The following is a 66,995-nucleotide window of genomic DNA, read 5'->3' on the forward strand; positions in this document are numbered from 1 at the left end:
AAACGCTGCTCACTTGCATGATCTGGACCACTTATGTGGGTCGAGCCCTGTTTCACTGTTTAACTGGCTCTGTTGTTGGCTCTGTTGTTTGTAAGAATTCTTTATTTTTCTTTTTTTTGGGGGGAAGAGCATGTGTGGTGTGTGTGAGCCAGTGCTTCTTTCTCCATTTTCTCTGGATGTTCTGACATGTTAAAAAAGTGTACAGTATCTTGTCAAAGTTAGATGGTATTTGCTTACGTGTCCATTTTCCTCACTGTGTACTTTGCCTCATTCTTTAGGGAGTTATATCCTTACATTTCTGTTCTTATAATGTGTGTTTTTATCTGTTGTTGGGGTCACAGGCAGTGTTACTCACAGGTTCTCAATTTCTGTGTAGTAATAGGCCTTAAGGATTATGTGTTCGCTAGCGGTCATAAGCTGTATATATATTTGGCATTCCCAACATGTGCAAGCATCCTAATTAGTCAGATATATCAAGTAACATGGATGCAACATAAATGTTTGAACTCTCTGCCTCATGATGGATGAGCTCATTGTAATGTCTTTAAACACTGTGTTGAGAAAGTTTGAAATGAAAACATACAGTGTTTTTGTATGGAGACTAGCGAGACTGTCCAGCAAGAAATTTGCTGTTTACTTTACCCATTATTCTAACTCTTGTTTGTTTTAGGATAACATTCTTGCTGCTGAGAAACCACCTGATGTTCCTGGACAAGATCTGGATAGCAACGACCTCTTCTTGAAAAAGGACGACTTTCTGTTTGACCCGGCTCTGCCCTTTGACCCCTGGAAGGACTCCGGGACCGTGGTGGCGAGTGAAAACGATGTCCTGATTCTGGATGAGAGCACCATTCTGCCATCCACAGGGTTTTCTGATAAGACTCTGGGCCTGGGCTCTACTAAAGTCACCCCTGTTTCTACCAAGAGTGAGTAGTACTATACACACCAGATTTACATTCCATTCTGATGTGTGATGAACATATTGTATGTTTTCTATTATTTTAAGTCTTAAAGAGAAGGGATTACATTCATGAACTTCTGCATGTGTTATTCTGGTTTTAGATCATGGAAATATTGAAGATGAGGGATTTCTTTTGGGCAACACTTTTACTAAACCCACAAGCACTGATACTCCCAATGGGGATGATGTGGTTGGAGCTGGAGGCTCCGGCAACTTCTCTGTTGGAGAACCGCAGATCACCGCAGGAACCGAGGAAGCCCCTATCTCAGCACCCCCTGGTTCTGACCAAGGAAGCCTCAACGATCACTTTTTGGATGCTGGATCTGGCTCTGGCTTTTCTGGAGATGGCCAAGGGGTGGATGTCTGGCCGTCGCTGCCAGTGACAGCCTCAGAGAACGGTGAGTACTTTGAGGAGGTTATGCCGCCACCGGACACCGAGCCGGAACAAACCGGAGGAGAGGAGGAAGAGGAGGAGTGGGGAGAAGATGCCACTCCACGTTTCACACAGTACCCAGAGGTTGTGGATCCGAAGGAGCCTGAGCCGATGGACTCCAAAGATTCTGTCTCTCAAACAGGCGACGCCCCAGCTGGAGGGGAACAAAATGAAGAGCCAGAGGTGGAGGAGTCGTACCTGGACAGAACACTCATCACCCAGGACATCCGTACCAACCCCCATTTCATGACCACCACCCAAGCCCCTGTGTTCTGGACTATGGAGACCTTGACAGTGGAACTATCTATACAAACACTGGAGGCCTCTGGATTATATGATGATTACTATCCCAGTGAAGCGTCCACCGTCATTGCATCGACCACCAACTACCACATTCCAGATGCTTACACTAGCCAGGCCCCCATTTTGATGGAACCTATTAATATATCTCAGGAAGACCATGAAATCTTAGAGGAACTGCCTGTGATCACCCCAGGGTCAACTACCCCAGAGGAAACTACCCCAGGGTCAACCACCCCAGGGACAACCAACCCAGGGTCAACCACCCCAGGGTCAACCAACCCAGGGTCAACTACCCCAGAGGAAACTACCCCAGGGTCAACCACCCCAGGGACAACCAACCCAGAGGAAACTACCCCAGGGTCAACTACCCCAGGGTCAACCAACCCAGGGTCAACCACCCCAGGGTCAACCACCCCAGAGACAACCACCCCAGGGACAACCACCCCAGAGGCCACAGATAGCGCTCTCCCCACAGCTAGTGTTGACTCCTCAGAAGACGTAGCATCCACTGAGAAGCTAACTACTGTTGAGCCCTTCATCCTGAAGGACTTGGACTTGGACACAACTGTAATGCAGCCAGTCACAGAGTCAGCAATCATTGTGGTTGTGGAGTTGGACACAGTACAAGACTCCATCTACGACAGGATCACATCTACACCCCAAGATATTGAGTGGTTCACTGAAAAACCATTACTTTTGGTGCCACAAATTGAGGACATCAATGATGAAGTTGAGGTTTTGGAAGAACAAGTGGCTGAGATCACGGAGGAATTGGTCCCCCTTGCCCCAAATGTTGATTTATCTGATGAGGACTTAACTAAAGATGAAATCCTTTTCGTTAGTACAGCCACCGCAGCCCCTCTAGTCACGCCATCCGTGACCGTAAGTCACAGCACCCCTTTCTCACCCGAAAAGGAGTCACCATTTACACGTGTATCAGACACTGTGCCTGAAGAAGAAGATCTCCTGTACAACGAATCTTCGCACGAGGACATACTTTTAAAGGAAGAAAAGGAGGGGGTCCAAGCAAGCCCTATATCTTTGGAGGAGCCAAGTTCAACGCTTTCTGCAGTTATCGTAAACGGTACAGAAAAAGCTCCCTCAAGCTTACCTCCTTTCTTTCAGCCAACATTCAGGCCCACAGAAAAGCTACCAGAGACAGCTGCACCAACTGAAGACAGAAGCCTCTCACTGGCTGAGCCTGTCGAAGAAAATACTGATGTCACCTTTACTGAAGGAACAGATATTATCATTCCTCAAAGTCCAACCTCCCCTGACCAAAACAGGTACAGTCTAGAAGACAGCACTTCAATACGCAAGATTCAACCTTCTCTGTCAGGCTCTTCCAACATGGCACCCAACATCGACCTTACCTTCGATGTGGTCCAGTATGACGAGACAGGCTACATGGATGGGGACAGCAGTGGGTATTCCAGTGTTGCTCAAGGCTCGGATGCAGACAGGAGCAAGGCTCTGGCAGCCAGCCCTGGTCGGGCTTTGATGGTCTTTTTCAGCCTCAGGGTGACCAACATGATGTTTTCCGAAGACCTCTTCAACAAAAGCTCTGCTGAGTACAAAGAACTGGAGCAGAGTTTTCTAGAACTGGTAATCTATTATTTCAGTTTATGTATTTATTTTATTTGTATTTTTTATCTTTTTTGACAGTCAAATTAAAGGAATTAGCATTAGCAATACAAGTAGTTATCAATGATGAGCACAATGACACTGTCTCTTTTCCTGTTCCGCCCCAGCTTGTCCCGTACCTACAGTCCAACCTCAGCAACTTCCAGAACTTGGAGATCTTGAACTTCAGGAACGGCAGCGTTGTGGTGAACAGCAGGATGAAGTTTTGGAAACCTGTGCCTAGAGGTGTCACCAACGCGGTTTACCTGATCCTAGAAGACTTCTGTAACACCGCCTACCAAACCAAGAACATGGCTATAGACAAGCATTCACTGGACGTGGAATCAGGTACACGTCAACCCACTCTGCTGTTATTTTCTGCGTATGTATTGAACTGAGGTGTCACATGGCAACAGCAGACTTTCAAAACAGGTCACTGGTCACCTGGAAACTCCTAATGCTTTTGAAATTGTATCCATGGGAATATGTATGACCTAATCTGTCTGGCTCAAACATGACCAGACATATCATACTGCGGGATATGGATGACTCATCCTCCTGTGTCTGTGTCCGTGGTCTATCCCCATTGAGCTGAGCCCTTTTCATAAACTGTCTGAGCTGATCAGAAGTAATGCACTCACATCTCAGCATTGATCCTAATACAAGCTGAGTCACAGCTTGTCTAGCCTCCACAGGGACAATTTAGGGACATCCAGGTCTCTGACATTTACATTTACATTTATTCATTTAGCAGACGCTTTTATCCAAAGCGACTTCCAAGAGAGAGCTTTACAAAGTGCATAGGTCACTGATCATAACAACAAGATAGCCAAAAAAACATCGCGAGTAGCCAAAACATGAAGCACACATTGTGAACAACCAAAGTAAGTGCCAAAGGGAAGAACCATAAGAGCATGTAGTTAAACAAGTTACAATTAAACAACATGAACCGCTATAAGTGCAAGTGTACCTGTGGAAAAAAGCAAGCAACAGTAACATCACACATGCTCATTTGAAAGGCAGCCCAGGCAGTAGTAATAGATATAAACCCACATGTATCCACATAATATATATCATAACATAAAGTGTGTACTGGAGTTTTGCTGTTATTGCAATGAAAATTATCTTTTTTCCCCCCCTTTGTATCAGAGATGCCCCAGACAAGTGAAACACTGTGTGTATGTTCTCTTGCTAACAGGTGACAAAGCAGACCCTTGCAAGTTCCAGGCCTGCAATGAGTTCTCTAAGTGCATGGTGAACCGGTGGTCTGGAGAGGCGGAGTGTGTGTGCGACGCCGGCTACTTCAGCGTGGACAGCCTGCCCTGCCAGAGCATCTGTGAGGTGCAGGAAGACTTCTGTATGAACGACGGAAAGTGTGACATCATTCCTGGCAAGGGGGCCATCTGCAGGTGGGTAGAAGTTTAGAGATGCCCCTTTCAAATGAATACGGGACATTGGATTTGGCCTGTTTGGATCAGTATGTTTGCGTTTTGTGTATACATTACATTACATTACATTTAGTCATTTAGCATACGCTCTTATCCAGAGCGACTTACAGTAAGTACAGGGACATTCCCCCCGAGGCAAGTAGGGTGAAGTGCCTTGCCCGAGGACACAACGTCATTAGGCACGGCCGGGAATCGAACTTGCAACCTTCAGATTACTAGCCCGATTCCCTAACCGCTCAGCCACCTGACTCCCTTATGTGTTTAGATTCTGTATTTGTCAAGATGTCCTTGTGAGGGTTTACATTCTGCCTGTGTCTGTGTGGTTCTGATGCTGTTCTGTTTGTCTTCCTGTGTTCTAGATGTCGCGTGGGGGAGAACTGGTGGTACCGCGGGGAACACTGTGAAGAGTACGTTTCAGAACCGTTGGTTGTCGGCATTGCCTTCGCCTCTGTGGCTGGCTTTCTGTTTTTGGCCGCTGGCATTGTCTTCTTCTTGACCAGGACACTGAGGGACAGTTATGACAAGGACGATTCAGAAGACCCACTACGGTAAGAACCTACAGGAAAATAATTCAATTTAACAGACAATATTATTATTATTATTAGAAAAGGTTGACTTTTGTGGAGTGGTACAGAACGATCTCTATGAGAGTAAAACTTGGATCAGAAGTAGGCTACTGGACGAAGACATAAATGCAGATATATCCATGTGGAAAAATACGATATAAATAACTTTATTTAAAGGTTTGGATTGGTGGATCTTTGGAGCCTGTGGATCTTTATAATGATGCTTGACCCAAAAAACAGTCCAAAAGAACAGGCCAAGGGGACTGTGATGAAACCATTTGGCATCAATTTTGCTTTCTTATAAACCAACGAGGACATGTTTATTGAAAAACATCAAAACAGCCCTGATTGTGTTTAGAGGCATGAGTTGTGGGGTCACCATAGGGGCTGTCTCTGCCCTTGCACACACACAGTCGGGTAGTGTTGGACAGATCTTGGACGGCTGCCTGATCTAGCACCGTGGGGGACAGTTAGCAGAGCAGAGTCAACACCCTCTCGCAGCGGGTTGTAAACAGTAACAGGTTCACGACATCCAGATTGAGGCAGCTTTTGGGTCAGATGCAGAGATGTTTCAGACAACTGTGCAATTCATGGAACACATGCTACAGGTTTTAGGCGGTAAAATGTGCACACTGGATTCCCTGTGTAAAAAGTGTTTGACAAACCTTAGAGGCTACTACACTACTGAAAATGAAAAAGAAATGTCTTTGTTTATGTTCTTCTTGGACCTTGATTCAAACAGACAAGTGGCTGTGATCAGACAGGAAAAATGAGCAACAGGCTGGCCATGAAGGCAGTTTCAGCTCTCTTCAGGGAAATGCACTTGAAAGCTCAGTCATGTGTTGAGAGCGTATTGCCAGCTAAGGTTACATTTAGTCATTTAACAGACGCTCTTATCCAGAGCGACTTACAGTAAGTACAGGGACATTCCCCCCGAGGAAAGTAGGGTGAAGTGCCTTGCCCAAGGACACAACGTCATTTCACTGCCGGGAATCGTACTGGCAACCTTCAGATTACTAGCCCGTGTCCCTAACTGCTCAGCCACCTGACTCCCTATAAGTTAAAGGAGGGGAAAGCTTTGGAACAGGCACAGAGTGACATCATGTGTCTGGTGGGCAGTGCCTATTTGCTTGACCAGCTGGTTGGAATCCTGTTTAACAAGCCTCAGGTTGTGATGTCAATGCCGTCTGTGAGCAAAGCCACTGTCGCCAGATGTCATTTCCCACACACAAACGAGGGTCAAGCCCATCTACAGCAGCAGTGTTTGCTACTGTCAATGTCTAAATATGTTGCGCACTGTGTCTCCCCCCCCCCCCACTCCCCACCTCCTCTGTGCCCTGTAGTCACGGCGACAGCACCCCGTCCTTGGAGCGAGCTACCAAATACAACCCCATGTTCGAGAACGACGCCATGATGGTCCAGTACTACCGTCGCTATGACGACGACGTCGGCGCACACCGTGGCGCCGGTGACTCCTCGGCGGACTTCGGCAGTGAGGATATACGCCAGGTCTACGAGAACAGTGACCTTAGTAATCAGGTAGCGAACACAGACGCAACCAAGCCTAGTGGGACATAGCGGGTAGGAGGGAGAAAGAACTTGAATTTTTTTTTTCTGTTTTCGACGGCCTCTGTGTAAAATCGTTCAGCAACACTTTAGGTTAAGGTTAACCACAAAACCGGTTGTAAAAACATTGTAGTTACATGTGTAGTTAAATGGCATTCAGTGTTAGCGCTGCAGGTTAGTTAAGTATTTATTTAAGTGTAAGATGGCACCGTACAGGGGAGGGGTGGAAGGGGTAAGTTGATGTTGTACAGGGGAAGGCTGTTAAAGGTTGTGTTACCATAACAAGATCTATGTTACCATCCACTTACCCCTGGAAAGCCCAGCCTCTCCTGTAGCAAGTTTCAATTGTGTCATAACTTGTACTGCTAAAACATTGACGAATTGTAACTTCAAAGCAGTTCTATATAGTTCATAGAATAACTACATAGCACCATTTTTACTGTGGGTGTGCCTATGTTGTCACATGGTATGTGTTGTAACCTTCATGTAAAGGTTTGCCATTGTGTCATTGTTTGCGGCTGTTGTGGATAATCAGGTCAAAGTTCAACAAAGACTTTATTTTTACTTAGCCTAAGCTAACCTGAGTAGCCAGACCAACTGTGGGCGTGCAGTCTGGAAGAATCTGACCCCACAACTACCTCTAGAGTTATATAACTGTCTCTGGCTCTCTCCCTTCAGGAAATTCAGGACCGCATGAGGATACTGGAGCTGTACACTAAGGATCGCCAGTTTGCAGACTTTGTACGACAGCACCAAGTGTAAGTGACTATTTCAGTATATACCAGAGAAAGGGAAAGAGCCTCACTTGGAGACAAATAATAAATCATTTCAACAGGGCCATTGTTCATAGAAACATTCATGTAGAGATAGAAATTCCTGGGTAATTCATCTCAGTTTTGACTCACAACAACTCATTGTCTGGATTAAATTCGAAACATTTTATATTGTACGAAGAGAAAAATATATTGCCTACTAAAACATTGTAAAGCTTTACTTTGAGTATAAAACTGTAGGAACCGGAGACATTACACAATCATATTTGTGCTCCTTTGACTCTTCGTAGTGAATTCCACACAAATAGAACAAGTTAAAACTCGTTTTAGTCTTTAGATTGAAACAATAGTGTCATAGTGTCGCCCCTCAAGTGGGTAAATGCAAGGTCGCTTGATAATCCAAACCTCCCCAGAGATTATGGACTTGGAAGGTTTGAGCCACGACACAGACTGGACAATCTCTCCTTCCCCCAAGAGAACACCCGCCCTCTGATTGGTCAGCCGTATAACGTCTTAGCCTTGAAAGTGACTAGCAGACAGTAGACTTTCTCCCCCCCATCAGCCTTCCTGTCTGTCTCGCCCTGCATGTTGAGACCTGTAATTCAACACGCTTCATTAAGAGACGTACACATCCCGACAGATGGAAGTATAAATCAGTACAGGTTTTAATAATAGCATGTTGGTCCTCAGCTTTGAAAAGACTAAGTGTCTGGTAAAATAGTCCAGTCCAGCAGTCAAATCATCAAGTTAATCAAAAACGAGGTGACGTCACGTACCTGTTCCCCGTTTTGAGCTCTGCACAAATGCAGTGCAGGACGTCCGAGGGTGGTTAATCTCCTCAGCAGATGTCAAAACCCAGGAAGAAGAGAGGAGACGAGGTCAGGATGGAGCGTGATCGTGTGCAGGTCATGTGCTCTGAGGGAGCGAGAGGTCCTGACTGTGTCTTAATGAGACTTCAGGGCCCTTCTCTAATTCATAGGGGATAAGAGGACTACATTAGCTAAATAAGTATTTCTTAAAAATGACAGTGCTCGTCTTTTGGTGTTGAACTAAAGGAGTTGTCTCAAAAGTGCATTTGAGCGCATCCTTACCAGGTTGCTGGATGCAAAGGTGTTGTGTTATGTAGCCGTTGTCCAAGGATCATTTCAAGCCGTTTCAGTGCTTATTTTTCATTTTGTGTCACATAAGATGTATCTGTTGTATACATCGTATATGATGATCTTCTCTTGAAAACAGAGCCCTGGACCAGCGAGTGAGCTCCTCCAACTAGAACCCTTCGAAGGCCAAAGTTGACGCTTTTAAACCCAAGGTAAGTTATATTCACGCTTCGGTTTTTTAAATTCACAAACCCTCACAGTATGTTGCACTTTTTGTGTGTTAGTGAACTTTTCATCTTGGACTTTTCAGGAAGCTGCCTTTGTCTTTGGTCTTGAGAAAAAAAGAATGTGTCTTCGGTTGCCACGGTGATTCTGACGTCGCACGACGATTCCAGACAAACTTGTGGACGGATGGAACAGAGACATTAATAAGGACACTTTTGTGCGGAGGAGGAATCTGGGCCTACGCATTGGGCCGCTAGTTCACGTGACCTGACTTTTTTTTTAATAATCGTGGCTGTCAATACTCACTTTGTTTTTGTAACCAATGGCTTCCCTACCTAGTCAGTTTAGGTCTACTCCTTTCGATGCAGCCATTTTGAACACACTGCACATCATCTCAGCACCGAACAACACAGAAAGCACAGCTTTACAGCTGTCCAGGACTTCTTTATTTCACCATGGACACCCTGTCCTCTCTTCCTCCTCCTCATCCCTCTATTTCTTCAGTGCCTTCATTAGGTTCAGTCATCTTGGATGGGATGTTGTGTAAAAAAAAGCAAAATCACTGTACACAATTCAACTGTCATAATACATTGTCATTTATAGATATGTTTTCTGTATACATCATCAGCTTTCTGCTTAATATACCCGGTCATAACGGTCACTGTCCCATTTTGTGTGGTAAACTCCTGCCCACAGCTTGAAATATTCTCGGTTTTTGAAACTACTTGATTCAAATATTTAGTAAAAAGATTTCTAGGTAGTCATTTGCATAGATAGTATCACCTGAAATGGGTACAATGTATACCTGTTGGTGTTTAGGGAGAGAGTGTTTATCCAAATAAGTCAAGTATTTTGGTTTTATCCCAAAACCAATGTAAAGATGTCCGATCGAAGGTGTGGTTTCTGATATACACACATTGTGATCAACAAGTCTTGTTAAATGTCAGCTCAACCATGCTTGTCATTGGTGAGCTCTTCTTTGGTGTGTGCTTAGGATAAATAGATTTTTTTTTCTTAGTTGGTCTTCAACATGTCTCCTTAAATCCAATGCTTCAGGGTTCAATGTGTTTCATGTCTTTGCTATGGACATGTTTTGTGATGTTGTGTTTTTACATCGTCTTCAAATAGCTGAGAAACCAAACAAGGCTCTGTAAAGTGTTTCTGGGTTTAGACGGTTCAGAGCAAACACGTGCAAATGTTTTTTCAGAATAAAATGTGATTATTTTTTACAATTTTTTTAAATGAATGATTTGCTGAGGTCTGGATGCTTAGTTGGCACAAGGTCAGCAGCGCTGACATTTACGTAATCTAAGAGCTCGAAGGCTTTCCAGCGTTAGAGCAAAGCCAATGTCTCTTAAACACAAAGTGACAAGTCACCTTCCCACATACCATGCTCTGGGTCATCCTTAAGAACCTATTTGCTCAAGGTACATGCTTTACCACGACTTAACAATTGCTTACAGTAATTCACACCAAACACTCTTTAAGCTCTTTCCACCGAACGAACCCTGAGCCAGCATTTTTATTTGTGGGTGGGGTGTGTTTGTTTTGCTCGCTTGTTCATCCCTGTTCTTCCTTCCCTGCTCAGGCTGTACTGTGTCTCGGTCTTCATGCTTTCATCGTCTTTATTGTCCTCGTCAAACCTGCCGGGAGAGACACGGGATGAGCACACAGGGGCTGCTGTTGAAATGTCCTCTCTGCAGTTTCCAGGCCTCCGCCCTGAACAAGACCCGGACGCCTCACGCCCTGTCAGTCAAACGTGGCGCCATGACAACCTAACGACAGAGAGGAGGTTGAGACGGTGGGAAAACTGAAGTTCTTTGCCTCCTACTATAGATTTCTATAGATATTCCTCCTTGGCCTATTCACTCTGGTTCATCGGCAGGACTTATGTGACTACATGTAAATATCTGACCATCAAGCTGAATGAAGTCATAAACAAGACAAGTTAATCTACAAATTGATGTTACCTGGACCACGGTACATTTACATTTACATTTACATTTACATTTACATTTACATTTACATTTAGTCATTTAGCAGACGCTCTTATCCAGAGCGACTTACAGTAAGTACAGGGACATTCTCCCCGAGGCAAGTAGGGTGAAGTGCCTTGCCCAAGGACACAACGTCATCTGGCACGGCCGGGAATCGAACTGGCAACCTTCTGATTACAAGCCCGCTTCCCTAACCGCTCAGCCACCTGACTCCCATATACGGTACAGACACTATCCTAACTATCCATCCATCCATCCATGATCTGCCGCTTTTCCAGGGGTCGGGTCGCGGGGGCAGCAACCTAAGCAGGGAGGCCCAGACTTCCCTCTCCCCGGCCACTTCCACCAGCTCTTCCTGGGGGACCCCGAGACATAGTCCCTCCAGCGTGTCCTGGGTCTTCCCCGGGGCCTCTTCCCAGCGGGACGTGCCCAGAACACCTCACCAGGGAGGCTATCCTAACTATCTTTTAGTAAATATCACTACACACTGACGACAAGACCAATACGCGCAGAACTGCAACAGGAAAGCCCCTCACGGGGCAGTGTTCTATTGGATGTGTGGGGGGTGGGGATGGAGACAGCTGGGGATTGCGAGAGGCTTGTCTGATAGCTTTGCCTCTCTAGGTAACCCAGTCCCCACCATTCAGGGCCAACTTCCTGTCACGATCATTTGTTAAACCTCCAAACAAATCAAGCCATGCATGGGTAAAAAATGGGGAATTCCGACATATTAGTCAACAGGCTTCTCAGAGGCACTGGGAAAGCACATTGGAAAATTACCTCCATTGGATACAGTGTTACTGTAGATATGCCATTCCGGCTCCAAACCGCAATGACTCTAATAACCTCTAAAACGATTCCCCTCCCACGTCTGATCTCCTGGTATCCATGGCAGCGTTTGTAAACAGAACCTTCACATCGTGCTGAAGGGGTCCCGGGCGGAACACAAAACCACAGTTGAGTAGCAGTGTAAGAATGACTTAGCAAACAGCTGCTAGTACATATGGGGCTTGTGAATCGGAGTTGGTAGGGGGTTTCTGGTGATGCAAGGCAGTTTATCAGGGCTGAAAATCCCATATTAGAGATTTGATTCATGTGCTGGATTCAGCATCAGTTCTTATTTAAATCTAGGACGAGTTTGAGTTGTATGAGATCAGTCTTAGATGAATAATCTCAGCTTGTCGATCCTGGTACGTTGGCTAGTTAGAGGCTCTTGATTTGAGAGTGTTTTACACCTCGTAACTGTGGCCACGGCATTATGCAAACAGATAAAAACCACACACACACACACACCCTAGAGACAGCTGGAATGCTGATCTAATCACACTGTTCGTACCAGTCTTTCTCACCAGTGAGAACCGAGTGTGTTACAAGCACCTGTCAGCTGGGGTCTAACCAGCACCCTCAGACGCTGAGCTGAAGGATGAGAGAGGCGGAGAGACGTTTGTTTATTTCTGGGTATTTCCACTGGTTTGCAGAGATGCACTGTATGTGACGGCACGGTTCTTTGCTTGAAATGTGACTTCAGCAAAGGTGGGTTATGTAATGAGTATGTGGTCTGGATGGGTTCTGCATGTGGTGCACGGATCATGACTTGGCTTCTAATGTAGGCACTCAGTAATGATACTCTGCATGCGCACGCTCCAGACAGTTTAACCATCCACTCTGAGCCACTCCCTGACGCTGGGAAGCCGCTGGCCCAACAGTTTAGTTCACGGTTTTCTCCTCGGTGACAGCTAATGTGACAGTCTTAATCAATTCCACCATTTTCTTCAAATGAAGCTAAAGATTGCCCAGAGAAACATTTTCCATGACCAAATATATTTTTACAGTATAATTTGATGTGTCAATTTGACATTATATTGTTATAATCGTCCTTGCTTTTACATTGCGTATTAAGCAGTGACGGACTCAGGATGTTTGAAGGGCGAAACCTTGCCTCCTCTTCCCCGCCCAAGACGGCTAATGGTGTTCTGTCGCACTGTGCGCCTTGTCACTAAAACCATCCTGGCAGTGAAATGTACTGTGCCATCCGTGCGTGGTCACGCTCACTTCCTCATTACTCCTTCCTGCCACTAGAGGGCTCTACACATTTAATTACACGTTAGCACCAACCTACAGGTATCTCCCCCAGAGGAAGAGCGAAATTAAGAAGAGCACGAGCCCCCTCTCACAATTAAAGCAACGCCTTGTCAAGAGGACACTTACACACACTCGCACACACACAGTCACAAATGCTACACACGCAGCTACACACAGACACACACACAGCAGCGAGTTTCTGTCACTGTTTAGGGGACAGGTGATGACTGGGCCACAGGCCCACAGCTATCAGAGCCCAGTAAATACACCAATCTGCCTGTTTTGGTGTGATGGATTCCAGCTTGCACTGGTTCTCGTGCTGCTTCCAGGGTGTAAGGATTGAATTAGGGGTGCATCTTAAAGTGCTTAGGCCTTTGGCAGTCCCTGTAATGGTGGGTGTGAAGCCCCTCGACTTCCACAGCGGGTCCCACCCCCACCCAAACACTACCACCAGCCCTCTTTTTGTGGGTGTATCTCATTAGGTTTTTCTTCTTCTGGTGTTCTGGCGGAGGGGTATCTCTTCAGGAGCAGAGCTCAGCACGTGGCTCTGTGACTTCTCTCCTGTTCTTCACGTGCACCGTGGAGAATCAGCACGGAATGAGCACGATCCTTGGCTAAAATACACCCTGGGCAGTAAATGACATTGGGTTTGTCTCAAGAATGTGTGTGTGTGTGTGCATGTGTGCTTGTTGGGGCCACAGTTTGTGTAAGAGTGTGTGTTTGTGTGCGCATGTGTGTGTGTGTGTGCATGTGCGCTTGTTGGGGCCACAGTTTGTGTGAGAGTGTGTGTGTGCATGTGTGCTTGTTTGGGTCCACGGTTTGTGTGATTGAGTGCCTGCGCTCAGTGCACGGTTTTGGTTGACAAGACGCCCCGCCTGTCACTCATCTCCGGGAACAGTCAACACCTCGGCTGGGGGAGGGGGTGAGGATGGAGGGACTGCTAGAATAACAGCTTTCTCCCAACAACCACAACCAGAGTGATGAGGGAGGCACTGTTGTCATCAAGTACACTAACACGAACGTCAAACAAAACCAGAGTAAAAAAAAAAAATAGCAGTCCCACTTTAAGATTCAAAAGATGGGGGGAGGGGAGGGGGGGAGGTCATTTGCAGAATGAAAAGACCATCAGGAAAGAATGTTTGAGAGTAACTCGGTCTTCTCTGCGGTGGAAAGGATTGTCACTGTGCATATCAGCGAGGGAGCTATAATACACAGACCCTATTGAAATGGTTGAATCTGGATCATAAATGTACAGCCGTTTCTGATGTGGTGGCTCCCCGCTGCATGTTTGGCTGAGGTTAAAAGAGCCCCGACTATCGGGTCTTTGATGAACGATTTTTATCAGCCCCAGAAAAAAAAAACGTCCCAGTGGGATCCATGTGGGAAACGTCAAAACGCAGAGCATTACAAATCCTGTCAGCATAAAGATCGAATGTCATCGTTATATTACGATAGTATTGTTTTACGACGTAACAAACAGAACTTAAACTTTAGCTTTGTTTTGGAAGAAAAACTTTGTTGGCTGCGCTTCAGCTAGGAGTTCGTCTTGCAATCTGAGTAGTCGATGTGAAACTAATGTTGTAGTTAGGGGGAAAGGGAGCCCGATTGGCTCCGGGAAGTGAGCACAGATCTTGTGTGTTAACTCTGCCTTGAAGTTGTTTCACTGGAAAACCACCCAGAGACCAAGAAGTGATCTGAGTCTTCTGAGCGAGTGGTAATGGAGGTGGCGGACGTCCAAGCCGGGAGCGGGAACCATGTCCAACTCAGCCTTCCAGATTTCCAACACCCTCGATCATTAGTGCCCTGGGAGGAGGGCTGTCAGGAACCGTTGTGACAACCATGCATTCAATGACACGTTTGGACTTTAGATTTACATTTAGTCATTTAGCAGACGCTCTTATCCACAGCGACTTACAGTAAGTACAGGGACATCCACCCGAGGCAAGTAGGGTGAAGTGCCTTGCCCAAAGACACAACGTCATTTTGCACGGCCAGGGGAATCGAACTGGAAACCTTCAGATCACTAGCCCGATTCCCTAACCGCTCAGCCACCTGACTCCTGACTGACTAGATATACACAGTCTTCCCGCTATAGCAGCACCAAATTGTATTTAACAAACCAGGTCCGATATTGATATGTATTGCTGGTGCTGTGAGGGGTGCAAGGTTGAATAACCTTTTCTTCGGCTTCTATCAGGTCCCAGTTTTAGTAACCTTTAAACCAGGCTCCAATATCGAGAGAAAGAGAAAATAATGAGCAAATAATCGGAAGAAATGGGAAGAGATGGAGGTAGAGCATAGGGAAGGTGAGCTGATTTGACACAAATCGACTGTGATGACTGGAATTTCCGTCTGCCTGGCAAGGCAGAGTTATGGTTGGCAGGAGGCAGCAGGGTAGCACTTGAAGAGGGAGAATGATGGTGGGGGGTGTGGGGGTGAATTATCTTCAGAGTGTAACTCTCGGCTCTGAGATCATCAACTTCTCCAACAGAGAGAGAGAGAGACAGAGAGAGACCGGGAAACAGTTGCTACCAAAAGAAAACAGTTGATTTTAAAGTTGGTGCAGGATGATTCTTCTTTGAATAGAATTAAAGCATGCATGGGACAGAGTTTAAGTGCACAATCAGATCAAGCTGGATCATGCATCAATAAATCAATGGATCCATAAATCACCAACGTCTGTTTTTTTTACCAATAGGTTAAATATCTGTTATTCCTAGAGAGGTGGAAGTTTTATTGTCATGAGTGGTTTTACGTGTGGGGTGCGTTCTCGGTCGTCGTTATCTTGGTGTGAGGTTTCCCTCTTTCCTGTGCCTTTTCCAACGCAATTACCCCTGGGCCAGTGTCTCAGAGTTTGACAGTTCCAACTCTTTCGGAGGGCAGTTTTTTATGTACCCCTTTCCTGTGTTGGATCAAAGTGGAGCCTTGGGCATCAGATCAGATTGAGAACAGACCCTGCGTTAGATAAGGCGGTACCTCTAATGGAAACCACATTAATGACGAAGGACTGCATGGCACTGGGCTCCGCGGCTTTGAGAAGCGGTGACGCTCGCTCGGTTGGCAGACTCGCACTTGTAATATCCCAGGCCGCCCAGATAAGGTAACAGAACAGGCACTATTACCGCCTCCCAGAGCTAATGTTTGTTTCCATAGTGATTACTTTTCCACTCGCGGACACAGGGAAAGTTTGTTTCAACATTTTTAACGAACCCCTTGGCTGGGTTGTGTCAAATGTGTGAAAAACTTGATCCTGACAGTCAAGAGGAGAGCAAAGTGGCTGTTTTTGTGCCCAACCTTCTGCAGTGCTCTTTAATTGTTTTGGGACAAAACTGCCCTGGTGATGCCAGCTTTATGGACACATAGAAAAGCAATGTTTGACAGAAATAACGATGTATTGATACAAGGTAATAAAAACAACTCCAGGGACACAAACGTAACTTCCTTGTTTGGCCATCCCCAGTAGGCCAATGTGGCAGCTCGTTATGCTTTAATTTAAAGGCAGAGAAATAAACATTTACTTTGTGAGAACTTTTAATCAACGATGTGCCTCCAAGAATAGTATATCGTGGGTTTATATGTGAACTTGAAAATAAAGAAGAGCGAGGGTGCTGGGGGAAAGCCGTTTAATCTCAACAAGCTTGAACTGGATGACATAGCCTACATATTTGACAAAGACAGATTTAACTGAAATTCTTAAGAGTCAGAAACACTGACTGTCAGAGACAGTCACCTGGATCATCTGCATATATGTAGTTTAACAATTTTGCCTTCGGGTCATTTCTCACTCCATTTTTACCATTACCCACAACTGTTACATAATCGTTTCCTTCAAGTATGACCTTGAAGAACTGGAATTTCCCATTTAATGCCCAGGCTTAGAAGCCACTCGTAAGTGGTTCTAATATTAGCTTTGAGTGGAACTAATCTTGTTGTTTATGCCCAGTGAAATCTATGCCATTCAATGTGAAAACCCTGATGTCCTTGAGCATGATGTCAAATCGAATCAAATCAATATTAATTTGTATGGCCCCTTTTTACAAACAATGTCCTTGCCCTTTTGCTCATAGAACTGCCCCCAAACCAACTTAAAACCCCTCAATGTCTCCAAGACAACGCAACCACAAAGCTTCAGGGATCTTCAGCTTTAGCTGTAGAATGATGGAGAGGATTTCCTTTTTTAGAAGTATATAATGCTAACCTTGATTTACTCTCTATTTGTCTCTACTACTAGACTTTCGATAAATGATAACGTAAATATCCCATGCGACTTAAATTACTGTCAGGTAGACACATTTTACAGGTTGATGCCTGCAAATAAAACGTGTGTTTACTGTAAGGAAACATGTAATGAGAGACACGCCATAATTCAGGGAAGTCACGGTGATTACACTGACATCTGGCAATTTGAGGAATACCAAAAGAAAAGCTGTAAGAAATTATGTCATTTATGTGGCACAAAATGCCTATTAATGTAACCCTTAAAGTGACCACATAGAATTATGTTTACCCCCACTTAAGTATCTGCAGAATAATACATTGGTTTTTCTGTGCAACATAATACCACAGCTGGTAAATGTCAACATAGTGACATATTGCCTTGAGATCATATTGCATAATCTGCACTGCTGAGGTACTTTCGATTGGATTCAAGGGGACATAATGACAGTAGATGAAGGAAAATCCTTCTCCCGGGGTCTCAGGTCTTTTTGAAAGCCTTGAGTCTCTGCATGCTGCCCTGTTACGGCTTTCACCCTCGTCTTTCTCAGGTGTCCATCAAAACCGACCTTGGAGGGTTCCACACGGGAGAAACCTCGTCTCATTTTCCCCCTTTTTCTTTGGTGAGAACTCTCATCTGTCGACCATGAGCGAACGGCCCCATTGCAGCTCCACGTGAGGACACAGTGTTTTCCCCCTGCTGTTGTGACGGCCACAGCCCTCGGAGCGCAGCAGCAGCCGCCCGAGTGGAAAACAGAAACACCCCTGGATACGGTTGCAGCCGCAGAACAAACGCTTCACACTCGGCTGCACTCTGGCTATGCCGGATCCGGAGGTGAGCTCCTGGGATGGTTGAGTGGCCGGGCCGGTGGAACCTCCTGATCTCTCCGCCCGCCCGCCCTCACCTTCACGCTGCTGCCGCCGTGGCTGGTGGATTTTGTTAAGGATCTGTTCGGTTCATACACACCTGTTTCAATAACCTTTTAGGCCTACTGAGGGAGTTGTGGCTTGTGTCACTCATAGTCCTCGTTGTTCTTTTTTTAATGAGAGAACAGGTATGATTTTCTTAATGTCTTTGTCTTTTTAAAATTATTTTGCTTCAGTAACGTACACATTCTAGATTTCAGTTTCATGTTTACATTTAGTCATTTAGCACTTACTTACAGTAACGCAGGGACATTCCCCCGAGGCAAGTAGGGTGAAATGCCTTGCCCAAGGACACAACGTCATCCTGCACGGCCGGGAATCAAACTGGCAACCTTCTGATTAATAGCCTGATTCCCTAACCGCTCGGCCACCTGACCCCCATGTTAGATTACATTATACTGTAGGGACTTAATTAGGCTATGTGGACATTTTTCCAAGTCATCACTAAGGTCAGTCCAGAAACTAGGTCCAAAATGATTATTTTACAAGACAGGTTGAGAAACCGTTCTAGCAGCATTTTATGGATGTGTCGTGTTCTGAACCCATGCTGATGTATTTATGATGGCGATCTGAAACATAATTTTCCTCACAGATTTTATTATGTTTTTGTATTTTTTGTTTTTTATAAAATTGTTATGACTGTCCTTTGGCAGCATTTCCATCTGATACAGAGTCAAAAGGCTATTTGGCAGACAGGGGGTTGAATAAAGACACAGACTTGAAAAATAAGTCTTCAAATTCGTTCTCTGAGGGTTCAACTTTACGACTGAGGTATCTGCTGCGGTAATATTCAAAAAAACCCTGTGCATCACGTTTTGCTAAATACTAAACAGGCTGTAAATGACAAACCTGATACATGTAGTTTAGTCCTGCTAGCTAACTGTGGATGGTGGATCAGCCAACAATATTATTATCTAGTCCCTTGATTATGTAACTGAATAGAGGTGAGGGGGGGCTTGGTTCAATCCCGATCCTGTTCCAAGGCTTAGGTCCTCCTTGGAGCCTCCAAACAAAAACATAGTCTTCATCATGTGTCTGCCTGATCGGAGTCAAGATAGTCAGGTGTTTCCTTGGTTTCCATGATGCGGAACGTCGGGTCCTTATTTGGAAAGCCTCGCCATGGAAACCAAAGACACATGTAACCCACAGTGCTAGGAGAACTGATGGTTATGTAATGTTGGATCATAACGATACTTTAATTCAATATAAACCTAATGGGAAGCTATAGCATCAGACCTTTTCCTGGCGCTCTCCTTTGCCCAACCAACATTCTTGCTGTTTCGCCTGCTCCACACAAAGCTCTCTGGGGACAAGAGGAAGCTATGTGGTGTGCAACCCAATCTCTGTGGACAGTTAATGTTAGCAATGTTGTTCCAGCCTGCTCTTCATGTGACCTCACAGAGGTCCATAGGCAATCAACCTCAGGGTGGGAATGTCCAGGAGGAATATGCTCAGCCTGCAGATGGAGAGAGATAGAAATAGAGAGAGATAGATAGAGAGATATAAAATATATATAGAGAGAGAGAGCTAAAAAGAGAGAGAGAAATAGAGTCTGAATGGATTTGACTCTGAGTATCTGTTTGTTTCACATTGTTAACATTGCTTTATAGAGAGCATATGGTACGTGAAATGGTGCTTTACTCTCGTGCATCAGTCACAGTGTTTTCCAGGTGTGGTCCTGTTCCAGATCGCTGTGGATATAGGTGGAAAATGTGCACGCCAGCCCATCTCCCACATGTACGTCAGACATGCTCCAAGTTCAAGGGAATAAAAAGAGCCCAATGTGATACTTACTCCTTCAACCTCACAACCTCAGTGATTCCAAAAGTCCCCCAATGCTCTGATCTGAGGACTGTGTTGCTCCAAGAAATGTTTGATACAGGTTTTACTCGCGTCATAAAAACCTCCTATTTTAGCGAGGTACACTGTTGCATAACAACCTTTGAGCCGCAGTGGCGAGGGCTCCTGGCCAGGCCTGTGTCCCTGTGTAATGGCTCCTCTAGCCTGTGCATCCAAGACCCCTGTGTCTATAGCTGCTTATGAAACCCAACTGCTTCATGCTGCACGTGAGCTGGACAGAAAGGGAGATATTGGGAAGGACAAAATGTGGGGGGAAATGGGAGTGTGGGCGCGGGGGGGAATGGAAAAAATCTAGAAGGAAACTTCTATTATGATGCTAAAACCTATTAGAATAGCATCAGCTATGTTGCAAATCTCACTACACGGTTGTGCATTTACAAAGTGTTTAGCGGTTTAATCAAAATATTGAAATGAGTCAAATTAGGGAAACATTTGTGTTTTAAAATATATTCTATATGGGTTGACTTGTAGGAATTGTATAGTGTGTACTCACTTAGGCCTGGAAATGCCTGGAATAGGCTAATATGTAGAAACCACTTCCTTTCACTGATGACTACACATTGAAGAAGGACCAGAGGCAGCCGCTCTACACAGCAAATCAAATAGGAGCCTGTTTGGAGACTTTCATGAGTCTGTTGTGAGTTGGATTTAGACTCCCCTTGTGGTTTCCCTATCTTAGTCTTGGCCGGCCTTGACAGATACTTCAATACATGAAAAGGGACACATCTCGCCAGAGAGGATGTGGATGAAAGGAAGGGGAGATATCCTTTTGATTATGTCCAAAACTCTGTGTCCTTAGTGAGCTGTAAGATAAAAGACCACCAACCGTCATTTTGGTGTATGTCCACCTTATAAAGACCGGATTTTGTGAAGCTTGACTCAGGTCTACCTCATACACTTAAAAAAGTGAACCATATTACAGTATTAACCAACAAGGAGAGATAAAACTAAATCTAAAGTTAACATGTGAAAACCACAGGAAAACCACAATGGTAAGAAAACAGGACAAACCAGCACTTGAAATATAACTTCTTAAATAGAAGTGGAAGAATCCTTAAAACCTACCTCTGTCAAATACCACTTCTCTCCGCTAAACATCAATCCCTGGTTTGCTTTTCATTGCAACGTGTTTTCATTGGAGCACACTGCTGTAATATAGTCTTCTGCGGCCATACATATTACAGAGGGGGATAGCAATGCTTACCCGGTTGACTTAAGAAACCACACGGTTTGAAATATGGGTATGTGAGGCCGCAGTGGTCTCTCTATGAGGTAGTGCTGGACGTCTTGATTGTTTACACTGGGATAACATGGCACATGGACACCTCCACACTCCGGCACTGCCGTTTTCAACCTGCAGCTACAGAGGAAATGGTACACGTTGTGATGGACAATAACGAGAGAGGCAGAGAGAGAGGCAGAGAGAGAGACAGAGAGAGAGGCAGAGAGAGAGGCAGAGAGAGAGGTAGAGAGGCAGAGAGAGAGAGAGAGAGAGAGGCAGAGAGAGAGGCAGAGAGAGACAGAGAGAGAGGCAGAGAGAGAGAGGCAGAGAGCGTACCGGCTAGCAGAACATCCATTTGTAGTTTTCCTCCGGAGATCCATCTCCAGCTTCGGCTGACCATTACTTCTGAGAGCTATAGTGACGGTTTTAATACCCCACACAGTCTTGAGAGATTTTGCACGTGATTCATATACTGTAGTGAGCACATGGACACCAGAACTCAGCCCACCAGCTACAATGAAGGAAAAAAGAAGGATCTATGTTCACAATTACATGATATGTATCACCTGTAATCCCTATCAAACATCCACGATGATCTACGTGTTGTACGTGTCTTGACTCTGCAGAAGGTATGGAGTGAGGTAAGGATCAGCCTGAGGTTTGCCTGCTAACGTCACTAGGAAAAACTCTGGTCCCACTTGTACATCATCAGGCCCAAATGTTTCCCATTGTCATTTCAGAGAGGTAATTTCAGGACCTGAGCTACAGTGCTTCATAACTGGCAAACGGACAATGGTTTTCACAACCACTCTACAGGACATCCTACAGATTGAGCATTTTGTCAAATGTGAAATACTTTTCACTGAAACAGGTGTGACTTGTTACTTAAAAAACGCCCTCTCACAGCGACTGGAAAATATCTAAACTTGGCAAACATCGTTTAATGTGGAACACAGTCCTAAGTGAGAACAAGTGCTCCTTAGACCGTCTCCCAACTCCAACCTCAATTAAACCATGGTACTTTGACAGGACTCTGTCACCAGTTGTTAGGGGAGCCATACTTTGGTAGTGTAGCCATATCTGATACTGTAACCAGACCAGAGTCAGAGGGATCCAAGTGCAGAGGGTTTTATCCAGGAACAGGGTAGTCCAGGAACAGGCACAGCTCGCTAACCAGGCAGACAGGGCAATAGAGATCATCCTAAATCATAGTCCAAAGTACAGGCAAGGGTCGTAATAACTGGCTGGAGGGGCAGAGTAGATTATCCAAAAAGGTATTTGGGAAGGGCAAGACAGACTAGACTAAAGGATGCCAGCTCTCAGATAGAACTAGAGGAAGATAATGATTTTACAACAAAACAAAGGAACACAGGTTTAAATAGCGAACCAAAATGGCAGACAAGCAACATGTGAAACCAATGAACAAAAGAACTCCAGAGAAGCAGAGTGCAGCCTCCGGGCAGGCCGGTCTGTGAGCAGAGGTGTGAGAGATACAATTCTTTTTATTTCTAGTTGAAATAAAATACTTTCTTAATATTCCCCATCATCTTAATGTCTTACCTCCAGTTTTGAAAAAGGCAGGCTACCGTTTCAATGGTTTTAGACATGGAAAATATATTCTATGCATACGTAATTACTTCACTGTTATGGCGATATGAAATTGTCCTTGCAGTACTTTCACATCGGTAGCTGGGTGGCCAGTGCCTGTTCTGGCATTTGTCAATCCATTACATGCAGAAATCAGATATAAACTCACCAAACGTCATTTACTCTCAATTGTGGATACCTACGTTTATTTGAAACAAAACAGGAAGTTTAAGTTTTCCAAATAAGTCGTGCAGAAGTCGTTGTTTTAGAAGTGGAAAACGTATATCTTTTTGTCAAGAATGTTTGTCTAAAACAAACATGTGTCTCTGGTAGCACTCAACAGCATACATGGCATGTATAATCACCAGGAATTTTTATGTTCTGTCAATTTTTCGGTAGATTTCCATATCCTTTTTAAAAGGGAGGTCACATATTCTGACGACAGGTCCAGCAGATGTTTTTTTTTTACCTTTTGAAACAGTTTTTTTTCTCAGCTTTTTTCCAACAATATTTGTTCAACCTTTCAAACTTATTTTTCTAAAATATGTTTTCAACCTTTCGAAACTTTTTTTCCTAAAATATTTTTCCAACCTGACTACAGCTATCAAAATAAGTGACCTCTTGTTTCCAGGGCCAGATGTTGACCAGATCGGGGATTATCTTTTGATTATATATGGCATGGACAGATAAGTCACTTGAGATGGTTTGGTTGGTGTGTCCGACATGTTCAGCCATTTAAGCAAACACAGGTATTCTTGAGTTTAAACTTCAAAGGCTTAAAAGCCTTTTACTGTATACCCTGAGCAGTGACAAAAATATGTGGAATAAACACAAGATGATTTATATTGTTTAGAGAACTAACCATTGACTCATGAGCCATGTTTTCCACTAAAGCTTACTGACATCTATATGTCAAGGTTTTTGAACTGAAAATAGATTCTCAAATATGTGATTGAGATCAAATATAAATGATTTTACTTCAGGCCTAACAGTTGACTGGACTGAGAGTTGGACAGATGTACTTGCCATTAGCACACTCTGTCTTAACTAAGACAAAGCCAAAATACTAGAGAGGCTCTCGCTTATATAAAATGTTCAATGTGCCACATACGAAATGATGAAAAACTGTGCTGGCCAAAACCCCAGATTTTGCAGCATTTATCATGTGAGTAACTGTTGAACTCGCAGAATTCATAACCATTAATACTGGAGATTACTTAAGGGTGAACGTCAGAAACTGGGACATTGTTCGTAAGAATCTTGTTAAACAGTTCAGCAGAATGAGCATTTGTCCAACGTCCGTTTTACAGTGCACGGGTGTGTGTGTGTTAGAGAGACTACAAAGTCTTTGAGTTTCCTATTGACCTTCTCAGGTTCATGACTTCATGATGAGGTTGGCCTTTTGTGTTTGTTGACTTCTGATAGGTGACTATAAAGATGTTAAAAGTGAAACATTTCTGGTAAACCCCTCAATGAACAGCTTTTGATACTCTGTTCTCATTCTTTGTTTTGGATTTCTACATTTGGAGTCTCTCTAAAACATTTATGCTGGTTATGAAAGGGAGTCAGATGGCTGAGCGGTGATGGAGTCGGGCTAGTAATCTGAAGGTTGCCTGTTCGATTCCCAGCCGTGCCAAATGACGTTGTGTCCTTGGGCAAGGCACTTCACCCTACTTGCTTCGGGGGGAATGTCCCTGTACTTACTGTAAGTCGCTCTGGATAAGAGCGTCTGCTAAATGACTAAATGTAAATGAAAGGCACATGTTCCATAGAATTTTACCTCTCAAAACAATTTACTGACGTAAACTGAAGTAGCCAAATCAATGTCTTGAGTGGACATTATCTCTGTAAAAGTTCTCCATAAAAGTAAGGTCTGCATGTTCTAGATCATTTCTCAGGCCAGGTGTGGCGTCCTCACCTGACCTTGTGGAGTTTTCAGTGAAGTTTGGGGTCAAAGAACACAAACCAGGAAGTTCTCCCATTGTTCTTGTAAAACTCAGCTCTGCAACATGAGCTCAAAGATGTACTCTGTCTTGCAAAGACAAGAAGGCAGACAGACTATTTTATAGGATGTCCCAGTCAAGGTGGATTTATGGGTGAGTTTTCCTTTGTACTGGACCTACGGTAGGTTCTGAATTGTAGAACAGAGATATAAATGATTGTCAGGCCAAAGAACAACGCCAGAAATTCAAACCAATGCAAATAAATCTTTGGCCAACGGTTGAAAACAGGGGGATGTCACTCAAAGCAGCCTGCAATCAAGAAACTAACCAGGGTGAGATTTTCTAACACGTACCGCGAGAAGGGAAAACTGACCCTAGAACAACATCCAAAAACAAGTCTACTCAACTCCCCTTCTGGGATGTGTGTTCGTGACAGGGGTGCCATTATTTCAGGAAACATTCCACACATCGCTGTTTCCGTGTGCTTGTCATGAAGCACACCCCAAATGTGGCGTCCACTCTGAGTTTATTTTCACAAATCCTGCCAACACGTCAACATTTTCAATGAAAAAAACAAAAGATCATGTGAACTCAAGTTCACATGTATGTTGTTGGAGTCCTTGATCTTAACGTTTCTCCATTCTTTTAATAAATGTTAAATATCTGCATTTATTTCAAGAGCAGTGACAAATGTGCTGGTTTAAGCTATAACCATTTAGCCCTTGACAATTCTGAGAAACACTTTTTCCAAGGAATGGAAAATATTAAATGATTTTCTCCTTTTCCAAACAGCCCTTCAAATGAGAGATGGCCCAACTAAGGGATGGGCTTTATGTGCCACTAAAGGGTTGGCCAGTGAGGGCTACATCTGCAATCGTTCTTCAAATGATTAAACTTGCAGATAAAAAGTTTTAATTTGATCTTTGGAGTCCATTTTGCTGGTCTACTGACCACCCCTGTGCCAGATGCTAGTGGAGTGAAATTTCCCATATGGCCGAAGAACGTAGGAAACTCCTTGTGGAGAAGTAGGAGGTATTAGTTCAATAGGGATACGGTGTTGCAGTGTGTGTGAAAAGTAGTATTAGTGAAGCTTGGGTGAGGTGGCACCAAAAGGCACCCACTCTATTTCCCCACTAACATAATACCTTGAGTTACAGTAATTTCATGGTTTAGACAACTGTCAGATTCTGAGGAGGCGGTTTTTCCCTACTCCAACCTTTGCACTAACTGCAGTATGACTGCAATATATTCCATTACCAACTTTAACACGGTTCTATACAATAAAAAGATGCAGCTTAAAAAAAAAAAAAAAAAAACACCAACCACAAATGAAAGCAACAAAAATAGGATCAAGATATCGTTGAGCCCTAAGCAACGAACATCGAGAAAATTATGGGATGTTCTATTATTTTTGTCCTCTGCAGCTCTCCTGCTCCTCAGTGCTGACCATGTCGACTTCCTTCATCCATGTGTTTTTTCCAGCTGTCTGGGAAGTCCAAAGCAATGAGGAGTTATAAACAAAATGAACAACTGAAATCCATTACTTGAATATAACAAAGCTAACTCTTGACCTACATACGCTGCCCTGGTTTCCACACTCAACCTCGGGGGAAGGAAAACCAGTCCATCCAACTGTGATGGAAGATGGGCTGTTCTGTGAGTCCTGCAGGTGTCAGGGAGAGACAGCCGTGGAACTGTAGTCCACTTCCACAAAACCATTAAACACTTCAACTTTAACAATAGCCAAACTGATTGAAAACACATGGGAACGGGACATCATAATTGATTTATGGACAAATTCATCCAGTTGTGTGATGAATCCTCATGTGTTTCTCAGAGGGTTCTAAGTAGCCATGAATGAGTACTCCTGGATGGGTTGTAAAGTGGTCTCCCCATTTGAAGCAATGAAGAAACCTTCAGGATGACGAATTGAACCATGAGCTAGAATGATGGTAGATCTCCACCAGACCAGCAAGCACAGACGCTTTTGGATTAATGATGAGAAAACTGAAGCTTGAATTGAGGTTGTTCACCAGTAGCAGATGCAGTTCTCCATGATCTGACCCAGAGTGCAAATTATACAATGACAATCGGGGGGTCAACTTCTTCTCCAGGGTGTGTATCGACCCCCCCCGCCCCCCCGGCCTGATGTTTTTACCTCATTTGGGGGGGGTCCAAGTCTTAATTAGAGGGGTCATACCCCCTTATCTCCCCCTGTAATTTGCACCCTGGTCTGACCAACATGCTGTGAGGTGAATCTGCTGCTGGGTAGTTTGAACCCATAGCCCGTTCCCACAGCATAAGTTATTTTTCCGAAACGGTAGCTAGCTAGCTTTAGTTAGCTGCCGGGCTAAGTTAGAATTATACTCGTAGCAATGCTACTACCATGTTAGTGTTCCTTGTTACTTTGTTAGCCTTCTAATCAGTACATTCTGAAGCCATACAAAAGCGTTGGTCGCGTTTTTGTCTATCGGAAAAGACTCAATTGGAATGTTCGAATTACATATTTGCGATGTTACGCTGTGGTGCCCACTTTCAAAGTGGGGGTTTAAAGAGGGGCAACAAAACGAAATCTACTCTCATTGACTCAACGTCTCAATGGACGTAATTGTTTCCCTTTCTAAGATTACATGTATCATTCCTCATGGATACAACTCTATTCATCTGCAACTTGAGCTTGAACTTTGATTCTTTCTCCTCTGACAGTGCACAGATGTTTTTTTCGTCACCCTATGTTTCCCCCGCCTCCCCTCCGTCTCGCCCCTTCATCCAGCGAGAAGAATTTGAGCGTCGGCATGCATGGTTAAGAGTTGTGCAGAATCCTGCACATGTAGCGAAGAGTCCATTCATGGTTTGTGGAAACAACTAACAACCAATCAATCTATGGTTACCACATTACCCAGTAACACCTGGGAGCCGAAGTCTTCCGCTGTGCTGAAAGAGAACATTGGAGGTGGCTGGCACGGGCTCGTGTTACATAGAGGTAATCCCTGTTTGGACATGTGAAACCAAATACTTCCTCACCGTTAAGTCACGGAGAAAGCTTCATGCAGTAACTGTATAGTGTAATAGGAATGAATGAATGACCTTTTATGTGTTTGTTTCTGTAACCACATCCCTCCTCACCTCCCACCCTCGCACACACACCTACACTCTCTTTTTCTGTCACACACACACACACACACACACACACACACACACACACACACACACACACACACACACACACACACACACACACACACACACACAACACACACAAACACACACAAACACAGACTCTTTCCCCCTCTCTCTTTCTCACACACACAAACAAACACACACACACTTTCTTTGTTTCTATATGCCTTCTTCTTGTCCACTGTCAGTCCCAAAGCCATTGACCAGACTCAGGATGAGACAAAGAGGGCATTGTGAGGCACAGAATGATTTTCCTTTCTGCAAGAGAGAGAGAGAGAGAGCAGACACAGGATTGTTATATAAGCTCAGAAAACCTCTCTCTCAATTGGCGTTATACAGTTTCTCCTTCTAGCTTCAAACCTCATCACTGTGATATGTTGCAGGTGCAGACTGGGCTGTGGAACTGTGGAGGTAGCTATGCTTTGGACAATAATAAATAAAAAAAGAGTTACAACTATTTCTTCAAGGTTGTTGGACCTGGGGTGGGTTTCCTGAAAATGTTATAAAACGAACATAATCCTTTCTTCGCAGTCTGCAATGGACTTTAGGTGAACTAAGAACAGTAAGCCTGTTGTTTTATTGTTGTGTATGGAGTCAACATGCTGAAATGCATCCTGGTTTAATGATGATTAACAAGCCATTAATCTGTGACTGTTGGATTGTTTTGTTCATGGGTATGTGCCCAGAATATATGAACTCACTCAAACAGAGTTTTATTAGGTACAATCAAGTACTGTGATTTGGTGTGTATCGTATTGTTGTATTTTTCGTACTGAATGTATAATTACTACAACAACAAAAAAATACATTATAAAACAATAGTTTAACTATTGTCTGTTTTTAATGGGACTTTAAACAAGCAGAAAGCCTTCAAATTAGCAGCCACTTTTATCCTGATCAACAATTCCAAAACATTGGGAAATATCTGTTGCTTTGTCTAAACCAAACCTCTGTTACTCACCAGGTTTCTTCATCCCAGTTGGAACAACAATGTAAAACCCCTGTGTCTTACCAAGCCGGGCTGAGGTGAAATCCTCTGTTTTACAGAGGGGCCAGAGTTGTAATTACAGTGTCAAAACCTCCACTAATTAGTCCAAGCCCTTATCCCGGCAAACTCTCTCTCTCGTTCTCTTTTGATGTGGTGTCTCTGAGCCTAATCTTTTTACAAGATTAGGCTCAGAGCCACTCTGGCCTCATGTTTTACGCTATAACTGCGTTTATGCGGTCCACAGATCAAAAATAACCGAAGTTTCACAACCTGTACAGAGTTAGTGTTGGCTACCTGTGTGTCAATCCTTGATTGTCCCTGGGACAACTCGACACCAGGGGTTGGCCAGCAGGGCTGTGTCACGTTGGAACACGTTGGAAGGGGTTAACTTTTGTTTTCTGCCAGAGCAAAATCGGTCCGAAAAATCCCCCTTATTTTTCCACTTGCAACAGTTTCCGTTTTTTTTTTCTTTCGTTTTTCTCTCTGTGTTTTTCTTTCAAGGGCAGGATTTGCCTTAGCTTTCATTGGTTCTACAATTCACACCCCTGGCAGTCAGTTCTCAGTAACAGAAAAATCTCCAGTGAATATGTCCCATTGCATAATTCAATTCATAATTACATTATTGTCATGAATATGCCCACCTGCACTTCCTGTGTGTTGGAAGAGAATGCTTGTCAGTCTGGTGAGTCTGTCTCCCCGGTTTCCTGTCTCATGCCATGGCACGTGGAGCACAGACCCCCCTTCTCTTTCACCTCCTCTCACCCGTGCTCTCTCCTCCTGTCTCTCTCTCTTTCACCTCCTCCTCCTCTCACCCGCACTCTCTCCTCCTCTCTCTCTCACTCCCTCTCTCTCTCTCTCTCTCTCTCTCTCTCTCTCCTCTCTCTCTCTATTTCTCTCCTCTCTCTCAGCCTCCCCCCATCCATCACACACACCACGAATACAAACACACTCAAGCTTGGATCACACACACACCCACACGCACACACACTACAACAGTCCGGGGTTCTGCTTCTTGGCAAGACCGCACAGTCGCTGCCTCCCTAACGTTGAAACTCTCCTGCACTTCTGTCACTTCTACTCCACCAGAATGTGCTGCTCTGTGTGTCCGCTGCTGAAAACATGCCAGGGGTTTGGCGTGTCCCAACGGGCATGTGTGAGTCAGGTGAAGGTGGTGGTGGGTCAACATCTCTTCTGCAGGACCCCAGGCCTGCTCCAGTGAACAAACCCGGGAGACCCTAACTCTGCTCTTGTGGTCTCACCCCCCACAGACAGGACCGTCTCTCTGCTGTTTCTCTGAATCTCTCTGCATCTGAACTGCATTTGTTCCTGAACTGTTCAGCGTTTGGGAGAAACAACACGATTAGACAGAGGGGGTAGGAGTAAACACTGCAGAGAGAGAGAGAGAGAGAGAGAGAGAGAGAGAGAGAGAGAGAGAGAGAGAGAGAGAGAGAGAGAGAGAGAGAAAGAGAGAGAGAGAGAGTGGTGGAGAAAGTGAGAGAGAGAGGGAGAGAGAGAAGGGGAGAGAGTGGTGGAGAAAGTGAGAGAGAGAGAAAGAGAGAGAGAGAAGGGGAGAGCATGCAACGTTCACCCCACCAAGAACAGAACGTGGGGGGTTGTGATGTCACAAAGTCCCCTCCCACCAGGGTCTGCTATAGATGCTGCAGGTCCGGCCGTCTCCTCTCCACACCCTTGTTTCCTCGGACGGTGCTGCTACAAGTCCTAAGAGAGCTCCTCGTCCTCCTGGTCTAGACAGACTCTTCTCGTCTCCATGGCAGCCTCCAGCGTTCTCCTGCAACTCTGCCTTCTGTTCCTCACAGGGATTCTACTCACCTGCATCCCTGCTCAGAGAATCCGAGGCAAGTGCACCGACAACTCGAGCATGTCCAATGTTGCGTAACGTCCTGCTGCGCTCTGAAGGACCGTTTTGTGGGTCGAGCTGGGACGTTTGTGTTTTGTTTTTGTGAATGTGTTTTCCTCTGCAAGGGGTTCTGTACCGCTGCAATGTTTTGCTGACTTTGCATCTCCTCTGTCTTGCTGAGATATGGTCACAGTGGTGTGTTGCTGTTCACAAACTGGGGGCTTAATGCTGCTGTGAAATGAATGTGAATTACATGCAGATAGAATCTTAATCGCATTTTTATTTTTTTTCTTAAAAAATGTCTTAAAAGGTTGGTTACCATGTGAATCATGATCTTAAAGTAAAACTGCTTCCGCTGGGGTATTGACAGCAACATTGTTTATGAAAAAGCAGAAATATTGAAAAATACAGAGAACCTGTTCTGGTGGCCGCATATTCACATTTCCTATGTAAAGATAAATGAAAATCAGATCAAAGAAGTTAACAAGGATGTGTTACCAGGACAAAATAATCTGTAATTCATCCTTGATGCTGTAGAGGTCCAGATTTTTTACCATTTATTACCATTTGGATGAAAGTCACAAGGAATACACTTTGCACCGATCTTAGTTTTCTCTAAGTGAGTCATGTTATATTTTAAATCACATCAATTCACATGAACGTTACCTCACATGCAGCAGCTACTGTAGCCAAGATCAACATTGCCTTTAAGGTGAAGTGTGACTGACGTGCACTGGTGCATATGTGCAGTTTTGACCGTACAGCATGTCTGTACATCATTTCATTCACAAGGAACGTTTGTGCAAGACAGGACGAGTACAGAGGTTATCGTTTTACTGTAGTTTGATCTGCTCCTTCTCCGTCTCAGGATGTTTCCATTGATGCCCTTGAGGGTTTCGGTTAGTTTAGGTGCAGTTCTATGGGCGTGCATGAAGCCCTCTGTGACATTGCTTGTAAAAGGCTATACAAATACACATTTGATTTGATTTGATAACCGGAAAAGATCTAAGAAGTTTGTGAAAAGAAGATTCTTCCCTCAGCTGAATGTTTTATTGGTGATTACGGTGGCTTCAAACGACAGATGGCTTGCAGTCTTTTTACTTTCTGAACATAAAGAATGCAAAGCATACACATTTAAATGGAGCGTTGCCATGGTACTGTGACTATACTTAAGGACCTTGGTGTCCTCTCAAGATAACCTCAGGGACTGCACAGTGTTCAAACGGTAATCTGAGATCAGATTGTTTTTTATCTCAGATAACAGGGCACAAGTCCTCAGCACGGGGCACCACGAGTCACTAAGCAGAAAACTGTTTAGTCAAATGTGTTGCTGTCTGCTAAACAGTATAACTCGGTCTGCAGCTGGGAGCAGAGTTAGCCCTGGGCTTTTCATGCATTGTAAAACTTTACTGGGACAGTTCAAAGACTGGCGTCTGGAAGACACACACACGTGTGGTTTTTACTACTCGTTCTTATCAGTCCAGGGGGGTGGATGAGTAGGGTTCTTTCGGGGGGGTGGGGGGGGGGGGCGAGGGGTGTAGTCTAGGGGTCCCTGTGTGTGTAGCATAAATGTGAGTGTGTGTGCACGGAATGTGCTTTTGTCTGTGCGTGCGTTGCTGCCCATGACAGTCACCGTAGCCAAAATGTACTCAAAAAAACATTCATCCCAGAGGGAAAGAAAGCAGCTGTAGAACCGTGACATCACTGGCATACTAAATGTGACTGGAAGATATACTACAAGGCTGGAGTACCTGTGAGCGTGTGGATTTATGTCCCTGACGAGGTATGAGGCTCCATGAGAATTCGTTTAAACAACCGTTGTCTGGAGATGTACTGTGAGGGGCTTTTGGTAGAGCGTGTGTGTGTGTATCACTTACAGAAAATACCTTTTGGGAGACATTCAAGAACCATAAAAGGCACTGAACAAGTTTAAATGGTTAATAACTCCTTTAAGTTGTGCTTATTTTAAGACGTTAGTACTCAACTCACGATGAAGACACATCGTTGTATTGGAAAAATGTTGTGGACAGCTAAAAAAATGTTTGCCAGAGGATCTTGTGCACACAGGAGAGTTTTCACTAAACCCCAAAGCCTCCAAGGCCGGTTATTGTTCATTTCACGGCATTTGGAACCAAACCAACGGTTCTGTTTTCACTCGTGATCAGCTTCATGCTAGTTTTACTCACGGGTCAATCAGCTGCAGTTGGAAACATTTCAACTGTGAAACACAACGTCTGTGCCAAGAATGAGCTTGCATGATGACACACGTCTTGAGTGTCTAACCCGCCAAGACACCGTGTAGGCTTTCCCATAATTTGAGTAGGCCACAGGATGCCAACATAATCTGCAGAACAAACATCCTAAAGAAAACCAAAAAGACAGAAGAAGGACCTACTTATTATCGGACATGATTCGGCTGGGAAATTAGGATTGGCCTGCTCCCAAACATTCTACCTGCTTGCTTTTCATGATCCCCATGCAACACAAAGGGCTCATATGGATGACCTCAGCTGAGGGTAAAACTGCACGTGAATCTTTTATAGATGTTGGTGGATTTTAAAATCTAAAACTCTCCTTGATGGAAAGAATCAGTGGCTTGTGAAACTTTAAGTTAAGTCACAACCCGTATCATAATGAGACAAAGTATGCCAAATTGAAACGTTGAAAGAATCAGTTGATTAAAATGAGGAAAAAACCCTTGACAACCGCTGAATCCCTTGTCAACAAAGTCAATCTGAGGCAAAAGTTTTGTTTGGGATGGATAAGGTGGTATTCAAGGGGTACTTAGTTTACTCTGGAGTGCAGAAACGGTAGTGCTGTTTTTCCAAACAAACTAAACAAGCAGCCTTTTAAACTCATCCAAACCAACAGTTCCTGGCAACTTTCCCACATCCCAGTCTTGTTTGCTTGATACTTTGCCATTGTTAAAGAGTTTAGGAGCAAACACTTGTAATGAAAGAGGTCATATTCCATGGGTTCATCACAAGTTTCCCCTTTGAATTACAGTAATTAAGTTATCGTCAAAGCTTAATTAACACAAACGGTTTGGCACCTTAGGGTGTTTTTCTACGGTATTCAAGCAGGCAGCTGATTGATGTGTGTGGTGACACGAACCCACAACAGAATAATGTTCCGTAAAGCCGACCCAAGCTTCTTTATGTGGCTTTTCAAGCCTGGTTTTCATGAGCTTTTAAGGGGCTCTTTAACTCAGTGTAATCAGTCAAGTTCCTAAGAAGTATGGATGCGAGTGGAAAAGGAGAGCTTCTCCCTGCTGAAGAATGGGTTTCTGGGATTGAATTATTCCAGGACGGGACGTTTAAGAGATTTCCCCTGACAGCTATTTAGCCTCCGAAACCTAGAGAACCAAGCTCTGGAAGATCCCCAAACATAGAACCCCCCCCCCCCCCCCCATCCATCCTAACAAAATCAGTTGCAATGTGATCTAACAATAACATATACAGTGTCTACAGTATTTATTTTGTCGAAATATTTTTTTTTACCAGAATGCATTGTTGTATCTTGGGTAAAAAAAAAAAAAAAAAAAGCTTTTGAGACCATTTATTTTATTTAACACTATCAACCTTTTCTCCACAGTAAGAAGACAGAACATGAAGGTTCGGATCAACGCCACCGGCGACACCATCATCCTGAAGTTCGTCCGCCCCAACCCCGACGTCAAGCTGGAGGGATACATCCTGGGCTATGGCAGCAGCATGTTCTCCAAACAGTTCATCCAGCTACCGGAGAACGGAGAACCCTACGAGACTGAAATAGGTGGAACTTAAAACCCCTGTCACGTACTTTGGTGATACTCGGATTTGATGTGCTATACTGAAAGAAAAATATAGGATTTTTCTATACATTGTCAGTCGATGACTGTGCTACCCACCGCATTTTTATTTTATAAACAGATTTATTTATTGATAGTTTAAAAGGACATACGTTGTACTAAACCATTTTTTGAGATATTTGCTGTATTCCATCCATGCATGTCTCCATCCATCATAATGAGCCACACACGCCCTTTAGACCCTTTCCATCACAATCCTGTCAGAGATAACTCACAGTTTGTGGCTTTTAAGAACTACCTTACTGTTGTTACTGAGAACACTAGAATTACGTTCATGCTTTGGTATTTACCACATGAAAGAAAGCTCTTGGAAAACTGATAAGTATGAAGTATGAATTATTCATTCATACAATTCTTTAAGTCTTTCAAGCTGCAGAACAAACTTCAAATCCTCCCAAGTTTGCCTTGGCATCTTTGTCCATTCAATAGTTTTCTGTACTCTGAAACTGTGTGGATAGTTACAGTTAAAGATGATAGTTAACTTAACGTTAAACTACAACATGATTTATGAGGGCCTTTAGGTCAATGCAGGAACGTGTTTTCTCTTGCCATGGATAAAGGACTCCATAACAAACATGCCGCATCCATGAGCTTTGAAGTAGACCAGTAAGGAGCCAGGACACGGAGAGAGTTTAGCACCCGACTCTATGAGCGAAGCGACAGTGTTTGTTCAAGGAAAACCAGCTTTTTGTTTCCCTGCTTTCTACTAAAGCTTTTCAGTTGTGCCGGCAAAACGCACGAACGAAGCACACATCATCACTCTAGAGATGATTTGTGACTTTTCAAACTCAAAACACTGGTATCAGTTTCTCAGTATAGAACTGCTGATGGAGACACCTCTTAAATGGAGCAGTATTAGATAGACACTTCTCAAAGAACAATTATAGTGTTGGTTTTTGATCAGTTCTGATGCTAATTTCATTTAACAGATTTTATTTTGCTAAACCCTTATAGATGCAGAGCCCAAGTATCTGGTTGCCGTCCAGCCTATTCCCACCAACGATGTGAAGAAACATTGCACAGGTATCATGGAAACATTCAAATGTAAAATGTTTAGCACACAGACCATAGGCTTATTCAGTGTATGACCTTTGACCTCTCATGTCCTCCCAGGAAAGGTGAACCTGGAGAAACCCCTTCACCTGGTGATCGGCTCCATCACCCCAACCTCTGTGCTCCTCTCGTGGGGGAACTTCCTGAAGACGCCCTTTGAGGGCAACATCATGAACGATTGCTTGGAGGATGGGTGAGTGATGGTGAACTGCCAGCGGCCAGTCTGGATTCAGTTAGATGTACATTTACATTTAGTCATTTAGCAGACGCTCTTATCCAGAGCGACTTACAGTAAGTACAGGGACATTCCCCCCGAGGCAAGTAGGGTGAAGTGCCTTGCCCAAGGACACAACGTCAGTTGGCATGACCGGGAAGCGAACTGGCAACCTTCGGATTACTAGCCCGACTCCCTCACCGCTCAGCCAACTGACTCCCTAGCCTTCGTAAGCCAGAGCTTTCCATGGAAGCGTCCACATCCAATCGGTGACAGGCAGGAGAACTCATAAAAAGTCTGTTCAGGGGTTGCAACAATCATCTCAATCCTATTCCGTCTCTCCAATAGATCCTTTAACACATACTGCAAAAACAGGAGTGGGCCAGGGCAAACTTCCTGGTTCGTGATGTTGTAAATAACAGTTCTACACAATGTACAGAAGTAATTACTTTCTCTGAGGAGGTAGGGTTTGGTGAGATTAATTTCTTGACCACTGCAGGTGTGTCTGTGAGTTGAGCAAGGATTCATGGGACACACTGAAACACTTTTCCACTTCCTCTGACATTCTCTGCCTACGTTGAGGGGTTTTTCCCCAGTTGAACAGGGAGAAAGTTGGAAAAGATATTGGAAATCTTGACCTAAGCTACAGCTAAATGCGTTTTTGTGTTATTAAAACCTAATGTCAGTTCCTCTTGTTAACGGTTTGGCTGTTACGGTCAAGTCACAGCAGACAGAAAACATGTGAGGGAATTGTAATGGGATTGACAGACAATGAAAATGTGGATTTGTGATATTCAAGCCTGGATTAACAGTATATAATGACTGGCAGTTTAAGAAGTAAATGTATAAGATACCCGTCTGAAATGATTCAACTTTTATTGGTGTGTGACTAGTATGTGTGGCAAAATCAGGCTGTTGGTGCACTTCAAGTTGCCAGAAATAGTTGTAAAGCCAGAAAGGTTTGTTTCTCTGGTCTCTGTGGATTGGAGTGATCTCTACTAAGACTGTGCATGCTCCCCTACAACCACTTCCCCCTGCAGACACTACACCATCCGATACAGGGAGAGGAACAGGAAGTGGATCTACCAGACATGTCCCACCAGTGACACAGTGATTGACAACCTCAAGCCTAACACGCCCTACGAGTTCGGCGTTCGTCCCAACAAGGAGGACCGCAGCGGAATGTGGAGCAAACCAGTTATCCACAACACCAACATGGGAGGTGGGTCACATTCACGTCTCTTCATGGCAAAACCGGTGGATGATCCAACTCTGTCTCGTTAGGACTGGGACTTAGTGGGTGTGGTGATCGTAGCTTTCATTGAATCAATGGTCTGTTTACAAAACACATACAGCAACAAGAGTTTGTCTAACAGCAAACTGGGTGAACACAGTACTGTATGCAAAGTGTGTTTTGAAGCAGTTGTCATGCTCCAAGCTAGAAAAAGACGCAAGAACAGAGGTCATGTCCACATGAAGACCCTGTCTTCCTGAAACAGAGGTCATGTCCACATGAAGACCCTGTCTTCCTGAAACAGAGGTCATGTCCACATGAAGACCCTGTCTTCCTGAAACAGAGGTCATGTCCACATGAAGACCCTGTCTTCCTGAAACAGAGGTCATGTCCACATGAAGACCCTGTCTTCCTGAAACAGAGGTCATGTCCACATGAAGACCCTGTCTTCCTGAAACAGAGGTCATGTCCACATGAAGACCCTGTCTTCCTGAAACAGAGGTCATGTCCACGTCTTCCCTGAATCACACCTCTTTTCTTCATCTGTTTCTTCTTGTTTTCAGACAAAAGAATCCAGAAACCTTACAAGCTTCGGACTCCTATTGCGAAGCCGATGGTATGTGCAGCCTCGCTTCGTCGCTCGTAAACTTGAAACATAAAGATTCTCTGTGTTTAGTCACTTTTACAAGGCATATTTAATCAGAGCTCTGGACAGGTAAGCAAATGCCCTGTCTTTATGGTTGTTCCCAATAAAGAGAGGACACCACCACATGTTGGATGCTTTTTGAATACACGTCGCAGCACATATGCATGACCCCCCCTGTGTCGACAAACATCTGCTTTTCCCTCACTGACACCCCACCCACTCACAGACCACGAGCAGCCTGACAGATACTTGAACCTGGGTCAAGGAGAGTCACTCTCACTCCCTAGGTCTGGCAACACAAACAGGGGCGTCTTAAATCAACACCCTCTGGACGTTGTCTTTCCAACCGCTGCTCCCTATCGCTTTCACGATGCTGTCTCGCCTTTTAGATCACAAGGCCTGACTTGCTTTAAGGTGGTTACATGGATGGAATCTTCCCCTCAGAGTATGTGTATGCTTTTGATGTTTTGTCTTAGTTTTGTGTTATAAATAGGGTGCTTTGAATGCCAGACCAAGTTCAAGTTCGTCTTTTATTGTCAGATGCACAGAACAACACAGGGTCAGACTGGGCACTGCAATTCTTAGGACAAGACAATGCAAAGCAACCTGGCATAACATAACATATAAGTACACAGAACATAGATTACATCTATGATAAGCTAAAATATAGTAAACCTCCTAATATACAATAATATACAATATTCAATACAGTATACTAAACCATGAGAGACTGGGGAGACTAGCAAACTTTTTGTTGATGAAATATCTCCACCACACTTTGTATAAATGATGTGTGCTCACCTCAGAACTTTATTAGATGTGTAAGAAACTCCCATAGAGGTCGTCAGGAGAACGAAAGCTATCGACGACCACATGAAACTCAAATGCATTTTTTTTTAAATCCATTTGATTATGCTACGCAAACTAACAAACATACTCTGGTCTTATGCATAAATACCACAGACAACAAAATATGTCTTCTTGCTTTTGCAGAAAGAAACTCCACGTTCTCTGTTCCCCCCTCGTCTTGGTAAGTGTTTATTCGGTTTTATCTCTGCAACTAAAGTTTAAAAGTTTAAAATTTCATAAGCCTTGCTCCAGAAAAGAATATTCTCGATAACTTGTTTCAGGTTTTCACCGCAAGTATAGAGTGGCCATACTCCATGCTCTTGCAGTGTCTAAACGTCATATTTCTTTATCCTCTGTAATCTCCCTAGCACTGCACAACAGGACACAGCCTAGAGTTCATCCCATGCTCAAAAACCCAGGTTTCCCAGGAGCACCCAGGACTTCCTTTGGTGATTACTTTCCCTCTCACTTCTCCCACACTAATATAGTCCCAACCCAACACTCTTTTCTCTAATTCAGGGTTGTTCAGGGCCTGTGGCCTCGAACCTGTCCTCTCCTTCTCTACTGATACAACCCTGCTGTGTCCACAACTAGTTTAGTATTATTTTCCTAACCAGACACTTATAAAACCTTACTTTCAACAGCGCCACCAGAGAGCCAGCAGGAAACTAGACCTGTTCCCAGCTCCAGTGAGCCACAATGGGGTAACCACGAGATTCTCATTTCAAATCTCACGGCTTTAATCAGTCAGTCACCATCGCTTGGCTCTGGTCATTGCGCTGCTGCTGGGAAGGGAGGGGTTGAAACCGGCTTCTTGGCTGCATGCTGGCATGCCTTGAACCCGCTGAGAAAGTGATTAAGTCCAGAAAGCCCTGGAGAGGATGGCACAGGAGTGCCCCAGGTGGAAACATGTGTGTAAGTTCTCGCTCTGCCAGCTTTCCCAGCCAACCTGCTGAAGCTCAAAAGGCACCGTCCAGGATTGTGACTGCTTGTTCTGTGCTCGCTGGCTAGTACAAAGTTCATCACGTCGTCCATCGTGCTTCATTGTTCCCCCTCCCCGATTCACATATCTTTCACTCCATCTTAATTGTCAATCTGATCTGACCACCATGAACATCCACTGCCTTCTTACTTTCTCCTCATGTTTCCTCCTGTGTGTGTATACACGTTTATTCTCTTTTCTCCTGCATAGCAGACTCCATCCAAATAATGTTTTTTTTGTCGACACACTGTCAACCATCAATCAGCTCCATACCTCTTGGTCCCATCAGCGAGTCTCCATCTGTTTACATTCTCTGTCTGTATTTTGTTCTTTTAAAGATGTCTATTTTTGCACTTCCACTAAAGTGACCATGTCCAGTGTGACTTCAGTCTGCATGACACCAACGCATGCCAAAGACGCAGACGTGTTGGATTTTTCCTCTCTGGAAAAGCAGCACAAAGTCGCTCTGCAGCCTCCACACCCTTCCACTGTCCCTCCTCTGTCCGTGATAATGTCTTCAAGTCTTTCTTGAGGGTTTCCTATGAGATACAACATGATTATGGGACCAACACTAATCAATTTGAAAAATCGTAATGTTTTGGCATAATGTTTTGGCATAAAAAAAAGAAAAAAAGAAAGAAGAACATTTTGTCAGAGATCGGCATTCAAATAACCTCTCCTTAGCTTTAAGAGCTGATGAGGGCATTTGGATGCCTGTCCGACAGCTGTAGATTGACAGTTCACATGGATGCAACCAAATTCTCCAAACATCCTCTCAAGTTCAAAAGCAAATCTGGTTCCCATAATGGGTGTACCTCTCTCTTCCCTCTCACTCCAGACAAAGGAAACACTATTAGAAATGCTTCCTTCCAACCCGGACACCTTCCTCCAGTCTACCCCCACCATCAGCCCACCACAGCCCCCAGTACCGTCGCCCCTAAGTCCCCTCTGAATGACAAGATGCTTCAGGGATACCTTCAGCCCAGGGCGCCCACTAGTGACACAGACAAGCCACGTAACCCCTCTGGTAATTCCTATCTTTTCAACTTCAACTTTTCCTCCCCACCTTGCAGTGTTTTCATGGGTATCAGACGTAAAGAGCAGATGTTCTGCACTGCGAGTCCAATTTCTTGTTCTGTCAAGATGAAAGTACATAGTCAACAAAAGAATGTTGAGTGCCGTTAAGATTGGTGCTGGACTGTCGTCCCTGACTTCTCATGGTGTGTAACCCAAGCCTCCACCGATAGATTAAAGCTCTCTTTTACCCACACAGCTCACAGCGATTCCTGGGAAGGAACATCAGTTCTGAGACTTGCCCTGGGCAGAGAGCGAGCCAGTAATAATAACTGGGGTAACCGTGATGTAATATCCTATGAATGCTCTCACATCCTCCTTGTCTTCCTGGCGTGGCTACGTTGTCTGTGCCTGCTACTCTCTGCACCATCACCATCTTGATCCACAGCTTTCTGTTGCTGTCTGTCCGACCTGAAGCAGATCATTTTGTTCACAGGAATGGCCGTGGAGAGCAAGGCACTTTAAATGCACCTGTACACACCCGTCATCCAGCATAACCCCCATGTGTGCATGTCTACACAATCTTCCAGTCATGGTTTCATTCTGCCGCTAGGGTCCATCAGCTTATGACTGTGAATTCTAAAGATTGTGAGAGCTTAAAGTGCTTTGAAATCATGACATATCACGGAGTGTTAACATGTATTTACACACGATACGTACGTACAGCATATCAAGTGTAACAAATGATCGACTCACTGTGAATGAATGAGTCAGTCGTTCATTAAAATTCCCACTTGAACTTGACCGTCACACCATCCCTGAAGTGATGCCGTCTCCATCTCTAACAACATCATGTCATCGCTGAATGCTGCGGCCGTGGCTTCAAGCACACTGCAATGGCACCGTGGACGGTTTTTAACCAAGACACCACAAAAAAAGATAGATTGTAACAGACGTCCTGCCGTTGTTTTTGATCCCGTAGGTCCAGGCAGCCAGGGAAACCCCCCTTCCACCGCCCTGCGGCCTCGAGGCCCAGCCGTTACCGTGGTTGCCAGAACCATGAAGCCTCCAGGCAGAGATCGCCTCTTTCCCTTTAATAACGGTTTCAGACTACCCTCCTCCCTTCCTAGGGCCAGTAACTCATCCCAGACTATGGGCACACCAGGGGGTAATGGAGTCCTTCTCCCCCTTTCTCTAGCTCTGCTCCTTCCTCTTCCTCTTCCTCAAAATATCTCCCGTTTCCAACGTGTGGGTTGACTGGAAAGCTTTCAAACCTTCGTGTGTACCCATCATGTTGTATTTACGTCAAACCAACCCCAAATGTTGTAAGAAATAGGCACAGATTGAATTTGCAAGGGTAGTTTTGAGAGGTCTGGTTGCAACTCAGGTCATGTAAAGCGACCGTCGGTCATGCTTCGACAGCGCTTGACAGAGTTTGAGGTAGCGATTGGTCACGGGTGAACCATATGTTCAAAAAAACTGACAAGACATTTAAAACAGGCTTCACAGGAGGGACTGACGTTTCCTACCACGTTGATAGACTACATTTATATTCACATTTTAAGATTGATCCCCACACAAGATTCAGAGGAGAACCAGATTCTATGGTGGCTTGTCATCACACACACACACAACTTCCACACAAACACAATCTTTTGACCCCTCCTTTCATGCTCAAGTATTTTTGCTGGATTTTTCCGTCCAGGAGACGGATGTCTTATCTTATCAACATGGTCGACCAAGTTCTTCCTTCATAACGTTCCCTCTTCTCCCAACAGCCAACGGAGAACATCACAAGGGACTCTCCCTTCCTAAACCAGTCATGTGGTCCAGACTGCGAATGGGTAAAAAGAGTTGATTTTTTATTTTTGTCTCTCATCCATCATTAACATGCAGCCGTTGCCGCGGCAGCACCATCTTCACCGCTGCCTCCATGCCGGTGTCCCTTCCCCTCCGCCATTTTGTTTGTTCATTAATATCTGTTTGTCCATTCGTCACACTGTAAGTCTGTCCATCCATCTGTTTCGTTGCCTCGTTTCTTATAACTTGTTTGTTCACTCAAACCGCTTGGTGCTGTAGCAGGCTTCGAAACATGCAAGGCTTGTCAGATGTCTGTTGTCTGACCGGAGTGGTGAGAATCAGCAACACATTTGATCACTTGTGATGTTGGGAAAGTTTGCGTTCCGTAACAATTGGTTTCATGTTGTTAAGAAACTGAGGGGGTTTCAGAGGCCTTCAGAAGCCTGCAGGGCTGTCTGGATGCTGCACAACACCACATCCAGCTGTTAGACTGCTTCACAACCTCAGAGACCAACCTCAGCAGACCTTCCTCTTACACTTTCTTAGGGTTAAGTGACTCCTAAAACTATTCTTTAGTCTCTGATTTGCTGTACCTGACATATTCCAGTACATAAACCCTGAAAACATAACTGTTAATTTAATATAATTTAAATACTATGTTGGTACTACTCTTAACTGACAGTGAAATAAGTATTCTCTGTCAAACTGAATATTAGTGGCTAAAGCCAGGTCCAGTGTTCTCGATCTGTTGGGACAGTAGACTTTGTGTTTTCCGACAGCTAGGAGTGTTTGCATGACTGTGCATGTCTGAACTGTGTATGTGCTGTTAACATGGGCCGGTGTTGGGGTCGGGTGTCATCACGCTTTATCCATTTTGTACTCATAACCTGTTGGTTTCATGTTGTGATGATGTGTCCACAAAGTACTATATGCAAGTGTTACATACATATGATGGTATTTAAGATCATTTGTGCTCTTTTTTATGGAATGTAAAATGAACTCTTTTTTTTTAAGAACGGTTCTTCAATGGAGTTCTTAACCCCCTCTAATAATGCAAAACAGTGGAATACCCAGAGAGGATAAACTCAGAGAGATGTTTAGGGAGTCAGGTGGCTGAGCGGTTAGGGAGTCGGGCTAGTAATCTGAAGGTTACCGGTTCGATTCCCGGCTCTGCCAAAGGACGTTGTGTCCTTGGGCAAGGCACTTCACCCTACTTGCCTTGGGGGGAATGTCCCTGTACTTACTGTAAGTCACTCTGGATAAGAGTGTCTGCTAAAATGACTAAATGTAGATGTGCTTGATTAGATCAGATAGAACTGTTGTGTTTAGGTCGTTCTTGTTCCATAAGATGAAACGGGACTAGATCTTAATGGCAGTGCTTTCTCTGCAGCAAACAACTCACTATTGGAAGACAGTAAACATCAAGTGGGCCAGTCAAGGCCTTCAATTGAGGACCAGTTGTTTGGTAAAAGCATGAATCCAGTCTATTTGCACTAAAAACTATTCTCACTTCATGCACTGATTGGCACTGCAGTTGTATACCGCCCAGTTTGCATGATTGGCTCATGTTGGATGTTTAAAGTCAAATCTCTTTTTGACCAAAATATATTTTGAAAACGAGCCTTTGGAAAATACTTTCCACTTGGAAGGTATGCAGTTTCCTAGTCTGAAGCTTATTATAAAATATTTTTTATTTAAATACTTTAACCTGTTCCTCACCAAGCTTTGCACTTTTTCTCGCCACAAAGACGTAAAGAAACAGACTTTTTTAATAGCGCCACCCCTGTAATGAACTTGACAACTCTCAAAATTGGAGTCTCAAATGTTATTTTAGTCTATTTTCCTGGGTACAGTCCACATGCTTAAGGCTTTTTGCTTCTTGCCTGATTGCAAGTATTGGCTTTGAAAGAACAATAAGCTTTAGAGGGTTGTGCATTGCTGCATAGGTGCCAATGTTTACAGAACCCTCATGCAATCAGGAGAGCATGGCTCCCATCTGCATGTTCATCAGCTATGGAATCCTGTGTTTGCTTATGGTTACAAAATTGTGATTGTATGTATTGGGCTTACACATTGAATTGGTTAAAATTATTTGTTGTCATCACATGGTGCTTTAGGGCATTGTGTGTGCAATGTATACTTTTTTTGCAGGAGTGCACATTGTATTGTGTGTACAAAAAGGATTTGGTTTCGACAATGTCTTGAAACACAATCCCAGTTAATAGAATGTTGCTGTCTTGAATGAGAGAAGATATATTCTTACTTAAATCTTTTTTTTTTTGGGGGGGGGGGACTCCAACAAAACAGTACTGAGTGCAAACTGGAATTGATTCAAACATGGATGTCTACCCACATTTTTTTAAAGCAATGCCCCCATATTGTTTCACGTTACAAGACCTCAAATGTTTTTCTTCCCTCCAGTGGCTTTCATGTTTCGGGTCGGCATTTATTACATGTTCTGTTGGAGCTGAAACAACCTCTTGATTAAAAAGCAGGGGACCTCTCTGAACCAGGGAGATAATTAGCACCAGGTTTTTCACTTATTTTCTTCGTAGAATTCAGAAAATGCGTGTAACCTCATGGAATTACATGCAATTGTCCACGTCTAGAGGTTCATTGAGCCTTGGGGAACTGATGCACTGTAGGTTTTCACTGTTGGGTATAATACGTTTGTTTTCATGGTTCTTTCATAAAAATACACTCAGGGCAATTCTTTTTTTGTTGTTGGTCTAAACCCAATACCATATGACATTCTAGAGCAGGCAGTAAAAGAGTCTTCCACTGTTTTTCATTCCGAATGACCTCATCAAGGTCTCTCCTCAGACATACTGTAGACTGATTCATCTCAAACAACCTATCAGACAGCTGGCCTTGCTTGTCAGATCTGGGGTCAACACGTTCTGAAGGTTTAAAATGGAGGAAGACATTTGCAGCTTCATTATCAGGCGATTCTGCCGCTAAGTTCTGTTTTTATCACTGTGTTTCAGGGTCCCCTGCTCGCCCTTCCATACCTGTCAACAAGAAGACCAATCTGGTTGGCAAACCAGGTGACATCGGTAAGAACAGGACAAACAAGGATATGCTCATGTTTATTTGTTCACCTCACTTACTGTACCCACAATGTCTATAATAACCACAAGATGCCTGTTCTCCTTTCACATGTGTTTGATCAGGAAGTTTGCTGATTGTGATTAACAAACACAGCCTTTTTATTGTTCTGAATCCGTATGAAGGATGGCGATGCAAAAGGCGAACTTTTTAAACTGAGGAAAATCAAGGTTAAGAGTGTAACCGATTGTTCTTGCCAACCTCCATCTCTGCAGACAAATTGAACGGCCTTAAACAAACCGACATGGCCTCTGTCCTCAAACCCAACTTTCCATCGGTGACAGCCAAGCCTGCCAAGCAAGAACGCAAACACACAACAACTATAGCACCAGCTGTTAATGGTAGGAATGCACCCAGAGTAGTTTTGTCCTACACGAGATCAAAAGCTTTGGCCTGAGAAGAAAAAAACAGCAGTCTTACAGAACTAAGACAGGCTGGTCAAAACGCAACGCACACCGATTTACTCTTTGGTTCCTCTCACAGTCAGTCGGTTCGAAAGCTGGGAGAACTCTTCATTGTTCAGTGCTTTGCCGGCTTCTGATGTCGACGCCTTGGGCAAAAAACGCTTTGTGGGTAAGAGCCTGAACTGGTGATCACAGATCACACAGTCTTTCCTCTGGCGGGATCTTTTCAGGTGCAGGGGTAACATTTCCTCTCTCTCTCTCTCTCTCCTCAAGCCCCTCACGTCGTCTACAAAACAGACAAGAAGCCGGAGGAGCCTTGCTCCATCACCACCTCCCTCAACTACTTCCCAGAGGAGGAGGGTGGGGAGCAGAACGTGACTGCTCCACCCAGGTCTCCTCCGTCCAACCTGACGGTGGTGACGGTGGAAGGCTGCCCCTCCTTCATCATCCTGGACTGGGAAAAGACGGACAACGACACCACAGGTGAAATGAAAAGATGATGTCTGTGGGGATCAGATGGCTGAGCGGTTAGGGAATCGGACTATTAATCAGAAGGTTGCCGGTTCGATTCCCAGCAGTGATAAATGACGATGTGTCCTTGGGCAAGGCACTTCACCCTATTTGCCTCGGGGGAATGTCCCTGTACTTAGATATCTGAGATATTTTCCAAGAAAAGATTTGATGTTTTGTGTTTCGGTCTTTACGAACGACCTGAGTTGAGATTTCTACAGATTAGTTGGCGCAGGATTGAACTAAAACACTTCACCTGAGTCTGTCTTAAGTCCTGATGTGGTTGAAGTGTATGCTCAGAGATAGACTGCTACTCTGAAGTCCAAAGTCCAAAGTCCCTGAACTCTTGTTCACTTCTTTTTTGACCTGCAGAGTACGAAGTCATCTCCACGACTAAGGGCCCAGACGGTGAGCAGGTGTCCATCCTGACCACCAACCAGACTCACACAGCGGTGGAAAACCTCAAACCAGAGAGCAGGTGTGTAGAAAAACAAATACACACCAACCCGTGTTTGAGAGAGATGGATACGAACAGTAGACCAGTGTGTTCTTCCTGATTGAACAGCTTCTCATTCCAACCAGAAGAGGTCACGACCCCTGGGATCTGATATCCCTACAATTTATTAGTGACATTAGTTCAGCTATGCACATACAGCTCACCTCTCTGGGGGTCGAGGTGGGAAATGGCAATGAACGTTAGTCAAAGCCTTGTTTGTTTTCTTTTGCTATACTTGATGTACCGTAGCTTTTCGGGTGCAATGAAACCAATGATATGGAAGGAAACCCATTTTACTGACAGGTAGACCAATTCTAGCACACCTCAAATAGTTGCAAGAAAGTAAGTACTGTTTTAACCGTGGTCTTGTGGAGAGAAGGATGTCCATAGCAGGCAGCCACCACGCTAGCTAGGTTTTTCATGAGCCTGAACAAGGGAGTATATGACACTAAAGAAAGTGATAGACTATATAAACCAAGTCTTCCTGCATGAAGTGGAGAACTGCAGGCTGATTTTTTCATATGGAGGAACCATTAGTAGGACCATTAGGTGCTTAAGTTCTTTGCCTGCTACATCTGGAGAAGAAAAAGATCGGTGTTATGGCGAAGCATTTGGAATATGAGCCTATATTCTTTCCTCAGAGATGGAACAAGCCTGAAAAACAATTTCCCAGATTTCCATCAGATACCTGTGTCCAGTTTAATACTGCGATATTAAAGGAAAAATTATAATTCACTAAAAATAATAACTTTCGAATGGAAGGGAGAGAAAGTCTGTGTTTTGGAGCAAGCTGGTGAAGGTTGTGGTTCTGGATCCTCTGTGAGGTCAACTGACACGATACCCTTCCTGCTCTCATCTCACAGCTATGAATTCAAGGTGAAGCCTAAGAATGAGCTTGGCACAGGACCCCCAAGTGAGCCAGTGTCCTTCAGCACAGAATCAGGTACAGTAACGATCAGAGCTACCCCGTGCTGAACACACCCCGTGCTGAACACACCCCGTGCTGAACACACCCCATGCTGAACACACCCCATGCTGAACACACCCCGTGCTGAACACACCCCATGCTGAACACACCCCGTGCTGAACACACCCCGTGCTGAACACACCCCATGCTGAACACACCCCATGCTGAACACACCCCATGCTGAACACACCCCATGCTGAACACACCCCGTGCTGAACACACCCCGTGCTGAACACACCCCGTGCTGAACACACCCCATGCTGAACACACCCCGTGCTGAACACACCCCATGCTGAACACACCCCGTGCTGAACACACCCCATGCTGAACACACCCCGTGCTGAACACACCCCATGCTGAACACACCCCATGCTGAACACACCCCATGCTGAACACACCCCATGCTGAACACACCCCATGCTGAACACACCCCGTGCTGAACACACCCCATGCTGAACACACCCCATGCTGAACACACCCCGTGCTGAACACACCCCATGCTGAACACACACCATGGTGCACACACCGCTGAGCCTTGTGTTGAAAAAGCCCTGCTGCATCCATATAAATTGTGTAGGATGAACTGTAATGGAAAGCAAACATGGAGCGCATTCTTGTTCACTCATGCTACACACACACACACACACACAAACACACACACACACACACAGTCTGCCAGCCCTAGTCATGTCTACGATCCCCCACTTACCTTTGAGGGCTCTGCAACAAATGGCCTCTTATTAAGGTAATGATTTCAGCATGGCCCTTCATTTTCCTAACCTTGGCTTCCAGCTCCATGTAAACCTACTAAGACCTGAGGAGGGCGGGGGGGACTGATGATGTGCCAGCAACCCTCCGCCCCTGAGGGTAACAGCCCATATTCCCCAAACAGCATATCATAAATTAATGCAGAGTCGGGAGTTTGGTCGTTTTTATGTTCCTGGGAGGACTCCTCTGCTGAGCCGTACTGGCCTGTAGAAGCTGCCACACGTGAAGAACGAGGAGTTTGTCAGCAGATGAATTGTCTTGCGGTTCCTGGAGGCTTTGTGGCTCTGTGGAGAGTTTGAGGTTTGAGGATTGTTTGGCCCAGCATACAGAACCCTCTTGGTCTCAGAACATGATATCAATGACAGTACGTGAATCATGAGTTTTATTTTGGCCGGTTGAAAAGACTTGTGTCTGCAGACATGTGTGTTTCCTCTGTGGGGAAGAATTTGCAGATTGTACAAAAAAAAAATTATATCCAGGTAGAATTGTTTGGACTGGTATACACTGTAGTTTTGGATTTATTTCAGTGTACCTTCTTCTCTCTCTCTCTCTCTCTCTCTCTCTCTCTCTCTCTCTCTCTCTCTCTCTCTCTCTCTCTCTCTCTCTCTCTCTCTCTCTCTCTCTCTCTCTCTCTCTCTCTCTCTCTCTGTCACTTACTGTCTGTCTGTTTTAACTTTCTCTGTTCTGTCAAATGAACACTGACTGGAAACTGAACCATAACTCCAACCTTCTCTAAATCTGTCTTCCCCTCTCTCTCCCTCTCTCACTCCCTCTCTCTCTCTCCATCTCTCACTGCCTCTCTCCATCTCCATCTCTCTCTCTCTATCTCTCACTCCCTCTCTCCATCTCCATCTCTCTCTCTCTCCATCTCTCACTCCCTCTTTCCATCTCCATCTCTCTCTCTCTCCATCTCTCTCTTTCTCTCTCCATCCAACAGCGGACCCTCGGGTGAGCGAGAATGTGTCAGGTGAGCCTGCTCTCAATCCGTTCACACAGATGACAGGTTCCACCATGTCCACCAAAGACGGCCAGCTTAATGAGGGCTACTGGCACACTCCCAGTCTAGTGGAGGCTCACGCCTCGTGGCTGTCCAGTCCAGCTCACTTCCTCCTCACCCCAACCCCAGCCAGACCAAACATTTACACAGCAAATGAGGGCAGACTCTTATTTTCGTTTAACCCGAATAAGAACACATTAAGAGGCCTGGATGCACTGAAAAACTGAATAATCTGGGTAAAGGATGTTCTTTGTGGAGGAGATGAGTTAATAATTAACAACAACAAAAAAGGCACTGTTTTTTGCTTTATTCATTAGAATCTGTAAAATGGATGAGTTGGGATTGTGCACATTATGCTTTTCTGCACACGATTAACTTTTCCCTAAGCTTTAACCATTATCCTTTTTGCAATGGTTTACATACTTTCTTTCACTATAGGAAAAGACGCAATCTGGACCCAGTTCCCCTTCAAGACGGATTCTTACTCCGACTGCAACGGGAAGCAGTACGTGAAGAGAACCTGGTATCGGAAGTTTGTCGGAGTTCAGATCTGCAACTCTCTGAGATACAAGATCTACCTGAGTGATTCCCTCAACGGTGAGTTCACTGTGAAAACCCCCCAGAAACATTCCAAGAAATCAGCCTCAATTAAAGTTACTTAAACCATGCTACTGTACCACTTGAGTACCCATACCCTGGTATCTTGTAGGTAAGTTTTACAACATCGGGGACCAGACAGGACATGGGGAGGACCACTGTCAGTTTGTGGACTCTTTCCTGGATGGGAGAACAGGAACACAAGTGAGGGCTGACCAGCTACCAGCCAGAGAAGGTATGTATTTACATTTACATGTATTCATTTAGCAGACACTCTTATCCAGAGCGACTTACAGTAAGTACAGGGACATTCTCCCCGAGGCAAGTAGGGTGAAGTGCCTTGCCCAAGGACACAACGTCATTTGGCACGGCCGGGAATCGAACCAGCGACCTTCTGGTTACTAGCCCGATTCTCTAACCGCTCAGCCACCTGACTCCCTATATCCCTATGTATTTGGCATTTTCTTCTCAGAAATATATATTGGGGGGGGGGGGGGGGAACCCCCAAACTAAGTACGGTTTTCAAAAGCAGATTGTTTTGTGTTTCAGGGTACTACAGAGCCATGAGGCAAGAACCTGTTAACTTTGGTCAGATAGGAGGGAGATCTCACATCAACTACGTCTCATGGTATGAGTGTGGAACGCCCATCCCTGGCAAGTGGTAGGACTCTCTGCAGCCTGGGAGAAGATGTACATCAAACAGGCTGTAATAGTGACAGGGAGGTGCTGTTGTCTCCGGCAACCAGGTTCACCCACACCACGGCAACCAGGTTCACCCTCACCACGGAACCCAGACTTGTAAAGAGAATTGTACAGAATCTACATGTCAGGGAGTTCGATTGAGTGCATTTGTAACATTTAACTGCAAACGTGACTCCTTTCACTATTTATCAATCATGGCAAATGGCGACACATGGAAGAATTACAGAGATCGTTGTTACTGTCCGCAGTGTGTGGCAACCAACATACACTAGATATATTTTTTAGATAATGGGAAGCTGGCTCCCTAAAATTATTTTGATAACTTGTATGATATTATTTATCAAAGTTTCTGATGCCATATATTCCTTGTATAGCCCACCAGTGTGACAGGGATTGGTATATAAAACAATGCTTCTGCTGTAAAGTGTACCAGCTTACACACTTTCATCAACAGTGACTGTTTAAGAAATAATGGAACAGAAAACAGGGAAAGAGTCAAACTTTTTAACACAAGTTTTTAGCTCTGATGTAGCTCCATGGCTCTTAAATGCAGGACAGAGAAAACATGTTCAATAATCAATAATGATCAATAATGTTTACACGACTTCAGTTTACATTTCAGAATCATCAAACTCATCAACATTCACATACAGTGGCAGCAACAACATTCAGAGACAGACACACACACACACACTCAATTTCATGCAAAAACACAGAATGTCATGTACCAATTAAATACGCCTCCATCATTGGCCCTGATATATGGGGTGGGTAGAGGGGGGAGGTCGTAACTTGCAATTTGCACAATATAAATGTATTTATATGTATATGGAGAAAAAGTATTTTTTCAACTACTTTTGCTAAACATTTCCTTAAAATGGCCATTTGTGGCATTTAGTACCCTATGGTAGCATTTCAGATATGTGGGTGAACTGTAAACATAGATGCATCCACACCAGTCGCATGGATGGAAAGTTACATGCGTGTGTTAGTCCATCCAAATATTTGGTTGTACATTGTTGCGAATCTGTGATGATTCATGAGAATCAGAAGGGGAATACTTTGTTGAAAAGTGACACCGTTTTGTACAGAAATACTCTTCTGTCTCATAAATGCTTGCAGATAAGTGTCTTAAGCAAATCTTTTACATGAAATGGATTGTTGTTTTTGATATGTACTTCCATTCTTGTATCTATTTTCAATAAAACAAACATTTTGTAAATGATTGTGCTTATTGGGTTTCTGGAAGCTTATGGAATTCCTCACTTAAGATAGGGTTACGGTTAGAAAATACAAAAATAGAAAATACTATTGTTTTTCTCAGTGGGTTTTGAGAGAGGAGTTATGAAAGCTTCGCCACCATCAGACCCAGCTCACACAGCCGGCTGTACTTTCCCTCCATGTCAGACCCGGCCGCAGGTCCAATTAGGAACATCAACAGTGATCCATGGATTACCACACTTTTCCAGGCCGAGAGAGAGCGAGTGAGTGAGTGAGTCAGACAGACAGACAGAAAGTGAAGGAGAGAGAGAGTGAGTGAATCAGACAGACAGAAAGTGAAGGAGAGAGAGAGAGCGAGTGAGTGAGTCAGACAGAAAGTGAAGGAGAGAGTGAGTGAGCGAGTCAGAAAGACATAAAGTGAAGGAGAGAGAGAGAGCGGGAAAGCGACAGTGAATCCAAAAGCCAAACTCAACACAGATATTCTTCGAATCCATCGAGGTGGTGGTGTTGAGACAGGGAGGAAGGGAGGGGGAGGACTTCTAAAGCTGCCTCTGGATGTCTTCATACGTTTTGCTAGAGAAGGTAATGTTCTGGGGGTAAAAACAAATGTCACTTCAAAGTGGAACTTAGAACTCTGATAGAGGAACAACCCAGGGGCCTGCCACCACTCTCTCTATCTCCCTCTCTGTCCCTCTGTCCCTCTGTCCCTCTCTGTCTCTGTCTGTCTCTCTCTGTCCCTCTCTTTCCCTCTCTGTCTCTGTCTGTCTCTCTCTGTCCCTCTCTTTCCCTCTCTGTCTCTGTCTGTCTCTCTCTGTCTGTCTCTCTCTGTCTGTCTCTTTCTGTCTGTCTCTCTCTGTCTGTCTCTCTCTGTCTGTCTCTCTGTCTGTCTCTCTCTGTCTGTCTCTCTGGAATAGTTTGTGGAATTGTGAGCCTTCTTGTTTTGCAAGGAAAGTATGTCTTTCCTCCACACACACAACAAAGATTAGATTATATCCATCAAAATGTGGATGTGTTGGCTCAACAAGGGCGGTATCATGGGGTATCAGTGGTTGATCACATCAGAGGGTGGTGCTATGAGGATGGAACATACAGCATGTCAACGGAACTTGATATATCACCATTTGAGTCGGCTCACACGGATGGTTCTAGAACGTTCGAGTTACCACGGTAATCAAATGAATGGGTGAGGGCTCCGTATTCTTAAATTACTCTCTAAAAGATGGTAAAGCTGGTTGATCGGTCGAGGCCAAGCTTGACTTGAGCTAAGACAGAGCGAGACTGAGCGAAAAGAAGGAACTAAACAGCTACCCCCCTCGCAAACGCAACAGAGAGCCACAAGGGGCAGACCCGCACGGTCACGCTACACAACGCACTCTTCTGACATGGTTGTAAGTGGCCGAGTCGCACCACACTGGCCACCCACACAGGGAACTCACAAACCCAACACAGCTGTTTCAACAACAGGCCAGTCTCTGTAGATACTAACAGTTTCACATGATGAGCTTCATGGCTGGCCAGTTCTCCATGGTAGGAAAAAGAGGGCAAAACGGTGGTGCTTGGCCAGGAAATTAATGCAGCAGACTAATGATCACAAGCTAAATTTGGAGTCTGGAGAGTGCAAATGTGCACAACGAAGGTCAGAACCACATGGCCCTGTGGATCGCTTATAGATGGTTGGATTACATCACTGGGTGATGACAAGAGCTACTACTTTTAGGCCATGCATGTGTTTGAACATTCAGGGATGGGATTCCTTGTGTTTTCACAGGACGTGATAAAAACTAATTTTCTTGGGTATTGACGTGGCCAGTCAGGACATGGCCGCAGGGGAACGCAGGACAGACTGCTGGCAGTTGTAGTCCACAGCCAGAGGGAGTTGTAGTCCACAGCCAGATGGAAGCACTCAGTCTGCAGGAGCAGGTCTGGACACCGGGGACCCTCTCCACCTCGGTGTCACTCCCATCTCCCTGCTTCCTGGAAAACGTTGGTTGATGGAACCCAGTCTGATGGAGTGGGGGGAGGGATGTCTCTGGAGCAACAATGGGGACGCTGCGAGATTAAACAGCCAGAGTGCCAGAGTGCCGGCTGGACTGTTTTAACATGGCTGATGTTGTGGTTCTCCATCTTATTGGGATTGACAAAGAGAGTTATAGGTCCAGGTGCTTCTTTAAAGGCGATTGCTCAGAAATGCTTTGGGAGAGATTTACTTGATCGTTGGGTAAATTAACTGAGCTAGTCGCAAAGCGTCATCATTGTAAAGTCTTCTTTAACTGCCTGTGTAAGGAGGATCAACTGTGTGGCTCACCTCTGTTTAGCTTTCTGCTGGAACTACAGTAGGATGTCATGTCAACACGGAATCCCTCAGAGGCGGGATGAGTGCTGGATGAGTGCTGGATGAGTGCTGGATGAGTGCAGGATGGGCCATTACATTAACAAAGCATTGACGAGAAGAGGCTGCAAAAACCATCACAACTCCGATCTCTACGGAGGGGTGTCTCCGTGTGTGTGTCAGTCAACGCCACGGAAGAGGACATCAATCTCCAGACTTCTCTCCTCTCACATCCCTCCTTTCCCTAGAGCCTGACACCCTTTCTCCGTTTACCATCCTCCCTCCATCTCTCCACTCGGCCCTCCAACTCTATCGTTCACAAACAGGGAATCCCTGCCCAGATAGGATTAGGGAATTTCCTCTGGACCACAACTCATCTGTCTAGAAGCCTCCCGGGAGAAACATGACAACGAAAAGAAAAAAAAAGAAACTTTTTTTTTTTTGGTCTAGATTTTTGTTTCCAAAATAGTCCCTGGAGGGCTTCTAAATCAGACACAACGTTTTCCTTTCCTTGCACTTCAACACGCTCTCTCGGATGAGTTCCCACTCTCATGCTGGGATGTACTTGAGGAGAACGTGATTGCACGGACTGAGGACCACATTGAATTGTCGGCTAATGGGACCATTCAGGACATCGTGTCCAGAATGATCAACAAATGAGAGTGTGTTCTGTGAGAAGAACACAAGCTGCTACAGAATGATTTATAGGCAACATGCAGACTGTTGGGAAACCAGGACTTAGAGGGTTTGGACTTGCGTCATCCTGAAGTGCCAGCCTTGCACATCAAGCCACTGGCATCTTATGTAAGGAATTTACACTGAAAAATTGAAACGTCATAAAACACAGCTAGCAAAGTAGAAGTAGAAGGTTCATTAATATTTTATCTACCATTAAAAATATAAAAAAGTTCTACATGCTGTGGGCAAATAGCTAGGGATGCATGCATCGCCTTTCCTGGAAAAGTAGTTTTCTCATGATACTTTAACAAACTACAGGGAAAGTACACTATAAGAGGCATACTGGAAAAAAGGTCTGATTTCCCAAACTGCTCAGCTACAAAACCAGCTATGACAACCCTAACCCTATGAACCGTCCAAAAAAGAGAAGGTGATGGGGTTGTACAGATCCAAAGATTGAGAAACAACCTGCAAGTAGGGGTGCTTTTAAATGAAGCACGTTTCAAAGGACATGTTGCCTTGAACTCTTGAGTCAGAGTATCCGGTGAGTGGAAATCCACTCAGTTTTCCTCCTTAAAGCTCTCGCTCTCTCCCTCTCCCTCTTTCTCTTTTCTCTCCTCTCTCTCTCCTCTTTCTCAACCTCTCTCTCTCTTTCTTAACCTCTCTCTCTCTTTCTCATCCTCTCTCTCTCTCTGTTTCTCTCTATGGCCTGTTATCCATCAACTTTGTTACACAACTCAGAAAAAAGCAGAAATCCTGTTATGGCTTAAGAAGGCCTTTTCTTTTCAATAGCATGCCTACAAGGGAACTTCACTCAACGTAAAACCCTCTTCAGACCATCATCCGTGCTTAGAATTGAGGTTCTGCTGTGGGAAGGCACCGCGACCGACTCGACGAGACATTTCTCAGGCATTTCTTAAGCAGTACTTTCTCCTTCCCTGTCAGTGAATGAGCTTGACCCCAGTCATTACAGAGAACCCTACTGCATTTGAAACACCTGCTTTCTACAACTTTTCCATTCAAGATGAAGCATATTGTGAAGTAAGAACATACTTCATGACATAATTTCAGGCCCAGTTAGCCAGCGCCTCTCCACACCTTCTAAATGCGGTGTTTATCCCTTTGCTGACTTAAAAATCGTTGAATTGAATGTGTCTTTGAGAAACGAAAATGAGCTTCCCCTGATTTCAAACAACTCTGGGAACAAACCCCTTAAAGTATCAACTGTCTCAGCACAGAATCTCATAAATAGCCGGATGGCTAAATTCGTATTGCGTACAGGAATGTCCCTGTACTTACTGTAAGTCGCTCTGGATAAGACCGTCTGCTAAATGACTAAAATGTAAAATGTAAATGTAAGCAAGCACTCCAGGAGCAAGCTCTCCAGGAGCAAGCTCTCCAACGGCAAGACCCGTCTCACCGTCCCCATCTTCCAGAGAGAGGAAGAGACCGGACTCCTGCCAACCATCTGTTCTCCTGGTGATTTTCCTTGGAGTTTCAAACAAAAGCAATCGAAAGAATTCCAAACTAAAAGAGCATCCAAAAGACATCGCTTAATCAACACTGGACCTTGATCTCACACGGGGGAGCCTCCGTGGGGGAAGTCCAACTCTCTGACATGTCCAAGATCTGATTGTTGAAACAGACGATGGCTGGGTGAATCTTTGAGACCTCGCGTATCTGATTGTTTCTACAGAGTGCACAAAGCGCCTGGCTTCAGGCAATCGCCGAGTGATGGATTCCCCTCTAAAAATTATTCCAATCTTAAATCTATTGGCAGAGATGGTAGAGCTACACTTGAAAATAGACTTGGACATAAACAGAAGGAGTTGCTGCTGAATGTTGTGTTGAAAAACGTTTTCATTTTCTTTCTTTTTTTAAACATGTATTTATTGAAGTTGTGTTATTTTAACAAACAGCAACAAGGCACATTACATAACACAAAAGGGCACTAAGGATCAAAGCAGAAGTTGTGGCATCTAGTTTTCACTTTCACATTTACATTACGTCATTTAGCAGACGCTCTTATCCAGAGCGACTTACAGTAAGTACAGGGACATTCCCCCGAGGCAAGTAGGGTGAAGTGCCTTGCCCAAGAACACAACATCATTTGACACAGCCGGGAATCGAACCAGCAACCTTCTGATTACTAGCCCGATTCTCTAACCGCTCAGCCACCTGATCCTTCTGCCTCTGGAGTTCCATGCATTTCCACTAACTGGGAAACAGCTGTTATATGTGAGATTGATAAGATCTTAACGAGGGCCTAACTTTAGAATCAAACTAATGTGTTCTCATTGTTAGAGGTCATTGATCTACTAAAAGAGGGTAAAAAGTTTGATGAAATCTCTCCAAACAAAACCTGAAGCTTCAGAGCCACACTGGGCCAAGTACAAACAACCAAACATACTGTAATTGGTGTTTTCTAAGTGGGGGGGTTGTGGACTAATCATGTAGACATGGTCATATAAGCCCCTCTCCAGGGCTCTGGCGACAACATGGTGTGTGTAGTCTAAGTCTGGGGATGTTTCAGAATCGAGACGCAGCTTTGTAACTTCCAGAACTCTGCTGACACTCCATGCAGCCAGGAATGTTTCTCATTTGGGAGGGAAGAATTTCTTGGAGGAATTACATTACAGAGCTGGGCCTATCAACATCCAGACTTGTAATGATTACTTCTGATGAAGAAACTGTCTGCACTTTCTCATCTGGTTTAAGGATGTGACAGTGATTTGCCTCCTGCTTGGAATGATCATGAAGAGAACAACAGAACACATGCTGATTACAATTATTTCTGGACAGGAAAATATATATGATTGTGCAGATGTAGATGTAGAAAAAGTTTTTAAACAATATTAATAAGGAAGTGTAAATTCTGTCCATTTGTAAATTCAGCAGGAAACTCTCCTGGCAGTGGATTAGCTTTAGGTTTTGGAGAGAAATGCGGAGGCCTGGAGGCCTGGAGTCTGGGGAGATTGAGCAAAGTGTGCTGACAATGAACAGTGTGAAAGAGACACAGTCGGCACTGGCCCTTCTGCTGCAGTTGTGCTTAAGAATCCAGCTGTTGTTAATTTGGCCAGAGAAAAACATAGATTTATGTTGGTTTTCAAAGAAATCCAAAAAGCAGATTTTTAAAAAATTGCAGTCAAATACAGGCTGTAAATGTGCTGAAAAACAACACAAAGCAAATAATAAGACTTGAACAAAAATGGAAACAAATTTTTAAAAGCGTCTGGCTTCCATCAAACAACAATTGAGATCATCACTGGTAAAATAATATAATCAATACATTCCCTTGTTCCCAGGGCCAGGCATAAAAGGCCAACGCCATGTCAGTCCTGTGTACTAGACGTGTGTCGTTTAAAACAGTATCATTCATCATTGTGAAAATCTCAAACACCTTCGCTGACCCGTCAAACACCTTCGCTGACACGACCTCCAGCGTTTTATGGTTTCCTTCAGGACAAGCCTCTACCTGGCAACTGACAGTCTGCACACAGGAAGGCACTGGATCTGTTACAAACCTAAGGCAGCTCGAATCATCATCTGTGTCTGAGGCCTCAGTGTGTCAAGAGGACAGCTAACCCTAAGTCTGCTCCTGGTTAACATTCTTCAGGGGAATGGATTCATCCAGGATCTCATGGCCTCAAATCAGAACGCAAACGCATTTGTGTACATTTCTTCTAGGGCTCGGTTGACTCGGTTGGTGATCGTAATCGTTGGCAGTATGTGCAAAGTTGGTTGTGTAAATCCAGTCCATTAACCTCAAAAACAGCATATCCATGATGAGTTACAACTCCTGACTTGCAGAAAGATACAACCGGGCAAGCCTTAGTTTCCACAGCCTCGTGTTTCCAGTGTGACCGGCATACTTTACTTTCATAACTGTCGCTGGATGACAATAATGAAATGAATAACTGTTCCTGCTTTATAAAAAAAGGAGTTGGGGCCAGGATCGGCTCTTCTTCAGGATTGTAGACTTCTGAGGCAGAAACACTATTCTGGTGCCAAACCACAAGCTTTGGTTATTGGCTCTGGCCAGCGATTCTGCTGATTGGCGCTGGCGGGGATGATCCGGCATGCTAATTGGTCGAGAGCCACATGCCAACAGCGAAGAAAAACAGACCCACATGGAGGGAGACAACATGGTGACAGACACAGACAGACAGGCAGGGAAGGAGTGAAAAACCTGAAGCACAACATCTCAGAAATTCAAGGATGAAAATGGAAAGATGACTTCAGTGGACTGTGTTCCATCTGGAGAGCCAAACAGGAAGCCATGCTTGGTGCCTTCGACATGTCGAACCACTTCTACGAAGACGGCACTCCCTGAGAAGTTCTCCATCACAAAGACCCATGAAACAACGTACTTCCCTGCACCAGCAGGCTGTTTAATGTAATGGCAAAGGCTGATAATTCTGTGGCACGAGATATGAATCTGTCTTTTTCATCATCGTATCATATTGTGTGCTAAAGCAGATGCTTTTCTACAAAGCAGCATTCTGGGGAATTTGAACTTGCGACCTCTTGATCTGCAGTTGAACGCTCCATCACTGAGTGACACGTATACCCTCCTCAGTGTAGAGACTGTGGAGGAAAGTAAGACATGCGTTGTACGCGTAGCGATGGCTAACACTGATCATTCCCAGGGTTTTGATGATTTGAAATGATAAGTAAAAAAAGAATCAGAAACAGAATCAAAACTAGTCATTGACACTAGACCAACACGTAACTTTAGGTGTTTTTCTATCATTCCGGTGGGTGGATAACATTGTCTGTGGCTGATAATGTCAAGTAACCTGAACTGCATCTGACTTCAGGGTAAAAAGGAAAAGGAAGGGATTTTCCGTAACTGTCTGATTTGTTCACCAGTTCCCCCTGCCAGTGGGTCTAACTACACCCACCAGATATGTCTCCTTCACCATCACAGCCCATCACAGCAACCAGAGTGGTAAACCACGTCAAGGGACCTTTTAGCATGCCGGACACCCCTAGCGGATCACGGACAGCAGCAGAAAGACAAGATGATACACAACCCCACATCTTCACCCGCAGAACGTGACAGAAAGGAGGAGTTCAGACAGCCACTGTGAGACACGAGCTGCAGGCGTCCATCTCTGTGTTTGGGTTTGTATTTGGGCTGATGAAGGAGGATGAAGCAATAGGCAAAGCTCTCCACGCAGATTCTTTGACCTCAGACATGGGCAAAGTGAAGAGTTTGTGCTTTGAAAACCTGCCTATAAAATTCAGCCCCAGGGTCTAGATTCTCAGTGTTTGCTTAGGGACTATCAGATGGCGGAACACTGGAGTAGTTCTGCTGTCACTAAAAAGAACTTCAGTGAAATTCTAATTCCAAAGAAGCTTCCAGGTACAACATGTGATACGTACAGCTCAGAGCATGTGACCGCTGATCACAAGGTTAAACACTAACATCCCCCCGGTGTGTCGATTTGGATGGAAACATCTGCTAAGTGGACACGTTATTAAAATGGTCCACATATTGCCAGGAAAAGACATTCCAGGAAGACTCCCTGACGTGCTGAAAGTCAATGGCTCTGATGTCATCACACACTACAAGAGGATGTTGTAGGCTCTTTGTATCAACATTGAGAATGCATATACTAATTGTTCACTGCTTGCTAAAAGACAAACATAAATACACTAATGACAAATGATGTAAAATATGTATCCATTCCTCACTAAGACAAGGTTTCACTTCCCAATCTGTTTCCGTCATTAACATTTGTTTATGTAAAAAAGTATTTTTACATGGTTGTCTTACAAGCAGTAAGCAAAAAATACAAAAAATATTTTCCTGTGAGAGCATAAATTGGCTGGGTTGAGACCTTCAAGGAGGCCAGGAAATTAAACACCATCCCTTGTCAGTTTTTTGAGGAGAAGGAATTAATCATCCATGTCAAATTTGCTGGAAAAGGCTTAATCTCACTGTAATGAACAATCATAACAGATTCAGCCTTTCAGAAAAAATAATAATCTCCTGACTACTCTCAAACTAATTAATCCAGAGTATTTCTGTTTAAAAATTACATTATTATTGATTTAATTATTCGATGCTGCGATAGTTTTACAGATCACTTTTTGTCTTGCTGAAATTGGATTTAATGATACAAATGCTTAAACATAACTACTCAGTTAATCCATTCATCTATAATAAATTGTAATTATGCTATTATATAAATGCTCTCATTTTATTTTTTGTATTAGTGTAGAACATGTCAAATACCAGAGGAAAGCATAACTGCCACATTTATACAGACTGGGCAAAATCCTACTTGCCCACTCATTAAATGTGTGTCTGAACTGATCAGATGATGTCATGCAGCGGACCACTGACCCACAACTATTCCAACCATGGCGGCTGGGTACAATTATGAAAAATTATATCCAGTGTTTTGATTATTTCTACAGAGCAACTCTAATCTGCTCCAGACTCTTCCAAGGTCTATGGTACTCCATCCCAACAAAAATACACACACACACACACCAAATTGGTCTGCAAATGAAGCACCCACTGACCTCACACTCAACCCACGAGGGGACCCACAATGGTGTTGATCTACCTGAAAACACAAGAACCAAGGGCAAGGATTTAGCAGGATTTAGACGGGAATGAAACCCACAATGTACATACAGCCGACATTCCTATCATCGCTTTTATATCAAGACAAACACCCTAGCCATTAGACCCAAGATACCAACTGAAAACCATGCTAATGTCAGATAACACATCTCACTTCCAGACACCATAAACTTTGTTATTGCAGAGTAAACGCCCTGAGGACAGTAAACATGGCACTTACATGTGGCCAATAAAGTGGGACAGGATTTGTTATGATGCAGTTAATCATGTGTGATGTAACACAATCAAGACAAACAATACTGTTTCAAGGTGACAAGAAAGTCATTTTCTCTGGTGTTTGATTACAGAAAGCAACTATAAAGTTTGTGTTTTCCATAACGACATACTGAAGTCTTCACCTTTAAGGTGTATGGTAATTCTATATTGCTCTTTGGCGCAGTATGCCAATGGGGCTTGAATAGAGTTGTAAGATGTGTTCAGCCTTCAGAGTTTTGCAGGAAAAACCTTATTTGAGCAGGAAAATTATTTCTTACGCCAACAATTCTGTGACGAGAAAATCAGCAGTTCTTAGAATCATTGAAAGCATGGAAAAAGTCAGGACACCCTTCTCTAATCTCACCTGACTACATCTTTTTTACCCCATATTCAACATTCTTGAACTTGACCCGTCCCAGGACATACATCTGTATTTAGTAAGAGTAACAAAGCTGGGGAGAAATATGAGGTCCACCTGTACATTTCTTTCCCAGACAAACACACGCCATCTGTGGAGAGCTCTGTTTTGAGCAGCTTCACACACATCAACGCTGTAGCTGTGCCTGTTGTGCGTCTGACATCACCCTCGCCAAGCACCTCGATCACCACGACCACCCCTGCCACAGGAAATCACATTTAGCCCACATGTTGAAAGGGGACAGTGACCACCATTTACATTTACAATGATCCGTGAAGTCCCCAGGTCCTCTCATGCAGGGTTTGTTTACTCAACTCAGACAAAACATGTTTTGTCTGAGTTTTGTCTGAGTTGAGTAATCAATAGAGAATAGGAACATTTGTCAAGAGATAAAGTTGGTGAAGTGATTTATACCTACAGTGAAACTCCGTAGAGGTATGATGATGGTGTGCTACCTTGATTTATTTTGAAAAGAGTCTGTAAGATTGTAAAAGTTGAATAGTTTCAAAGGCTACAAAGAGGAAGCTGAGGCTATAATAGAAGAAGTCAAGTTGAACCCAGTTCGCCGCCAACTGATAAAGTTGCTGTGAAACTTTCCAGCTCTGTGAAAACTTCTTGAGAAACGACACCATACATCAGGCTGTGGCACTGACCCGACAGCCTGACTCCTAAATAACAGTACAGCCCATGCTTTACCTAAACACCTGCCTGAATACACAAGAAACTGAGGTCTCGTTGGTCCAGTGTATATCACTGTGATTTAACACAAACCTTCTATGTCAAACGCTCAAGAACCCCTAACACTCCTGCTACACGTAGTGAGGAGAGAGACCAAGATTTACAGAGGACAGAGTTTATTTATGATCTCAGGCTCACACTGTCTATTCCTAATTAAAGGTTAGGGTTAGGGTTTGAGTTTTTGCGTGAAGACTAAAGTGGACCAGGACTACAGGCACAGGCTAAACTCAACTGTGTAGAATTCAGGGATTGTGTGGTGACACAACTCACGCAGGAATGACTGTAACTGATGTCTAGAACGTACACATGTCAAAATGATTCATACCTTACCAGGAAGAGCCCTAAAAGAGGGTCTCAAATGTACGACTTTCCCCCTCTGTGCTGTAGAGTCACTCCTGGGAGAAAAGACCATCAATGTGTCCTCATTTGGCTTGCATTAGGAATGTGTGAGACAGGTCACCAATGGTTGTAAATAGCCTTCAACCACACAAGCCTAGAAATGTACACAGGTGCACAGGATATTCCTTTCCCATTCATCTCCAGGAACAAAAACACATCAGATTAACTGAATAATGGTATCATCCGGACAAAGTTTAGCTGAAACCACGTATGATGTCATTAGCGACACTCCTTTCCCAGATCTTGGCATGGTGCAGGCACTGGGACGCTGTTTTAGCGAAGAGCAATCCATCTTCTCAATGACGCATAATTAAAGCCCACAATGGCTTTAAATAAAAGCTGACATATAAAAACAGGCCGGGATACTCATCAGAGCTATTGAGTCTCTAATGTTTCCACCTTGGGTTTTTAAGAGGCCTTTACAATCACAGCCTTTTTTTGTAAGAGGCTGACTATTCACTCCATTTGAAGGGCCTGAACGCCTTTTCAGAGAGCAAGAAGGAGTCACCTTTTCCATGACTGAGAGAGAAAGGGAGACAGAGAGAGAGAAAGAGAAAGAGAGAGAAAAAGGAGAGAGAGAGAAAGAGAGAAAGAAAAAGGAGAGAGAGAGAGAGAAAGAAAGAGAGAACGCTACAGTTCTTGATTTATGAAAGCGTTCGCTGTCACTTGATCAAAGAATTCCCATTTGGAGGCTCACAAGCACCTTCTCCTGAGAAGCGTCACCCTGTTGAGAGTGTGAAGTCCTCCGCTTGTGTTGCAGGTCGGCTCAGGTCAACCCCTCTCAACGGGTTCCTAAACTCACATAAATTACTGTCACTCGACAAGGTGAGCTACTGCAGAAGTAGACAATAGGATATCAGTCACCCGTCCCAACGATCCTATCTGCAAGTAGGAGTGATGACTTAGACTACAGACTTGGCCTGTTTGGATATGCAGGTCTGACATTCAACCCTCTCCAAAGAGTTCATGCTGCAGAATTTGAAGGACACTGAACAGACGTTTTAGTTTTGAGGGGGTGGGGGTAAGGGGATGGGGGTAAGATGGTGGGTGTGTCTTCCTTGTTGGGGTGTGGGTGTAGTCTATGTATTTGTCACGTGTAGCAGTGCGGCTGGACATTTTACATCCGTCATTTAGCAGACGCTCTTATCCAGAGTGACTTAAGGTAAGTGCCTTGCCCAAGGACACAACGTCATTTAGCACGGCTGGGAATCGAACCAGCAACCTTCTGAACCTTCTGATCTCCACAAATGACCTGACTGACAAAGGGAGCAGATGTGTACACAGAAGAGAGGGGCAGGGAGAACAGGGAGAGCACTGGGGGGGGGGGGCAGGGAGAACAGGGAGAGCACTGGGGGGGGCAGGGAGAACAGGGAGAACAGGGAGAGCACTGGGGGGGGGGCATGGAGAACAGGGAGAGCACTGGGGGGGGCATGGAGAACAGGGAGAACAGGGAGAGCACTGGGGGGGGGGCAGGGAGAATAGGAAGAACACGGGGGGGCAGGGAGAATAGGGAGAGCACTGGGGGGGGGCAGGGAGAACAGGGAGAACACTGGGGGGGACAGGGAGAAAAGGGAGAACACGGGGGGGGGGGCAGGGAGAATAGGGAGAGCACTGGGGGGGGCAGGGAGAATAGGGAGAACACGGGGGGGGGGGGGGCAGGGAGAATAGGGAGAACACGGGGGGGGGGGGGGGGGGCAGGGAGAATAGGGAGAGCACACTGAAGACACCAGTGCCATGGCCGTCTCGGTGCTGCTTTCCTCTGTTCTCATTGTGTTCCTGCGAGGAGGCGTGGCCTGTTCCTCGCCACACATGCCTGAGTTCCGCAGGCCCACGTGAGGTCGCGGCCCCGGCACGTGCCGACGGTTCTGGGCACGCCGCAAACGTGCACGCCGCAAACGTGCACAAACCTCTGGGTCAGACAGACTTTCTGCGAGGAACACAGAGAGAGAAAAGAGAGGTTTCTTTTCTTTTCCCTTTCTTGTTTTACCACACTTATTCTAATATTAGGCTGAAGCATTCAGGAGGCCGTAATTGAATACAGAACCCAAGCGTTAACACCAACAGGAAGAGCAGAAAACAGGCTTCTCAAATCCTTCACTGTTGGACATAAACATTCGGGCCATCTAACCGTCAGTTACTTCTGAGCCTCACGTTGAAAACATCTAACAATCCTACTGGTGGATGTAGCGGAACCTGAGGGGGTTGTGGCTGTCGATTCTCCAAAACAAGAAAAAGATGAAACTCGTTGGAAAAACAACAGACTCTTTGAGCATGACACTGCTGGTCTGTTTCTGCCATGGGAGAGACTGCAGGTGTTTCGGCTGTGGTTTACATTCATCGGATCCTCTATCGCTTACAGATGGGAGGTTTGAGGAGCAGCCGAGGGATTCACAACAAAGGCTGGGGTAGAAGGAGCCGGCCAGCTTCTCGCTCAGTGGGAGACCCAAAACGCTTTCCCCCTAGGCCTGTCGACACCATCCACAACAACTCACTCTCTTGCCCCCGCAGACACACACACGTGCACTTGCACACTCATGGACATAGAGAAGCACACACACACACACACAGCAGCAAATCTTGCTCTGTAACTGGGGCCTGGCTTGCACACCAAACTAACGCAGGAGGGGTTCAGGGGGGTGAATCTGCTGGGTCTGGAGGAATCTCGACAGCTCCTGTCCACAATCTCTCAGGGTTGATGTCCCTGGATCCAGCTGAGCCGTTGCCTCAGCAACAGACTGTTGTGATTTGGCTAGTCGCTGTATTTCTATTCGCAGATTGTTTTCTTTGCGATCTGGCAATGGTTCTTCTTCTCCTCCACGTAAATCCCGCCTGTTAGACATGGAAGGCCTGAGATGAGAGGCCTGTCTGTTATCACAGAAATATGAATCAGGGTGATACTCATAATACTGACTACTTCCTTTGCCATTTTTAAAGGAGATGAGGCCGACTAGATATCAAACCCTGGTCTACAGGACGTGAACCAATTTGTCTGCCGTTAGACCGACACGGCTTCTTGAATCCCAAGTAAACCAGGAGCTCAAAAACATCTCTGTGACAAAAAGGCAGATTGACAGAGGTGAGACAAAATGTGCCCTGTTGTATAGCTCTGTTTCGTAGACTTGATACGACTCGATACAGCATCGACTTTGGCTCTCGCCACTGCCGGTGTGGAAAATCACAGTGCAAAGAGGGTTAAATGTACAGAATGCTGTGAAACAGTCGACCCTGCAAATATATGTAAATTCCCTGCACTTGAAACCAGCAATCTGTGTTTCTGAGAAACAGGATGATGCCATTGACGTGGGCCTCCA

The 66,995-nt window shown here is 44.6% G+C and overlaps 1 protein-coding gene across 1 annotated transcript; it reads left to right on the top strand.

Annotated features, from left to right (window-relative positions):
* Nucleotides 1–30,732: 30,732 nt before the first annotated feature.
* Nucleotides 30,733–52,267, top strand: LOC136966019 (target of Nesh-SH3-like). Its single transcript, XM_067260361.1, has 24 exons — nucleotides 30,733–30,856; nucleotides 34,453–34,628; nucleotides 35,659–35,727; nucleotides 35,818–35,950; nucleotides 37,012–37,193; nucleotides 37,769–37,821; nucleotides 38,845–38,881; nucleotides 39,069–39,149; nucleotides 39,345–39,404; nucleotides 40,521–40,709; nucleotides 40,956–41,033; nucleotides 41,679–41,864; nucleotides 42,475–42,540; nucleotides 43,887–43,961; nucleotides 45,484–45,552; nucleotides 45,820–45,945; nucleotides 46,088–46,177; nucleotides 46,282–46,491; nucleotides 46,891–46,996; nucleotides 47,878–47,957; nucleotides 49,687–49,716; nucleotides 50,185–50,343; nucleotides 50,456–50,578; nucleotides 50,893–52,267. The coding sequence occupies exons 1-24, from the start codon at nucleotides 30,765–30,767 to the stop codon at nucleotides 51,006–51,008; spliced, it is 2,586 nt and encodes an 861-aa protein (XP_067116462.1). The 5' UTR covers nucleotides 30,733–30,764; the 3' UTR covers nucleotides 51,009–52,267.
* Nucleotides 52,268–66,995: the final 14,728 nt, after the last annotated feature.

The sequence above is a fragment of the Osmerus mordax genome, chromosome 22, assembly GCF_038355195.1.
Source record: "Osmerus mordax isolate fOsmMor3 chromosome 22, fOsmMor3.pri, whole genome shotgun sequence".
Classification (NCBI taxonomy): domain Eukaryota; kingdom Metazoa; phylum Chordata; class Actinopteri; order Osmeriformes; family Osmeridae; genus Osmerus; species Osmerus mordax.

Coding starts and splice junctions, on each gene's coding strand:
- LOC136966019 (XM_067260361.1), top strand. CDS start 30,765: ATGGCAGCCTCCAGCGTTCTCCTGCAACTCTGCCTTCTGTTCCTCACA. Junction 47,958..49,686: donor GTCCTTCAGCACAGAATCAG/GTACAGTAACGA, acceptor TCCATCCAACAG/CGGACCCTCGGGTGAGCGAG. Junction 49,717..50,184: donor GGTGAGCGAGAATGTGTCAG/GTGAGCCTGCTC, acceptor CTTTCACTATAG/GAAAAGACGCAATCTGGACC.